Here is a 72,089-nt window from a genome sequence, read left to right on the forward strand (position 1 = left end):
CATCAGGTTTCTGAAAATTTGAAAGTTCTGCCAACATAGGGCCTGCATTCCTCCTTTGCGATATTTGACTGGAGCTGAGCAATGGTCGGCCCTTTAGTGGGGCCCCCCACCCCCACCCCACATTTCCTGTTCCAACCATTCCCACTGTCTCAGATCTGCTTATTATGACACCGGCACTATGGTCTCACTTCCATCCACCTGTTTCTTTCACTGGTGTGCATTTGAGTACAGGACCCCACACCATACAGAGCATGGACCATGCGGCGGCACTGGTCCCAAGCAAAACTGCGAAGACTCCAGAGCATCCTACTACTTTTTTCTAAACTATTTCCCCTATTTAACACCTCTTCCCCTCTCTCCAAATCCAGGAGGTTAATGTTTTCTTTTTTTTTTTTTTAAGATTTTATTTATTTATTTGAGACAGAGAGAATGAGAGACAGAGAGCACGAGAGGGGGGAGGGTCAGAGGGAGAAGCAGACTCCCCGCCGAGCAGGGAGCCTGATGCGGGACTCGATCCCGGGACTCCAGGATCATGACCTGAGCCGAAGGCAGTCGCTTAACCGACTGAGCCACCCAGGTGCCCCGAGGTTAATGTTTTCTTATCGCCTCTTTCCTGGAAGAAAGAAATGTGACCATCTCATTCACATGAAATTGTTAGTGATTTAATATGTCCTTTGGGGAACAAAGCAGCCAGAAATTGTTTACTATTTCCAAATTCTAATCATTCTGGCACTTGGACGAATGAGACATTCTGGGGGGCAGGGGACTTCTCTGACACCCTTCAAACCACATCTTGTGGACAATTACTCCTTCCCCGCTTTATGTCAGCCAGCTAAAATCTTTGCCAAAATGATCAGAAGGGCTGTTCCTGTCTGCTTCTCAGGCTAGTGGCTTGCCAGGGAATCCCTGCCCTAGTTGGTTCTTCCTGGAAGAAATATTTATATAATTTGTTCCTATTCTGGGGTGGGGTTCCCTGTGTGTTTTAGCCTACCAGAAGTCTCATCTGTGCCAAGGGTGCTGTGTGTAAAACAAAACACAATAAAACACTTGCACATAAACTCAGCCACGTCCGTGGATAGAGAGCATGGGGAGCCATCTCCCCAAAATCTTACCCCACATCTAAGGCTTTGTACAGACCGTCCCGGGAGTCCACGTTTTGAGAATGCCGACAAGGCAAGAGCATTCGGAGGAAAGAAACCAAGAAAGGGGAAAGGTTGGAACCACACCAATGACAAGGGAAGACTAAAGAAAAACTCTGACTGCCTTCGAAGGTTTGTAGGCCTGTCACTGAGAGGGAAGCAGATGGATTAGGTCTTTGTTGTGCCAAAGAACAAACTAAGACCAAAGGATAGACGTTAAGGGATGGGAGTAGGAGGAGATTTTGGCTCAGAAATAAATTTAACAGCTACTAGATAGAGATTAGAGGAAAATGACTTTCCCTTTCACTAAAAATATCCCGGGAGAGGCTGTTTGGCCATCTGTTTGGAGTGCTATAGAAAGAATCCTTACAATAGTTGGTGGCCTGATTTGATTTTGTTGGGACTCTTTATACTAAATCCCATTCTCGTATGAATTCCACTTGCATATCGCAGAGAACATATAACCCACAAGCGCAGGCTAACGTCTCTACCTACTCTATTTGAACTTCAGTGCGATCATTTAGATCCCCTTACCTCAGGGTTTTCTTTTAGAGCGAGCATCTGTGCTGTCCCCACTTTTGTCTTTGTGCCCCTCGGATACGCACACTTTGTATTCTTGTTGTCGGCAAGCATGTGAAATAGGTTTCCACCCAGCGGGTTTTTTCCTGAGTGCTCTTGCACAGAAAATGATGTGGCCGATTGTTTATTCCCTGGATAGCCTTTTTCTGTCCCCAGAATATGGGCAACATATCTATGACTCACATTCACGGGACAGAAGGATTGTTCTGGCTTATGCTTTAACTTCTTTTGGCCAACTGGAGAGTTATTTATAAACATTTATTGATTTGGATTCATAAACCGAAGGAGGGGGGAAAAAATCTTGCTATGCTGGTTGCTATGGTAACTACCATTGCACGCGTGCACTCACCAGCCAGCAATGACAGCTCAGAACAGAAACCCAAAGCCTACCTGTGGTTTCGAACTGCATACTTACTCGTTCTCCATTTTTAATGGAAAATCAGTGATTTCCTCCCCAGCACCACGTGCTCGTATATGGTACTGAGGCAGAAAACAAATCTTCTTTCATTTATTCCCGATGTGGTTCTTGTCCTTGTCTTGAGGCATTTTCCAGATACATGTGACTTTTAATCAAGTTTGATTGTCAAGAATTAAAGAGGTCACACTCCAAGCGCACGTCTCTGCCATGTGTGGAGGGTGATACGGAAGAAATTTGGGTTCTTTTCTTTGTCTTCAGGAACTTACAGCTGGAGTGAAGGGGCAAAAATTTAAAGTAGCAGCCAGGCAACACCAGAAAAAAATGTGGTTAAGTGCCAAACTATGCAACACAGAGGGTTATGGAAGCAAAGCATGCCGGGCAGAGCGCAGGCGGCAGAAGGAGACATGACTAGTCTGAACTGTGTGACCTTGAGTAAATGACTTTATTTTCTTGAACTCACCAAAATGAGAACCGTGTCAGCCCACAGTGTTGTCTCAAGGATCAAGTAAGAGAATTATATAAAGTGCCTAGAATGATGTCAGACCCACAGCAAGCACTCCATTAATGGGAATTTTTGTGTTGAGATATTTTATTGAGATGATAAATTATGTTTTGGTTTTTGCCAGGATAAGATTCAGATTTTATGGGGAGGGGGAGTTCAAGCTTATACAATTTTTAGGCCCTGTTGTAAGAATATAATAAAAACTTGTGATGTAAAATCAAGTATAAAGGAGCACTATAAATTCAAAACTTAAGCAGGTGAAAAATCTAAAAATGTAACATTATTTTATATTTAATTACCTAATTCGTGTCTCTAGTGTTTCTCCCTACACTTTCTTTGTTTTTTTTTAGATTTTATTTATTTATTTCTTATCAATTAAACTTTATCATAAGGATGTATGTATAGGAAGAAAACATATTATATATGGGGTTCGAAACTATCCACCGTTTCAGGCATCCACTGGGGGTCTTGGAATGTACACCCCATGGAAATGGAGAACTACTGCATTCCAGAGAAAGTTTCTGTTTTGTCTGCCAAATACTTGGCTTACATTTTTTTTTTAAGAATTTATTTATTTATTTGAGAGAGAGAGAGAGCACAAGCAGGGGGAGGGGCAGAGGGAGAGGGAGAAGAAGACTCCCTGATGAGCAGGGAGACTGATGTGGGACTTGATCCCAGGACCCCAGGACCCTCAGGACTACCTGAGCCAAAGGTAGCCACTTAACTGACAGAGCCACCCAGGCGCCCCTTGGCTTTCATTTTTCTACATTTGGCGAATGAAAGAATTTTCCACAGACCACCTTTCTGGCTCCATGCATTTCAAACCTTGTTTCTCTATTACTGTCCATGTATTTCTGGTGCCGGGTACCCAAGGAGATACGCATACCCTAACTGACCCCCTGGCCCTGCCCAGGGGCATAACTGAGTGGCCAACGGGAGAGTCTCCTAGGAGATTCCTAAGAGCCATTCCTACACCAGAGTGGCCAGGAATAACCTAGCAATACATGGAAGTGATTGCCTCCACAAAAACATTTTCTAATAAATTGAAACTGAATGTTTTTCCAACTTCACTTCCTCCAAGCTGGATCCCCAAAATGTCACCCAGCACCACCCAACGCAGGGGAAAAGAGAATTGTCTTGTCAGTTGTAATGAAAATATCTTATTTTCACTAATTTTGCAATGACCTTGTGGGAGTCCCTCCCAGAGTCTTAGAAAGAGTCTGACCTTCAACTTCATTACCTTCATGGAAATTCTTTCAGTTCTTCTGGCTTTGGAGCCAAGGGACTTCATTCCACATGTGAGAAAGAACACGAGCAAGAGGTCTGCAGAAGTGTAGAGGACCGATGGGCTCCTGGGGTAGCTCGTCAGATAGGAGCAGAGTCCTGATCAATAAAGCTTCCAAGATCCATTTCTGAGGATCTTGAAAGGCCAGACAGAGAAAGAGCAAGGAGTAAAAGGCTTTCAGCAAGAAAGAGACAAAATGAAAGCATTTTAAAATATTAGTTTGAATGAATACCTCTGAACCTCAGTTACTTGCAGAAGCTCAGAAAAACATATAGATCTCATCAGGAGGCAGAACTCAATATGGCAAAAAGAGTGTAGATAATAGAGAGCAGGGAAGTTCTGCCTGCTGAAAATATGCTGTTTAAGGCAATCTATGGATCTAAGTGATCATTCAGTTGAAATGCTCCTATGATGTCCCATGGAAGAATAACCTGCGAGGCCTCAAATGCAGAGCGAATATAGAAAAATTGTTGCTATCAGACCTCTCAGGACGCTTACTCCAGATGGAATTTCCAACCAACAACCTGTCTTGTTCTCAGAAGTCAGGATGCAAGTGACAGATGCCAGAGAGAAATTCAGCTCTTATAGCCAATGCATTCCACACTCACTGATGTCTCCCAGTCATCATAAAGAGTGTCCCAACTTCTCTGGGGTACCACCGCATTGTCACCCGAGGGTTATCAGACAATGACCAGAGGATAAACGGGACTAGCTATGGGGCGCCCAGTTACATGGGGAAGAGGGGTGAAAAATAAGAAATGGACCCACAAAAAGAGGAGAGAATGAACCAGAATATCTGGCTGAAAAGAAAGGGAAGGGCTTGGAATCTTTTTACTTTTGAGTATTAAAAAAGATATGAGCATTTTTTATAGCTTAAGTCAGTGAAATGGAATATATGTATTTTATGTTAGGCCAATATGCCTGGATTTTAAATTACTTACTTATTTATTCATTGTCTATTGACTGCCTACGTGTGTCTATAAATATTATTGTCAGTGAGGGAGAAAGCAATGTTCAAGACAGACAAGGTTCCTACTCCCAGGAAGCTCACATTCTAATCGGAAGGAGAGCAGAAATAAAAAGTTTAAAAAGCAGGGGCACCTGGCTGGCTCAGTCAGTGGAATGAGCAACTCTTGATCTCAGGGTTGTGAGTTCAAGCCCCACACTGGGTGTAGAGATTACTTAAAAATAAAATCCCCCAAAAAAATTTCTTAAAACATAATAATTTCAGATGTTATGTTGCTATTAAGAAAAAAAAACCATGAAAAATAAAAGCTAGAGTTAGTGGCATGAGGAGGAAGGACACAGCTATTCTACCTTGGATGACCCGGAAAGACCTTTGAGGACAGGACGCACGAGCTGAAAGATCTGAAGTCAGATATCCAAACACCTGGAGCAAATATGCCTGCCAGAGAGCATCAAGGACGAGACCCCTGAAGCCAGAGGAACAGAGAGAAGAACAGAGTGTCTGAGTAGAGGGGGCACCAGTGAGAGCATGAGGTTACAGAGATGGGCAGAGGCCATCAGATCATTTACAACCTGGTAGCCATGGTACGGCATTTGGATTTCAATCTAAGAGCAATGGGAAGCCATTGAAGAGTGCTGAGCAAGGGAATGACATGATCCGGTTGGCGTTTTTCCAAGATGATTCAAGCTATTAGGCAGGGAATGGGCTGTAGAGGTCAAGAGTAGAAGGCCAACCCTTATAATGGAGGCTACAGAAGCCATCAAGTCAGGACATGACACTGACTTGACCAAGGGTGGTGTAGTGGAATGCATGCATGAATGGTCCTAATGAATGGCCGTCCAGTATCCGAGCCCTTTGGTCTATCATTTATGATCCCCTTTCATTATGACTGGGTTTTGAACAATGTTATCCAAGCAGAGGCTTGCAAAGAGCATGTGCCTTAGGGCTTGCTCTCCTGCACAATTAGTCCTCTTTGCTCCTGGCGCCCTGCTGTGTGTGCCCTGAGAGCAGGTCCATGCTAGCTGCCCACTGGAGGAGGAGACACCACATGGAACCGAGCTGCAGAGTCCCAGCTGAGGCCGTCCTAGATCAACCAGCCCCTAACCAACTCTCAGGTTGAATGGTGATGCATAAGCCCATCCAGCCAACATCCACAGAGCCCAGTTCACATCAGCAGAAATGTCTAGACAAACCAAGGACAGGTAAGCAATAATAATTGGGTGTGATTTAAAGCCACTACATTTTTAGAGTGCTTGTTACTTAGTGTGGACTGGTCTAAATGCTAGAAAAGGTCTGGGAAGCAAAGTTTAGATTCAGAATATATTTCAGAATTAGAAAGGGCAGCATTGTTGATGGTTAGAATAGTTATCCACCCTCAAACACATGTAATTAGACACATCACAATGATTTAAATCCAGCCAAAAACGCGTATTTTCTACAATCCTAACAAACAGCACGTTTTTAGTCCCTGGTGTTTCCATTAGTTCTGGAAGTCCAGACCAAAGTAGAAGCAGGAATTCCATTTATTTCTGTGATGCTCACAGAGTGGTAGTGTGAAGACTTGGGGAAGCTAAAACTTTCATCACAGAGCAAATCTCTGAGGACTTGAGGGGGCAGGAACCAAAAAAAGGAGAGGAGGACAGAGGAGGGCACAGCTTCCCTGGAGGGGAGCCCATCCTGGAGAGAGAAGTGCCATTAAAAATTTAATTCCTAAAAATTTGACTATGGCTCCAAGGGGGAGTCTTTGATCCAGTATTGTCCCAGATAAAAGTTATTTGAGAAAATGAAGAGACTGAACAAAGACCTGGAGGTCATTTGTTGCCTGGACAAAATTAAATTTTTGGATTCAGCCTGATCAAAGTTTTCTGAATCAGGATGCACCAGCAAAGGAGCCTAAGAGGCAAAGACTGGGATTAAGAGTGAGGAATTTCTGACTCCATTGCCAGTTTTTCCAGGGAAATAATTAGTTTCCCCTGTGTCTTCGATGAAGTTCTCCAGGAAACAGACTCTGAAAGAGACATTTGTTTGCAGGACGGTTATTAGAGTATGCTCGTGGAAGCAACAGCTGTTAGGGAAGAAAAGAGAGCTGAACTAGACAGAATTTCTCTTGCGGGAGAAATCAAACTTGCAGTAAGTTGCAACAAAGGTTTCAGTCAATCTCATGGAAAGGTCTGGAGCTTGGAAGGTTCTTCAGAGATGTCCCTCACTGAGGCAAAGGGGTCTGGTACTGACCCCAGATCAACGAGTTAGTGCATGCAGGCTGCCTCTGGAGTGGAGAGTGACCTTGAGTGAGGGGCTCCCTTCTGCTGAGAGCAATCACTGGGGAAGGACTCAGGGGTAAGCTCTCGGTGGGGAACTCTCCCAGCAGCTGGGAAACAAGTGCCTCCATCCTGAAGAGGGGATCTGCATGGTAACAACAGGGTCCACTACAATCTGTCGAGCAAGGTCGTCCGCACTTTCCTTCCACTTCACTGGGAGGGAAGCTATGGACGTTCATCCAGGTGTGACCACGGACCATCCCTTCCATTACCATGATGGGGTTAATGCGAGGCCCCAGTGAGTTGAGAAAAGGGGAGATGAGGAAGACAGAAAATATAAACTTTGTTATATGAGGTAGTGAAGAAGAGAAAAGCTCTTTGTGACCACAGAAGAAAGATGTAGAGATTTTTGTTGTTTTAAGTAATGGCAGTGATTTGACTATGTCAAGAGAATGAGGGAAAAATTGAATAAGGACACTGAAAATATGTAAGAGACAAATAACTGATAAAACAAGCACCAAACAGTTGAGAATTGGGAGTGCATGGGAAGGGGAGTCTGGAAGGGGGACAGGGAAACAACTCTCTAAGTGGAGAAAGGAAAGACAGCTGTAGGTGGTGCTGGAGGGAGGATGTTTGAAGGGGACTGTGGCCACGTAGTGACCTCTTATTATTCTCAGTGAAACAGGAATCAGAGCCCTCTGTTGAGAGTGACAGGAACAGGGTAGATTCAGGATTTGAGATCAGAAATGATCTTCTGAAATTGTTGCCTTGGGAAATGGGTGAATTTGCCAGGCAGCGATGAGAAGACAAGAATGGGCTAGGAGCTCTACAAAGGTGGTGGAGCCAGTGCTGGTCTAGCGTTGGGTGTAGGTTTTGCTTTTGGTTTGAGGGTTTCTTCTTGAAACCCTCACCTCAGGGTCAGGAACAGAAGAAATGAATGGTTGGGCTCATCCTACTTAGGGATGGACTGGATCAGAGGAGGTGGGTGGCATCAGTGGGGAGAGAAAACTGGGTGGTGCTGAAAACTTGCTTGAAATAATTGATCTTGAAGGCTAGGAGAGCTAAGGAGGAAAGTGTGGCAAGGAAAAGAGCTGGTCAACTTGCATAACTAGAAGGGACCAGGACTAGGAGAGGTTTAGTGGACATAGCAGCTGTATCATGGGGCTGCTCTCCGGAGGTGAAGAGACACCCCACCCCTCACCCCCGGTTTTCTATCAGGAATTCCATCTTGGGCCTTGTCAACAAGCAGTGGTCTTAGGGTTCAGATCTTTCTGGTTTTGCTGGCCTTCCTACCTAAGAACCCAGTAGACACCTGCCCCATCAGCCGCGCAACTGACAACCACATCTCTAATACCCTCTGACTCTCAGGTCTTGGTGATCCTTTGATGTCTCCCCAATGCTGGGCCCCCATATCCTCTGTTGTCAGCACCATGAGAAGGTTGCTCATCCTACCTTTGTAGATCAGAGTGGGAGAGCATGACTTCTTGGTAATGTGCTGCTGGGAAGACTGGCCTTTCTTCTGAGGGATTCTCTTCTATCCCTTTTATAATTTGACCCTTTCTTCCTAGTTATAAGACAAGGCGAAAATGCTCTATGGCAGAAGTGATTTTATACCAAGACAAAAGTTGTGTGTGCTGTTATAAATGTTGTCCATATGGGATGTGCCCATATGCAACAACAACAACAATGAGTTTGTGTTTAAGTAAACTTGGAGACATGGATATATAATAGCAAGACTTATGTTTCATAGCGCACATATGCATATACATAAAAACCCTATTAAGAATCCATTTGAAATTGTGAAATTCTTCTATTCTAAGAGAGCACATCAGACTCAAGGTGATCTTTATTTAAATGACATCAAACAAGGTTATGTGAGAACCCCTGTAGGTAGAAACCAGAGATGAATGAGACCATTTAGGTCATTCTGTATTTTGAGCTCCTTGGCAGAGAAGTTCTGCCCGATGCCCTGTACTCACTCACACTATTCCCAGGTCACTTATAACAGATGCAAGAAATCGGGCTGTCACTACCTCCTCAGGACTTTCTCAGACTTAAGACTGTTGGCCTTGTTTCATTTTGATTTAATTTTGTCCCTGACCCCTGGATATACCATCTCATGAAATTCCTGAGCATATCTGCTGCTTATCATGAGCTGGATTCCAGAACGCCTTCAAGAAAAGAGGGAGAGGGAGCACATTTCCTTGTACCGACATTTTAGACAAAATGGCTCCCACAGCCAACTCACCAATGACCTAAACCATAAGCCAACACACACACACACACACACACACAGACTTGCCTTAAGGACCAACAAAGAGATCATCCCAGGCCTCACACAAGGGTTATGTAGCTTGACAGGAGATGCCATAAATAAGTAATTCACTCCCAGGTCCGATTTCTTTTCTTTAGTTTAAGTGTCCAAACGCACTTTGTTGTTTTATTAATGCAGGTGTCTCATTTCCATGCTCAGTTTCAAAGCTGCTGGAATCAGACAAAAACAAACAAACCAAAAAGCCCTGCATCTGTTAGTAGGCCAAAGTCCACCCATCTCCCCCATGAAAAGTATGTTAATTTGATTACAGAAAAAAATTCAGCATTGTCTCTAATTTGATTGTTTGGGGCACATACATTCCTCTCCTGTCATTGTCTGCAGCGTCTGTATTGTCTTCTAATGAGAAACTGTGCCTGGTTGCATGTAAAGAGGACTCTACCAATCTGTATGGTCAGCTTGTCGGGGAAAATCGGCTCTTTCCTCTACAATGGGTCGGTAAAATGAGCCCCAGACATGCTTCGGTGATGGTAGCAGCACTCACAAGAATGTCTGCCCATAGGCAAACACCGAGGGTGAATTTAGTTGAGGACCTGGAAGAGATTCATGGAGGCTCAGAACTGGAAGGAACCCTTAGCAATGGTCTAGACCAATCTCTGCCTACAGGCAAGGAAACTGAGATCTCTTCTTAGAATCCAAATAACATCTCCAAAACTAGCATGAACTGAGCAAAAACAAGAGTAAAATCCAGTCCTGCTGACCCCCAAGTCAACACTATCACCTGAGATTCTTAAACAGAACTCCCTAGCCCTAACGGATATAACTTCATGTGCCAGAAAATACTCAAAGTCAAAGCATAGATATGCCACTTCTTCTTAAGTCTTGAATATTACCTTAAGATTAGTAAGCTAAAACATTTTTATTAAAAAACAAACGTATTTATTATGCAGGAGGAAACATTCACATGATTTTTTAAAATTTACATGAATTTTTAAAGAGCACACAAATCTTAAAGGAAGTTTATGCTTGGGCAGCTAGCTACTGTTCAGGGGCTGGTCATGGACAAGCACTGCTTTACCTCATACTGCCTGTGATGCCCAGGAAGTCCTTCCAAGGACCCCTTTGGCTAATTTCTCTTTCTCCTGGCCATTTCCCTCTGCTCTACCCCTATATTACCAAGTACAAGTGACCTACCCCAAATGTACTGGAACCCACCTTGTTTTCTTCTTCCTGAATTGAAGGGGGGGGATAGCTTCAGTGTCTTAATACACTGAAATCTGAATCATTGTTATGCCTCCTCTGCCATATTCTTTTGGGATTATAGGTCCAATGTAGCAATGGGAAGCCTGGGAAGGAGTAGCTTCCATATATATTTTTTTAGATCTTCTCCCTTAATTCTACATAGTGCTTTTTACTAGTTTGGGTCACAAAAATGTTACCCAAATCCATGTCTAATTGTTCTACTTCATCCCAATTTACCATCACTCTCTTGTTTTAAAGAGTAAACACAATTTTTTCCCCTTCTCTTAATTTACCTCCTGTCCTGCAAAAGGAGTTTCTCCTAGAGTTTCGTTAACGCACCTGCAGTATGAAACATCTGCTTTCTGAAAATATAAACTGAAAGCGTGTTTGAACACTTCTTATACAACAGCTAGAATTATTTAGGTAGGTATTCCTGATCCATTTCGGTCCAGAGAACACAGCCTATAAAAATGAATCGGTATAGCTCTTTTTCACTAGTTACTTTGTGGGGCATTACATCGATAGCTCCAATTCCTCCCCCCTTCTTCTAGCCTTGCACTTTCCCACGTGAGTTCATAGCCCTTCCTATCGAGTGGCAGAACATACTTCCATGTTCTTGGAATAGGAGTATAGTCACGTGACTCGCTTTGGCCAATGGGCTCTTGTGAATGTGGCATGAGCCGAAGCTTAAAGGATGCTCAGGCGTATCTGCTTGCTCTCTTGTGTCTCTGCCCTTACCTTGCAAAGAACATTCTCAAGTTAGCCTGCTAGACCCAAGAAGAGGATGAGAGACAGAAGTAGTAGAACCACCCCCAGGCAGCTCCAGATGTGTGAGTGAGTCCAGCCAAAACCAGCAGTTGCTTATTTTACTTGAGAACTTTGAAGATCTCATCCTCCTGGCTCCTGGCTGGAATTCCACTGTTTTGTTGAAAAATCAACTGTTACTCGCATTGTTTCCTCTCTTGCTACTTGCAAGATTTTTCTCTCTTCCTGTTTTTTAGCAGTTTTACTGTGATATGCTTAGATACAGTTTGATTTATATTTATGGTACCTAAAATTTTTAGTGTTTCTTACATCTGTGGCTTGATGTCTTTCACGGTTTGGGGGTTTTTTCCTTTATTTTTAATTCTCAGACATTCCTTTTTGCCCCTCATCACTTCCTTTTTCCAAACTCCAACATAATATATATGTTGACTTTTTCACTATATGCCTTAGGCCTCATACTCTTTGTTTCTGTTTTCTCATTTTTGTTACTCTTGTTGTTCTGGGATTCAGTGTGGATATTTTCTTTTGGTTTTTCATTTAATAATTCTCTTTTCATCTGAGTCTAATCTGCTCTTAAAATCACCCACTGAGCTCTTAATTTCAGCTATTATATTTTCTTCTTCTGAAATTATCATTTGGTTCTTTTCATGTTTTCCATTCATCTGTCAAAATTCTCATCTGTTTTTAAAATTTTTCCTGAACATTTTAAATTTTATCTGACACTCTGTTATCTGTAGATGTTTTCTATTTGTATTGCTTCTCTTGTGTTTTTTGCCATGTTATATTGTCTCCCCTTGTGACTGGTTAATTTTTATTGTGTGGAACATTACATTTGAAGGATGGGAAAGTTGATGTTAGGTTTTGGATGATGCTATCTTCCTCCAGAGAGACTTATATTTGCCTCTAACAGGCTAGGGCTAAGGCATTAGCAATCCCCAGATCACCTTAACCCAATCAAATACTGAGATGATTCAAAACCAGCCTATTTCTGATTTAACCATTCTTCTAAGATATAGTTCTTCAGGGTCTCAACCCCAAGCTTAGGTGAGGGTTACCAGGGAACTCCCCATCCTTGGCAGGTCGTGACCTCCATTTTTTGTCCTTCTAGATTTCTGAGTCAGAGGAGAGTTCTTCTTAGATTCTTAGCTGCTCCTTCCAAAATCTGCAGGAGAAAAATGCCTCCAGGAGAAAGCGGTCACAAATACTGAGCTCAATTCTCTGGACTTTCCTTCCTGTTCCAGATTTTTGCCCTATAATTCTTCAGTGTCTTGGTATCTGTCTTATGTCTTCAAACAGATTTTTGCTCGTATTCTCTATTTGTTCTCAGTGGGAGAAAAGAAGAAAATTATCTCAGAAAGAATATTAAGATGCATCAAAAATGTTGGAAACCAGAAAACAATGGAATGACATGTTTTAAGTAATAAAAGAAAATAAATTTTATATCTAACAACCTAAATTTTAGATCTCACAAAAAAATTTTTTTTCAAAAGCAAACATGAAATGAACAAATTTCCAAATAAAGACAAATGGAAAGAAAGCATTTGTCACCAGTAAGTCCATAATAAAAGAAATACTGAGGGGCACCTGGGTGGCTCAGTCAGTTAAGCATTTGACTCTGGCTCAGGTCATGATCTCAGAGTCTTGGGATGGAGCCCCACATCGGGCTTCCCACTGAGCAGGTAGTCTGCTTATCCCTCTTCCTCTGCCCTTCCCCCTGTTTGTGCTCTCTCTGGATAAATAAAATCTTTAAAAAAAAGAAAAGAAAAGAAATACTGAGATCCAGCAATTCCATTCCTAGGTATTTATACAAAGAAAAGGAAAACACTAACACAAAGAGGTATGTGCATTCCCATGTTCATTATAGCATTATTTACAATAGCTAAGATATGAAAACAACCTAAGAGTCACCAATGGATGAATGGATAAAGAAAATGCAGTATATATACACACAATGAAATATTATTCAGCCATACAAAGGAATGAAATCTTGCCAATTGCAACAACATGGATGGACCTTGAGGGCATTATGTTAAGTGAAATAAGTCAGACAGAGAAAGAGAAGTACTGTGTGATCTCATAGATACAGAGAACAGATTGGTGGTGGTGGGGGGTGCCCAAAATAGGCGAAGGGAGTCCAAAGGTACAAACTTTTAGTTATAAAATAAACAAGCCATGGGGGTGTAACATACAGCATGGTGACCACAGTTAATAATAGTGTATTTCATATATAAAGTTCTTAAGAGAGTAGCTTTCAAAAGTTCTCACTAGGGGCGCCTAGGTGGCTCAGTCGGTTGGGCATGAGCCTTCTGCTTGAGTATGATCCCAGATTCCTGGGATCCAGTCCCACATCGGGCTCCTTGTTCAGCAGGGAGCCTGCTTCTCCCTCTGCTTTCCATTCCCCCTGCTTGTGCGCTCTCTCTCTCTGACAAGTAAATAAAAATATATCCTTAAAAAAATAAAACAAATAAAAATAAAAGTTCTCACTACAAGAAAAACAAAAAGTTGACTATGTATGGTGATGGATGTTAACTATTCTTACTATGGTGATCTTCTCAAAATATATACAAGTATTGAATCATTAGGTTGTATTCCTGAAACTGTTACAATGTTATATGTCAATTATACCTCAATAACAAAAAAGAAAAGAAATACTGATGGAAATTCTTCAGCTGGAAGGAAAATGATGCCATGTGGACGCACACAAACACAAGTAGAAATGAGGAGCAACAGAAGTGGGAAAATGTGGGTAAGTCTAGGTAAATACTGACTACACAAGACAACAATAATAACATTTTATAGGACTCAAATATATGCAGAAATAAAATACATGACAATGATAACACAAAAAGCAGCAGGAATAAATGGAGTTGCAGCTCTTAAGTCTTATCATTGCCTATAGAATGGCAAGAATACTGCTTTGTGTCCAACAATATGTAAACGGCTGGTAGTGCCAGTGGGAGATAGAAAGATGAAAAATGTACTGGATGAGTCCAAAAGATGGAAAGAAAGGAGAGAGGGACCATAGAACAGATATAGGACAAACAGGATACAAATAATAAAATGGTAAATATAAACTGCAATATATTCACATCTCTAGCCACATTAGAGGTCAATAATAGGAGCATCTGTGTGGCTCAGTCAGTTAAGCATCTGCCTTCGGCTCAGGTCATGGTCTCAGGGTCCTGGGATCCAGCCCCGTGTTGGGCTCCCCGCTTAGCTTCTCCCTCTCCTTCTGCCCCTCCCCCTGCTGGTGCTCTGCCTGTCTCTCCCTCTCTCTCAAATAAATAAAAATATCTTTTAAAAAAAAAGGTCAATAATATTTTCAAACTGGATTAAAATAAGTGAAATCCAACTATATGCTACTTATAAGAGGCACACTCTAAGAGCAAAGAGAAGTTGCATGCCAGAGACATAAATAACAAAACCATAAAAACACTAAGCAAAAGAAAGCTGGTGTGGTTATATCAACATCTGGCAAAGTAGACTTTAAGGTAAGAAATAGGGATAAAATATATCCTAGATCAAGTGGGAAAAATATCAGGAGGGACATAACGAATCTGAACAATGTGATTAATGTATTTGAATCTTTTGGGATCTATAGAACACTGTACCTCACAATAGTTGACTACATATATACATCTGTATTCAAGTGTATAAGAAACATCTATCAAAATTCACTATATGTTGGTCCATAAAGCAGGTCTCATTAAAATTCAGAGATTTTCATCATTCAGGATATGTTTTCTTGCCACAGTGGAATTAAGCTAGGAATTAAGAAAGATATAACTGGGGCACCTGGGTGTCTCAGTAGGTTGAGCATCTGACTCTTGGTTTCGGCTCAGGTCATGATCTCAGGGTTGTGAGATTAAGCCCCAGTCAGGCTCCACCCTCAGCATGGAGTCTGCTTGAGATTCTCTCTCTCCCTCTCCCTCTGCCTCTCCCGTTTGTGTCTTCTCTCTCTAAAATAAATAGAATAAGGGTGCCCGGGTGGCCCAGTCTGTTGAGCAGCTGCCTTCGGCTCAGATCATGATCCCAGAGTCCTGGGATCTAGCCCTGCTCGGTGGGGAGTCTGCTTCTCCCTCTCCCTCTGCCTGCCGCTCTGCCTACTTGTGCACTCTCTCTCTGTGAAATAAAAATCTTAAAAAAAATAAAATAAATAGAATAAATCTTTAAAAAAGATATAACTAAAAATGTTTCAATATTTGAAAATGAACCAATAAATTTCTATTCCAAGAATGCAATGTTGGTTTAAAATTTGAAAATCTTATCAATATAACTCACAGTATTAACATAAAAAAGGAGAAAAATTATATAATTATCTTGATAGATGCAGAAAAAAAAATTTAGTAAAATCCAACACCCATTCATGATTCTTTAAAAAAACAAACAAAAAAACCCTCTCTAGATGATAAAGAATGACTAAAACAAGCAAACAAAACTACAACTATTTAATGGTGAAGTAATGATCATTTTCCCTCTGAGATCAGGATAGAGACACAGACTCCTACTATCCACACTCACTGAACATCATATTATATTTCCTAGCCAGTGTAATAGGCAATAAAATAAAAGGGGCATAAATTACCACAGCAATAATTCAAGCAAGAAGATTAATAGATTTAAGAATCATTAAGTAAAAGATCATTGGCAGACAGAACATTCACACAATGTCAAAGTATTGACCCACAGATTTATTTATTAATTACAAAAGATAAAGAATAATTTACAATCTGGCAAACACCGTCTTAACCAAGTGATTGGAATTAACATCACCACTAAGCCAAAATGACATCATTCATCTCCCACTGTGATGCCTGAGGCATATTTTATCACACAAAAATTATTCTACCAGGAATGTTGATTCTAAATATAAACATCAGGAATCCATCAGATGAATCTACATTGAGTGAGATTCCGCTTAACAAATGGTCTTAGAAATTGTGAACATTATGAAAGACAAAAATAAAAGGCTGGGAAACTGTTCTAAAGAATTTAGATAAGAAGTGTCATGATGGGGTGCCTGGGTGGCTCAGATGGTTAAGCGTCTGCCTTCGGCTCAGGTCATGATCCCAGGGTCCTGGGATCGAGTCCCGCATTGGGCTCCCTGCTCGGCAGGGAGCCTGCTTCTCTCTCTGCCTCTCTCTCTCTCTCTGTGTCTCTTATGAATAAATAAAAAAAATAAAATCTTTAAAAAAAAAGTGTCATGATGTATGAGCTTATACAACTTATCAGCAAAATATATGCATATCTATCTATCTATCCATCTATCTGTCATCTAGCTGAAAGAGAGAAAGAATGTGTACACACAAAAAAATCAGCAAAATGTTAGCAGTTGGAACATGTAGGCCAGAGGTAACTAAAACCCACAGGTCAAATCAAGCTGAAACCTGCTTTGCAAATAAAGTTTTATTGGAACAGAACCGTGCCCATTCATTCACACAATGTATATATGGCGGCTCTCACTCTATCATGGTGGTGTTGAGTAGTTGTTGCAACAGTGACTGGCCCACAAAACCTAAAATATTTATTATCTGGCCTTTAACAGGAAAAATTTGCCAACCTGTTTTGAAAGATTGCATAGAGGAACATCTTCATGACTTTGGGGGTAGTCAGAGATTCCTTAAAGAGGACACAAAATGTACTAACGATAAATTGGGTTACATTAAAATTTAAAACCTTCTGCTCAGCAAAAGATATCATTAAGAGAGAGAGACTAGGCAAGATGCAAAGCTGGAGATTATTTGTGATACATAGATACAGCAAAGGAGTGGTACCTGGGTGGCTCTGTGGGTTAAGCATCCAACTCTTGATTTCATTCAACTCAGGTCATGATCCCAGAGTCGTGAGATTGAGCCTGGCGTGGGGCTTTGCGCTGGGCTGGGCGTGGAGCCTGCTTAGGATTCTACCTTTTCCTCCTCCCCTGCCCTTCCCCCCTGGTCTCACACACGCACTCTCTCAAAAAAAAAAAAAAAGATACAGCAAAGGACATGTACCTAAGATATATAAAGATCTCTGTGAAAGGCAGTCTCAAATGGCTTCTAGTAATCCCTGCCTCCTGGCAGGCATAGCCTGTGTAATCCCCTGTTCTTGACTATGAGCTGCATAGGTACTCTTGTTACCTCTCTTTGTAATGAGGGAGGACTTGCTCCTTATTATTTTGCAATTGGCCTTAGATGGCCTCTGCAGAAGTAGAGACAGAAAGAGTCCTATTTATGACATTTTATTGCATATCTTTTCTATGCCTGTTTCTAAGATTTTCTGGTTTTCTCTGGTATGCTGCAGTTTAAGTGTGGATTTATTTGTATTTATTCTGTTCCTAACTTGGTATGCATCTACAAATCATTCTTTGCTTTAAGAAAATTCATTTTGGGGATGCCTAGGTGGCGCAGTCAGTTAAGCATCTGCTTTTGGCTAGGTCATGATCTCAGGGTCCTGGGATTGAGCCCTGCTTCTGCTTCTCTCTCTCCATCTGCCCCTCTCCCTGGCTCGTGCTCTCTCTCTCTCAAATAAATAAAATCTTTAAAAAAAAAAAAAAAAGAAATATTCATTTTGGGGTGCCTAGGTGGCTCAGTTGGTCAGGCATCCGACTTGATCTCAGTTCAGGTCCTGATGGGCTCCAGGCTGGGTGTGGATTCTACTTCACAAGAAAAAAAAGAAGGGAAGAAGAAAATACTCATTTAGGGGTGGCTCAGTCGATAGAGCTTGTGACTCTTGATCTCAGGGTTGTGAGTTCGAGCCTTATGCTGGGTGTAGAGATAACTTAAAAATAAAATCATAAAAAAATAATAAAATCATAAAAAAATTAAAAATCAAAATTAAAAAATACTCATTTGTTATCTCTCCAGATATTGCCTCTCTTCAAGTAATGTCTCTTCTACCTGGAACTTTTATCAGGTATCTGCTGAGCCTTCTGGTTCATTCCTCCATGTTTCTTAACCTCTCTGATTTTCCATCAGTTTATCTTTGGGGGTAATTCCACCCCACCCCTCCCCATTTCTTGCCCTCTGTGGATGAATTTATGAGCTCTGTCCACTGGCACATTCTCCATTCATCTGAATCAAATCTCCTGCTTATCTCTCTCTATTGGGTTTTTATTTTAATTTTGTCATCTCCTGGAGTTCTATTTGGCCCTTTACAAATCCACTTTTTATCTCGCAGGATCCTATCTTGCAATACATTCTTTCTTCTGTCTCCTGAGTAATTTTTCTCTTGTACTTTTTTTTTTTAGTTTTCTCCTGAATAATTTTTAACATATATTACAGCATTTTCCCCAATGATCTCTTATGTCCAGGACCCGAGGTACCACTTGTTTTACCTGTTGAGTCATCCTCACATGGTTCCTTCCTTTGTGTGCTCTGCGATTTTTTTCTCGCAGGTCACACTGGGTTTCCCTCCCACCCCCAGTGCATTTCCTTCAGTCAAGGTCCCAGAGTTTTCACTGACGGTGGACTAATATTTATGTTTACTTCTAAGCTTCACGTTCCTGTACATTGTGGGCAATCGAAGTGTGGACTTCATATCTGCCATGTGACGCGGGTTTGGAATAATTTTGTTTTCTCCTTTATTTAGATTTGCTCACGCATTTACAAATACCTTTGCTGACCACTGCCCCCAAGAAGATGACAACCTTCCTTATAGCTTTCCGGGATCGGGACAAAGTTGTTCTGATCCCTTTCATACCCGAGGCAAGCCTCCAATTCCCAGCTTTGATAAGGACCTTTGTCCCAAGCTCCCCTCCCTGCACAGGCACAGGTTTATGTATCCTGTTCCCTTATGTGAACATTAAAGTCCCTGCTCAGTTCTTAGGGTCTGTATTTGGGTCTGATAGTCCCTGGGGCCTTACTTCTGTTTCTTTTTTATGACTCCTACTTTGAGTTTCTTCTCTGTTCTGGCACCAAGGTATTCCCCTTTCTATGAAGCCAAGCAATGTATCATTTTGTGGTTGATATTTTTATAGGATTTAATCTCATATAGAAGTTAAAAGTGTGGAATCAGGCCACCTGGACTCAAATCCCAGCTCTGTCACTGACTGTGTGACCATGAGCAAGTTACTTCTGCTCTTTAGACATCAGTGTCCTCATCTGTAAAATGTGCATTAATAATAATACATACCTCACATGAGGATTAAGAGGCTTCGCAGAGCTGGAGTGCCAAGGGCAGGATGTGTGCATATTATAAGTTTATTCAGTTATTAGTTATTGTTGTATTTCTCTTATGATCATCATCACCGTTATTATCCCATGTGTTTATACCAAAAGCAGGGCCCTTTCTTACTGGAAATGCTACAAGATATTTTCCACCCTAATCCCCAAACAGTATCACCCTGCCATATGTCACCCTAAATAAGACTCTCTTTTCTTGGGGTGCCTGGGTGGCTCAGTCGTTAAGCATCTGCCTTCGGCTCAAGTCATGATCCCGGGGTCCTGGGATCGAGCCCCGCATCGGGCTCTCTACTCGGCGGGAAGCCTGCTTCTCCCTCTCCCACTCCCCCTGCTTGTGTTCCCTCTCTTGCTGTGTCTCTCTCTGTCAAATAAATAAATAAAATCTTTAAAAAAAAAAAAAGACTCTCTTTTCTCTAGCTCACATAGGCTTAGAGGATGCAAATCAACTTTAAATTTGGTCTCTGTAAACTATCCTTAGGAAGAGTGAAGTGTTTCAAGGACCACTTATATATTTCTGAACTAATGATAATAATTTTTATTATCTTTTCTCTCTCTTTAAAAACTATCTAAATCATGACTCCCCCACATCAGGGCAAACCATTGGGAAAAAAAGGGATTCACATCTTAATGATACCACCAACCTCTCAACTATCAAAGATGAGCTATCGGAGTTGAATGCCCCGTTGTGAAGCCCCGAGAGACAGGGGTCCTCAGACGCGAAGGTGTAGCTAGAATGAACGAAGTGGAGTATAATGAGGGAGGCTTTGTAGCAGAGTCTAATGAATGACTCCTTGACATTCTCTGATCTCTGACATGACAGGCATCTGGTGTTTATCAATAAATAAAAAGGATATAATTACTTGAGGCTGAAGCATTCAGGGCTTGGTAACATTTGGTAAGCTGGAGAGCTGTCCGCCCCACTCTTTATCCTGATAGGTGGAATAAAATAAAATGTCTCTATAAAAATCGATTCATAGTACATGATAGTCTTCCGTCGTCTTTAGGTTCCCCAAAGAAGCAGTAGTTCATGCTCTAATTTGTGTCCATAGGTGTATGTTAGTGTATTATTTAAATGGCACTTCAAGGTAATCACAATCAGTCCTTAGAGCTTTTGACACCCAGCTCCTCATAAATGTCCCCAGCCTGAAGACCAGGGCTAATCATTAGCGGGTGGTTGACACATGGCACCTCAGTTTTGTTCTGTGGTCTCTACTAAAATCCCAATGCCAGGCACAGCTTGGTGTCCTTCAACAGCCAGCCCTGGGGAAGGTGAGGGATGCATCTAGGAAGCTCCAGAGGAAGGGCAGATGGGGCAGGCTTTCTGTCTGCCTACCTCATACATCTAGACTGTATCTGCACAAAAGCATCTTGTCAGGAAACAGCCGGTACAGCCCAATCAGTAAGACAAATGAACTCCAATTTTTCGGTAGTCCACTATTTTGCCAATTTCGTAGAGAGGTACGACGACACTGATTCTATTCATAAAGTCCTTGCTTAGAGGAAAATTCTTGCTATCATCCTTAAGTTCTTTCTTTCTGTCACATCCCGTAGGTCAAACTGTAGGAAATCCTGTTATTTCAACCTGCAGTATCATCTCCAGAATCTCACCACTTCCCATCACTACAACCACCATAGTCTGAGCTCCCTCGCTTCTCATCTTGATAGCTGTGATCACCTCTTAATCATCTCCCTGATTTTGTACATATCACCCTACAGTCTAGATTGTCCTTTAAGAAGAGAAGTCGGGTCACATCACAGCTCTGGTCAGCAGACTTACGCTGACTTACCAGACTCTTAAGACCTGGCTTCCCATTTTCTATCCTACCGCTCACTTGACTCCAGCAAAAATCCTTTTGCTGTTCCTCAAATAGGTAGACATGATCCCTCAGCCTGGAATACTCTTGCCCCAAATTCTGGAGGGACGTTTCAAGTCCTCATTCAAATCTTGCCCTTCAGTGAGGCTTATCCCAGCAACACCCCTACTTAAAATGAGAACCTGCCCTCCATCCTTGACCCAGGGTCCTGCTCTCCTTTTATTCTAAAGTATTTCTCTTCTAACATACTCTATATAGTTTATTTTTTTTTTTTAAAGATTTTATTTATTTGAGACAGAGAGAATGAGAGAGACAGAGAGCACATGAGAGGGGGGAGGGTCAGAGGGAGAAGCAGACTCCCTGCTGAGCAGGCAGCCCGATGCGGGACTCGATCCAGGGACTCCAGGATCATGACCTGAGCCGAAGGCAGTTGCTTAACCAACTGAGCCACCCAGGCGCCCCATACTATATAGTTTATTAATTATGCTTATTATCTTGTCCAAGTCTCCCTTCTAAAATACAAGCTCTCTGGGAGCACCTGGCTGGCTCAGTCAGTAGAGCAGGTGACTCTTGATCTCAGGGTTGTGAATTCGAGCACCATGTTGGGTGTAGAGATTACTTAAAAAAAAAAAAAAAAAAATCTTTAAAAAAAATAATAAAATACAAGCTCTGTGAAAGCATGAATCTTCTATTCAGTGATCCACCCTAAGCACCTAAATCAGGATTGCCAGGTAAAATAAAGGATACCCAGCACAATTTGAATTTCAGATAAACAATGAAGAATTTGTTTTAGTCTAAGTATGTCCCATGCAACAGTTGGTTTATTTGTTGCTTAGCTGCAATTCAAATGTACCTAGGCATGCTGTATTTTGATTTCCTAAATCTTGCAACCCTTACTTAGAACAGGACCTGGCATCACCACTAGGGGAAACATTACACATACTTTTTTTTTTAATCAAAATTAATTTGGTTTTGACATTTTAATGATATTCTGGGCTAACTGGAGATACCCTGGACTGTCACAAGAAAGATACTATATCATTATTATTATAAATACTTTTAGGGAAAGCGTATTGTCAAAAACGCCCAAATGAAACAAGCTAAGGATACCATCTGAAATTCAAAGAGCAGAGATACAGTAAACAGTTTTAAGCATTAGGCTTTATAATAGCAGTCAAAGAGACAATGAAAAGTCCCCAGATGTGAAGCTGAGATATATGTTGGAGAAATCATATTAAGTGGACAGCTAGAGCTTGAGGTCAAGTGTCGTCTCTTGTTGAAGAAGTATATGGAGAACGAGAACAAGACCCACATTAACCCGCACACCTGACTTCTACTTGTCCTTTCCAGTTACCGCTGCTACTAATATTTGTGTGACCTTGGGAGAGTCAAGGGATGACTCAGTACCCGATGTCTCACTTTTATCATAAGCTCCATCCCATCTCTAAAAATCTGTGATCCTATATAAAAACATGACCAGAAAGTAAAGAGACTACTTTTACAAACATACTGGAATTTGTGTATGATAACAAGTGCTCTCAGAATAGTCACCATAAGCTATTCACTGATCCCAGTGAAGCTACCAACACTCAAAACATTCTTGGCATTTCTATTTGGGATTTTCCTTGAAGCAGGGCAAAATTTAAGAAATACTAAAAAATGTGGGGCACCTTGGTGGCTCAGTCGGTTGGGCGTCTGCCTTCCTTCCGCTCAGGTCATGCTCCCAGGATCCCGCGATCGAGTCCTGCATCGGGATCCCTGTTCGGCGGGGAGTCTGCTTCTCCCTCTGCCCTTCACCTTGCTTGTGCTCTCTCTCGCGCTCGCTCTCTGTCTCTCTCAAATAAATAAAAATCTTTAAAAAAAAAATGTGTTTATGCTAGCCAGCAAGAGGCAGAGCTAGGACTTGAACCAGGCAATCGGACAGCACCATCTGGGACCTTAGCATCTATGCTGTCCTGTAATGAACGTTACATGCCTTGTACACTGGAGTTGGTGGACTGGGATTGATCTACTGCAGTCTACACAGGTTATCAACCATATGGGAAAACAGCCTTCCAACTTCACTTTTCATTTCACGTAAGATAGTATTATTCAGCTTAGTTGGTTTAATCTCCCACCTTATCCATTAACTAGGCTACGAATAATTTTTAACTGGTTGTAAACAGTCTACCCTCAATGAAATGTTCAACAGCACTGATGAACATCTAACTGGTCAACCGGTCCAACCTGCTCCTAGGCAACTGCAGAAAAAGAGGTCAAGAAATGATGTCAGGAATGGCAGAACCACTCTTATAAGCATGTCGTTTACTATCAACAGGTTGCTGGGGTGGTTGATTTTGTCTGTTAACTTGACTGGGCCGTGGGATGCCAAGATTAACATTCTTTCTGGGTGTGTTTGTGAGGTTGTTTCCAGAGGAGAGCATCGGTGGCCTCAGGAAAGTAGACCACCCTCCCCTATGTGGGTGGGCATCATCCAATTCATTGAGCACCTGAATGGAACTAGGAATGGAGGAAAGGAGGGCTCATTCCCTTCCTGCCGACCTGCTTGGGCTGAGACTTGGGTTCTTCTGCCCTTCTACTGGAATTTATGCATTGGATCCTCTGGTTCTCAGGACTTTGGACTCAGAATGAATTACACCACCAGTCTTCCTGGGTCTCCAGCTTGCAGGTGGCAGATTGTGGATCTTCTCAGCCTCTATAATTGCATGAGCCAATTACTCAAAATAGATTTCCTTTTATATATGTATAGATATATATATATATATTTCCTATTGGTTCTGTTTCTCTGGCAAATCCTGATGAATACAGATGCCCATGGGGATAATATACTCTTCTATGTAAAATATTCTTACGTATTTGTTTTATTTATTTATTTACATAAACTCTATGCCCACTGTGGACTCAAACTCACGACCCTGAAATGAGGAGTCTCATACTTTACCCACTGAGCCAGCTGGGCACTCCACGTATTTGTTTTAAAGAGTCACCTTATTCTATAGTCAATTCTGACTGCCATTCTATGTTCAATAACCCAAGTGGATCCCTTCCCACAAGGCTCATGCTCACAAGTGTATCACTTTTTCAATGTATTATTTTTTAGTAACACGTTAATTAAGATATAATTTACATACCATACAATTCAACCATTTAAAAGGTACAGTTAGTTATCTTTAGTGTTCACAGAGTTGTGCTACCATCACAATTATCATATTTTGAAATATTCTTTTAAGTAGGCTCCACACCCAGTGTGGGGCTAGAACTCAAGACCCTGAGACCAGAAGTCACATGCTCTACCAACTGGACCAGCCAGGTGCCCCAATTTTGAAATATTTTCTTTACCCAAAAGGAAACCTCAAAACCATTAGCAATCACGTCCCCGTATTCCTCCTTCTAGCAACTCCTAATCTACTTTCTGTTTCTATAGATTGTCCATTCTATTTTGTATAAATGGGATCATATAATTTGTGACCTTTTACATACAGTTTCTTGCAGTTAACATAATATTTTCAAGATTCATCCGTTTTGTAGCATGGGTGAGCACTTGGTCCCACTTTATTGCCCAATAATATCCCATTATATGATACACAACATTTCTTTATCCATTACTTAGTTGATAGACATGTGGATCATTTCCTCTTTTTTTTTTTTTTTTTTTTGCTAACATGAATTATGCTACTAAAAGCATTCATGTACAGGTTTTTTCTTAGGACTTATATTTTCAGTACTCTTAGGTATATACCTAGGAATAGAATTGCAGGGTCGTGTGCTAAGTCTATGTTAACTTTTTGAAGAACTGCCAAACTTTTCTAAAGTAGCTGTTTTGGGGTGCCTGGGTGGCTCAGTCGTTAAGGATCTGCCTTCCGCTCAGGTCATGATTCCAGGGTCCTGGGATCGAGCCCCGCATCGGGCTCCCTGCTCAGTGGGAAGCCTGCTTCTTCCTCTCCCACTCCCCGTTTGTGTTCCCTCTCTCGCTTTGTCGCTCTCTGTCAAATAAATAAATAAAATCTTTTAAATAAATAAATAAATAAATAAATAAATATAAATAAAGTAGCTGTTTCATTTTACATTACCACCAGCAATGTATGAGGGTTCCAGTCTCTCCACTTCCTTGTCTACCCTTGCTATTTTCTTTATTTTAGCCACCCTAGTGAGTGTGAAATGAAATCTCACTGTGGTTTTAACTTGCATTTCCTAATGACTTATGGGTTTGTTGGACATTTGTATATCTTTCTTTTTTCTTTTTCCTTTTTTTTTTTTTTGAGAAATGTCGAAGTCTTTTGCCCATTTTTGGAGTTGGTTGTCTTTTTATTGTGGCATTTTAAGAGTTCTTTATATATTCAGGATACAAGTTTCTTATAACTATGTGATTTATAAATATTTTTTCCATTCTATGAGTTGTCTTTTTGCTCTCTTGATTGTGTTCTTTGAGGCACGAAAGTTTTTAATTTTGATGAGGTCCAGTTTATCTGTATTTTCTTTTGGTGCTTGTATATTTGGTGTCAAATCTAAGAAACCATTGCCTAATCCAAGATCACAAAGAGTTACTCCTATGTTTCCTTCTAAGAGTTTTATACTTTTACCTCTTATACTTAGGGCTCTGATACTCTGTTGCCTCAGCACATTTGTTGAAAAAAAACATTCTTTTCCCATTTAATTTTCTTGGCACACTTGTCAAAAGTTAATTGACCATAAATGTATGGACTTATTTCTGGACTCTGAATCCTATTCTACTGATCTATATATCTAGCTTTATGCCAGTACCACACAATCTTGATTACTGTTGTTTTGGAGTAACTTTTGAAATCAGGAAGTATGAGCCCCCTCCTACTTTGTTTTCTTTTTCAAGATTGTTTTGGCTATTCTGAGTCTTTTGTAATTCCATAATTTTAGGATCAGTTTGCCAATTTTTCCAATGCAAAGCAGCTAGAATTTTGAAAGAGATTTCACTGAATCTGTGGGTCTGTTTGAAAAGTATTGTCACCTTAATAGTATGTCTTCCAATTCATGAACATACGATGTCTTTCCACTTATGTAGGTCTTCCCTACTTTCTTTCAGTGATGTTTAGCAGTTTTCAATGTACAATTCTTGCATTTGTTTTGCTAAATTTATTCATAAGCATTTTATTTTTGACACTATTATAAATATAATTGTGTTCTTAATTTTATCTTTGGATTGTTGATTACAAGTGCATAGAAACACAACTGATTTTGTGTTATATTGTACTGTATTACAACTGGCTTTAGCTTTTGACAGTTTGACTACAGTATGTTTATAGCTGAGGGTGTCGTTGAGCTTTCCTGTTTGGAGTTTATTGAGCTTCTTGGATGTGCAGATTGATACTTGTCATCCAAAGTAGGAACTTCTCAACCATAATTTCTTTAGATATTCTTCCTATTCTTTTCTTTCTCTCTTCCTTCTGGGACTCCCATTAGGCATATATTTGTAAACCTGTGGTATCCGTGGGTCTCTGAGTGCTCATTTTTTAAATTTCAGTATTCCTTCTGTATCTCGGGCTGGGCAATCTCCAACCTATCCTCAAATTCAGCGATTCTTTCTTCTGCCATCTCAAATCTGCTGTTGAGCCCCTTCACAAATTTTTCATTCACTTATTGTATTTTTCAACTCCAGAATTTCTATCTGATGCTTTTAAAATAATTTCTGCCTCTTTATTGATAATCTCTATTTGATGAGACATCAGTCTTATAATTTTCCTTTTTTTTTTTTTTTTAGATGTGGCTTCTTTTAGGTTTTTAAAAATATTTATAAAGCTGATTTGAAGTCTTTGTCTAGTAAGTCCAATTTGTGGGCTTGCTCAGTTTCTTTTGACTGCTTTTCTTATCCCTTCTCCCCCCAATCCATGGTCTTTCCTATTTCTTTGCATGACCCACATTTTTTTGTTAGAATTTGTTAAAACTGGACTTTTACAATAATACAATGTAGCAATTCTGGAATTCATATTCCCCCCACCCCTCTGTTTGTAGCTGATTGTTATTATTTCTGTTGCTGCTGTTTGTTGAGTGACTTGCTGAACTAATTCCATAAAATGTGTATTCTTTGTTGTGTGTAACCACTAAAGTCTCAGCCTGCCTAGCTTTGTTGTCATCTACCAATTGGATGTAAATTTCCCAAACTGCCTTGAACAAATAAGTCTCCCAGCCTTTCCTAAGAAGCTTTGTGTCCTATTGAGATAGGCATTCGATGCTCCAGGAGTTAAAAACTCTGTTTAGCCTTAACTTCCTGCTTGCACAAGGTCAACCAAAAGTGAGAGATTAGGGTCTTCGCAGGTTTTTCCTGGGCACGTGCACAATCTTGCCTATGCATGTGGTCTCCTAGATTCTCAAGAACATGGCAGAGTTTTTCAAACCTCCCTATGGACTTCTCATTCCCAGGGTTTTTCTTTTAAGTTTTTTAGTCATTGCTGTTTACCACGACCTCAGACAGCTACCATGTTAAACAACTGCCCCTGAAATTTTTTGACAAGTGCCCCCAGGAAAAAGGCTGTTTGCACTGGGTGAGTTCTGTGTGAGGTCAAATCAAGACAAGCTCTGTGAGTGGAGATTTCCAAGGAGCCGTCAGAAGGGTCAAATAATGACAATTTTCTGGGAATCGTGCTTTGGGGGGATGCTCTAACACCATTTTGCCCCTTTCAGGAGCTGCTAGTCTGCTGTTTCTCACACCTACAACACTATCGGTTTTCAAGATCACTATGAAACTGGGAAGAAGATGAAAATTTCCAGAATTCTGAAAACACTAATTTTGACTGTTTTCTTTTTGCCAATATTCTCGTTGCTTTTATGTGAGAACACATTTTCAAAGGTCTTTACTCTGCCATTGCTGAAGTACTTTTCCTCCACCAATACATTCTGAAACTAGGTGTTTAGACCCTTTGATTTCTCTTGAACAGGAAAAATACATTATATTTTGGAAGTTCTGAACACTTCTAGCACATTGCACATTTTATGGAGTTTTACACTATTGCAAGCAACTTCTCCAGATAGAATCCTTTCATGTGGGAAACATCCTTTGGTTCTGACATGTATAAATGGATAATGTGGAGCAGCTCATAGATTTCAAAGTGAGGAAAAAGCAGTCCTGCTTTTTAGCTGCTACTTATAGTTAATTAAAATTTCATTTATTTTAAAATCTTCATGTTCTCCCCCTTTCCTCCTAGTTAGGATAGTTTAACAAGGTTTTGCTGGGCTAATATAAAATAACACAAGTGTATACACCTAATTAATATTAATAAAAGAGTGGCAGAGAAATCATACACACGAATCACTTTCAGGAAAGTTCTTCTCTTCCTTAAAGCAATAAGAAATGAAATAGGGTAACCTATCTTTTTAACCCATCTTGTCTATGGCTCAATATGATCTGAGGATGGTTCTGGAAATCCTTAACCCATGCATTTTGGCGTATAGAGAGTTTTGTGGAAAGTATCCAGGATGGTTCCAGGAAAACAAAGGGTAGATTCAGGTTTTCTAACATTAAAAAAAAAAATCTCCAAACCTGAACTATTTTACTAGTCATAAATATTTTATCCTTCTCAAACTTACTGATATGGCTGAGATAATGATGCCTCAACATCAACAGGAAAAATGTATATATTTTTATAATAATAATATAAAATTTATAATATATAAGTATATACACTGTATGGATCTCAAATGACCCCAAAAATATATATATATACACTGTATATAGAAAGTATATATATAAATAACAAACATATTTCCAGAAAAGTTAAATATTTAATGCCCATACATATATATATTTGGACTAGGATAATTTATTTTGGTACATGGTACTATGATATTGCTTGTGAAGTACAATGCATCCTGAGAAAATGTTTATTTGCATTTTGCACGTGAAATCACTTGTTGGTCTTTTTTTTTTCTAATAAAAAAATAGTGATAGTTTTCATCCATAAATATGCAAAACAAAGAAGGAAATTTGAAACTGGAAGAGAAATACAATTAGAAAAAAAGATCTGTTTTTAAAGCCATGAGGAAAAATGTTTTATAAACATCTTCCAGAGATTAGAAAAATAACCAACTGTGCAATTAGTTACTTAAGATAAATAAGTTTTATGCCACCGATTCATCTCTTAAATTGTCCTCTGAAGTGAAAAGGAAACTGTTTTAATTATGACATCCTACATTGGTATGGAGTCTTGGTTCAAGTAGAAAATGTTCCATATACAAATGGGGGCCAAGTACGTTATACGGTAATATAAATAGAAAGAGAACAGATAAACCAAAATAGATGATTTTCATAAAATGTATATTTCACTGTTTTTGTAGATATAATTAAATAAATTGCTTTGCTTTGTACACAGAAAAAAGAGATCTCTTAATCATAACTATAAATACATATACATGTATATTATTTTATAACACTACTTTTACTGTTTATGTGATTTAAAACACGGTGCAGAAAGGCTTCTTGATTTGCACAAGGTCCTCTCAGAATCACTGTGAGAATCCGACAGAAAGCCTGATTGTGTTTGACTCTTCAGTGTGCTTTTTTGCTGATTTATTGGCACTTGTCTCTTTGTCAGAGCCTGATGAATTACTTTCTAATTGAAGTAGTTTGAGTATATAGGGAAACTCCCCCGCTTTCCTTAACTGACACCCTTAGTCCATCAACTGGTCGCTATGCTATCTCTTCTATTTCTCCCATCCAGTTCCGAATTTCTCAAGTTGCCTCTCGTAACAAGGACATATACCTGTAGTTATGCAGGAATTTTGCTGGTTGAGGAAAGATCAACATTAAGATGTCAGAGAAGGGCGCCTGGGTGGCTCAGTTGGTTAAACGACTGCCTTCGGCTCAGGTCATGATCCTGGAGTCCCGGGATCGAGTCCCACATCGGGCTCCTTGCTCAGCGGGGAGTCTGCTTCTCCCTCTGACCCTCCCCCCTCTCATGTGCTCTCTCTCTCTCATTCTCTCTCTCAAATAAATAAATAAAATCTTAAAAAAAAAAATGATGTCAGAGAAGACATCTGGAATGATGCTTTCAAGCGCACGAAGCTTCACCCAAAAAGAGAAAGCCAAACCAGTGTAAGAACACTATAATTCTCTGGCAAAACCACATGTCTAGAAACAGATATATCCTTATTTTTGTGTCCCTCCTCAATTCAGTGTTGACAACCAGGGGGGTACACATGACCTTGCTAGACACTTCTGGTTCCTCTCTCCCATGCTGTCTCATAAATTCACATAGGTACACCTAAGCAGTGTTTGCAAATCCTGGTGTCACCGAGCATAAAATCCCCATGCTTGGAGGCCACAAACTACATTTGCAGAGACCAAACCTACCTATCTATGCAGAAAGGAGAAAGATGTCTGAGGCAGTGAAGATGTACACTTTGAGCCTTGAAAGACATATTTGCATTGTAATTTTGTCTCTTTGTGTTGCTGATCTTAGTTCACTCACACTGTTCCTGAGCATTGTGAGTAATAACGATATGCTCTATTAAAATCAATTTTATACAACTGGCCCAGAAGGTGAGAGATAAAGGAAGTCAATCTGGAAGCTGACTTTGACAAACCCATGATTTTTTTTTTATTGCTTTGGTATTTCAAAATCTGATCATGAAAACGAATAGTTTCTTGTCTTTCAGCTAAGACGAAAGTTTAGTGTGAAGAAGATATTTATGCACTTGGTACATTTTCCTGTGTGAATATAGACCTTCCAAACAGACGAAGGAAAATCTCCTGCATTTTTGGTAAGAGTTTGCTGGAAACGCCACATAAATACACTAATTGCTATAAAACAAGCCTCAAGACAGGTTTGTTTGATGAATTTAAAAAAAAAAGAAATACATAAATATTTTTAGTGTAAGGGAGTTTTCACCAAAAGTATATTTATCATTGATTTAAAAGAATTTTGGTTCAAACCATGACAAAGTAACTGGTATCACTAAATTCACACCACTAAGTAAGAGCTAGGAAGACTGAACACAATATATAAAACAACTGTTGGAAGGCACTGGACAGCGAGCAATGGAGGCATACAAATCTCGAGAGAATGGGAATTCCTGAAATGAGTCCTACATTCACTCCAGATTTCTCCCTGAAGTTATTTTCCAATCCTTGGCACAGGGAAATGGGGCCCAAGCACAAAAGGTCAGTTTCGTTGGGCAGGAGAAACAGAGATCAGAGTTTGGTCTGATAAGAATGCTGAGATTTGGGAGGTAGGTAGCAGATAAGGAAGAAGTAAAGATAAAGAGCCTAAAAAAATCTCCATAAAAATTCTCCTTGGATTTTAAGCTAATGGACATACTTAAAAGGGAAGACAGACTATATATTATTTTAAGTTTTATTTTATTATGTTACGTTAATCACCATACATCACATCATTAGTTTTTGATGTAGTGTTCCATGATTCATTGTTTGCGTATAACCCCCAGTGCTCCATGCAGAACGTGCCCTCCTTAATATCCATCACCAGGCTAACCCATCCTCCCACACCCCTCCCCTCTAGAACCCTCAGTTTGTTTCTCAGAGTCCATAGTCTCTCATGGTTCATCTCCCCCTCCAATTTCCCCCACTTCATTCTTCCCTTCCTACTATCTTTTTTTTTTTTTTAACATATAATGTATTATTTCTTTCAGAGCAGACCATATTTTTTAAAAAAAACCTGCTTTGGGCTGGGGGGTTGGTGGGAGGGAGCAGTAATTGATAAGCAAAGCAGAGGTTGCAAAATGCTACAAAGATCTAAACATTCTAACTCATTCGAACTGAAAAGACCTTAATGAACACTCCATTCATTCAGGTGGGACTCTAGAAAGTTCTTGCTTAAGAGTGATGACTACTTTGTTGGAGTAAGAAAATAATTAAAAACCACTAACTTAAAAAAAAGTTCTAAATTTAATTATTGGCAGAATTGATCTGTCAGCAATGTAAGTGCCTACCAAGTTAGCACAGACCAAGTAGCACAGTTCAAGGTCTCAGTCCCACAAACATCGCCCCCACCTCATTTACCAGCAGCAAATGAGGTCCCCCGGTGACCCACACTTCTGCCTTACTGGCTACAATTCAGGGGTTCTCACGATCACCCCCTCAGGCTCACAGAACTCAGGAAAGTGCTTTACTTATGACTACTAGTTTATTATAAAGGATACAACTCAGGCACAGCCAAATGGAAGAGATGCACAGAGCAAAGTATGGGGGAGGGCGGTGGTGCCGAGTCTCATGGCCTCTCTAGATATGCCAGTCTCCTAGCTCTCTGAACCTTGTTGTTTAGCAGATTTTATGGAGGTTTCGTTATACAAACATGATCAATTAAATCACTGGCCATTGGTGATTGAACTCAATTTCCAGCCCTCTCTCCTCCCTAGAGGTTGAGGGTGGGGTGGGGCTGAAAGTTCTACCCCTTTAATCAAGGTAGGTTTTTCTAATGACTAAACTCCATCTGGAAACTATAGAGTCTCCTTCCCCTGGTCATCTCATTAGCATACAAAAGACAGTAAATTCCAAGGGTTTTAGGATCTCCCTGCCAGGAGCTGAAGACAAAGACCAAATACTTTTTTTTTTTTTTTTTTTTTTTACTATAACACAGTTCCCAGTAGGTGCAAAGTGAGTCTGGGAACCAATGGGTAAATCAAGAGTGGCCTTGAGAAAAAAAAAAAAAAAAAAAGAGTGGCCTTGATTTCTATCACCCCCCAGTGACTCTCTGGGAGGTTTATCCTTCTTGCCCCTGAAACTCTGAGCTCTGTGTGTGTAGAGGTCCTGGTTCCAAAGAGAAATTCTATGCCATGAGACACAGCGAGAGTCACATAGAACTCTAAGTTACTGTTGCCATCTAAGCTCCTTATGTCAAGGGACCAGCAGACAAGAAGGGAAGTCACCACCCTGATAGGGGTAATTGATGTAATCCTCAGGAGGAAACAGGCTGCTTTATCCTACAGGGGCACATGATCAACTTGGAGGCCTCTTGGTACCACCTTGACTTATTTTGACAATGAATAGACAAGGGTAGCGGCTACATTATGAGAAGGGCATGGTGACCAGGGGTTTAACCCCTTAGGGATTGAGGCTCTTGATCACGTCCTGTGATGGTTAATTTTATGTGTTAACTTGGCTAAGCAATAGTGCCCAGTTGTTTGACCAAACACCTAGTCTAGATGTTGCTGTGAAGGTATTTTATAAATCTGATTAAAGGAGGGGCACCTGGGTGGCTCAGTTGGTTAAACATCTGCCTTCAGCTCAGGTCATGATCCCAGGGTCCTGGAATTGAGCCCCACATCGGGCTCCCTGCTCAGTGGGGAGTCTGCTTCTCCCTCTCCCTCTGCCCCTCCCCCTGCTCATGCTCTCTCTCTCAAATAAATAAATAAAATCTTAAATAAATAAACGTGATTAAAGGAGATGATTCTCGATAATATATGTGGACCTCGTCCAATCACATGAAAGCCTAGACAGCAAAATCTGAGGTTTCCTGGAGAAGGAATTCTGCATCAGGACTGTAACACGGAAGTCCTGCCTGAGTTCACAGCCTGCTAGCCTGCCCTACAGATTTCAGACTTGCCGGCACCTAATTATATAAGCCAATTCCCCCACCTTCTCTGCATACACACACACACACACACACATATCCATACCTATACATCCATATACCCAATATCCATTTCCTATTGGTTCTGTTTATCTGGAAAACTCTAAGCAAACCATCATGACTAAGTGGCATGCTAGTTGAAGATAAGTGGAATATAGAATAGTGAAAAAGGTGAAAATGAGTATCAGTTGCATCTCCAAGGTCCCCTGGAGCTCCGGAGGCTGTGGTTCATCCCACTAACCTTCCACTGCTAAGTCCTTTCAGGAAAAGGAGCACCTGACTCCTGGAGTCGCCGTTCCCATAACCTATATGAAGAAAATCCAAGAGGCACAGGCTCAACTACAAAGGACCCTGCGATGCACTGCCCATGTTGCCCGCATTTTTCCAGGGACTAGAAGAGCCTCCGGGTGAAGCCTCCAACTGGCAGCCTCATATGAGGAATACATTGGCTAAAGATGACCGATTTGCCCAAAGTCTCGTGTCCTTTCGGGGGGTGGGGAGTATAACCAATGACTGGATCACTGAGAAGGTGTAAAGTCACAACTCCCTCAACCCGAAGGGTCATCCCAGCTTCAGAACTCCCCTTAGGGTTGGCTGAAACTCTGTCAAGACTGCACTGCAGCCCAACTTCCCCCTGTGCTGAATCCTGCTTCCTTAAACTCCTGAGAAAGAGGTGTTAACACCTCCAACCGTGCCTGTGACTTGAGCAAAAGAAGCCAGACACAAAAGTGTGAATAAATGCTCTATCATTTCACTTACATGACAGACAAGAACAGGCATAACTAATCCATGATGATAGAAGCAAGAATAGTGTGTGTGTGTGTGAGTGTGTGTAGGGTGGGGGTGGTTACCCACTGGGAACAAGCACAGGAATCTTTTGAATTGAAAATGTTCTACATCTTGATCTGGGTAGTGGTTACCTGACTGTTTACATGCATACATTTCAATTCATGCAAAAACATTTTATCTATTTATCTGTCAGAGAGCACGAGCAGGGGGAAGAGCAGAGGGAGAAGCAGGTTCCGCGCTGAGCGAGAACTCACTGTGGGACTCGATCCCAGAACCCTGGGATGATGACCTGAGCCGAAGGCAGACACCCAACCGACTGAGCCACCCAGGCACCCCTCAAAACAGCTCTTTAAAATGTTCTTAGAAATTGAAAGAAAAAAGACAAAAACCTTTTTTTTAAAAAAAAGGCAGTTCTCAGAAGAAAAACAAATGGTCCCTAAACATGGGGACAAAAATTAAGCAATAAGAGCCTTTTTACTCTAGAAAATACATACATTTAAAAAATTAAATGCCAATATTTGTGATCGTTTTTTATTGTTTCCAAATCATTCTCTCTACCATTTCTTCTTCCCCCCCAAAAAAACTCCCCAGAATCTCACAACCATGGGGTTTGGCAGGGTTCCCCAGTTCCAGGGATGGGCCATCATGGATCTGAGCAAATTGGGGTTGTCTCACCCCGGGGCCCTACGGATTTGTTCCATTATGGAAACACAGAATGGAGCCGGGCCTAAGCCAATTAGCAAATCACATTCCTTGGCTTCTCAGATTGGTTCAAGGTGAGCTCACAACCTAAGATGATACAATGTAAAGAAGATCGGACTTTTTATTTGATACGTGTGCAAAAAAGATGTTTTCCCCTGCACGTGAATAAGGAGGCTCCTGGCTCTGGGAGCTGTTGGCAGCCATCTTGCTATCTCGAGGGTGTCAGCTAAAAATTAAAGCCAACCACCAGAGGACGACCAAGACAGCAAGATCTCAACAAATGCAGTCAGAGTCTTGGGGACATGGGTCAAACCACACCTGAAGCCTACCCTGCCTCGGGACTTTTCAACTATATAAGCCAGGAAATTCCTTCTTATAACTTAAGTCAGTGTGACTTAGGATTTTTCTTACTTGCCAAAAAAAAATTATTCTATCCGCTAGAGCTGCATCAGCGAGGATTCTGGGAACACTGACATCAAAATGCTGGTAGTAGAAATAAAATCTGATACTACCTTTTGTAAAGCAATTTGGCAATATGTATCAAAAGATCTAACTGTGGGCATATCCTTCACTCTAATACATCAACTTGTAAGAATTTATTCATTTGTTCAACAAAGATTTGAGCTCTTCTTATGAGCCAAACACTGTTCTAGGAGTCAGGGGTTTAGCAGTGGACAAAACAAAGTTCTTTATAGAAACTGCTTTAGGAAATAATCAACAAGAATATGTAAAAAGGGGTGCCTGAGTGGCTCAGTCAGTTAACCATCCGACTCTTGATTTTGGCTCGGGTCATGATCTCAGGCTCATGAGATCAAGCCCTGTCCGGCTCTCCGCTGGGTGTGGAGGTTGCTTGAGATTCTCTCTCTCTCCCTCTCCCTCTGTTCCTCCCCACCCCATGCTCTCTCACTCTCTCTGTCATAAATAAATAAATCTTTTTTTAAAAAAGGATTTATCTAAGGGCACCCTGGGTGGCTCAGTAGTTAGATGTCTGCCTTCTGATCTCAGGGTCTTGGGATCAAGCCCCACGTCGGGCTCCCTGCTCAGGGGGGAATCTGCTTCTGCTTCTCCCTCTCCCTCTGCCCCTCCCCACCCTGCTCGTTCTCTCTCTCTTTCAAATAAATAAATAAAATCTTTTAAAAAAAAGATTTATCTACAGGATGTTAATTTCGGAGCCCTTTATAAGAGGGAGAATTTGGAAACAACATAAATACCCAACAAAAGGGGATTGCTTAAACAAAGCATGGGTCATTGACATGTTAAAATGCTCTTCAGGCATTTAAAATGAATTGAAGAAACTAATAATAGACAGAAATATTCACCATAGGGACACCTGGGTGGCTCAGTCGGTTAAGCGTCTGCCTTCGGCTCAGGTCATGATCCCAGGGTCCTGGGATCGAGTCCCGCATCGGGCTCCCTGCTCCACGGGGAGCCTGCTTCTCCCTCTGCCTCTGTCTCTCTCTCTCTGTCTCTCATGAATAAATAAATAAAATCTTAAAAAAAAAAAAAAGAAATATTCACCATAGACTATTAGGTGAAAAAAGCTTATAGTAAAACAGAATGTAGGGGTGCCTGGGTGGCTCAGTCATTAAGCGTCTGCCTTCGGCTCAAGTCATGATCCTGGGGTCCTGGGATCGAGCCCCGCATCGGGCTCTCTACTCAGCGGGAAGCCTGCTTCTCCCTCTCCCACTCCCCCTGCTTGTGTTCCCTCTCTCGCTGTCTCTCTGTCAAATAAATAAAATCTTTAAAAAAAAAAAAACAATATAAAGGGTAGCTCATATTTATACACTTATACGTGGATATTTATGTATAAGAAATGACCTGATATTAGACACTCTAAAATGTCACATTATTCTGAATAGAATTGTGGATCGTGAGGGGTTTTACTTACTTCTTTGTATGTCTTTATGCATCTTTATAATTTTCTGTCATGAACGTGCCTTTCCTTTGTTAGCAGAGAAAATATCAGTCTTACAAAATGATCTCAAGTATTTTAAACTAGAACGCAAATAGCACTTGAGTGTTAGCATTGCGCTGTCTCATAAATCGAAGGTGACTCCTAAACATATCCGTAAATAAAGGGTCAGACTAACGTCCTCCATTCTAGGAAGTGTCCACTCAGGGAAGACTGTTGCAGGTCTTTCTAACCGCATTCAGACTTTTCAATGGAGTGAGCCAAACAAGGTCTCGGAGATGGCTCCGGACTGCCTGGGCTAGGCCCTAGGTCTCCTTGGTTTGGGGACCCAGGGCTATTTCCCCCACACCGTGTCCTCTGCTCAGCACACAAGCAACATCATTAGAACGAGTCTGTCATCAAGGAAGAGTCATTCAATACATTTGGAGAGTATCATCCGCTCCGTAAAAATAACTTGGCAGCCCCAAGGCTCACTGTTTAAAGACTTAAAACCAAAGTACTCCCTGAATTTAAAATGTGAAGAAGCACCGAGCGGGTTTAACATGTTTGCATTCTCTGCCTTGTCTTTCAGACTTCTATAATAGGATTTTTTTTTTTTTTTTTTAGATTTTATTTATTTATTCATGAGAGACAGAGAGAGAGGCAGAGGGAGAAGCAGGCTCCCAAGGAGCAGGGAGCCCGATGTGGGACTCGATCCCAGGACCCTGAGATCATGACCTGAGCCGAAGGCAGACGCTTAACCATCTGAGCCACCCAGGCGCCCTATAATAGGATTTTAAAGGGTGCCTACACTTAATGCCACTTTGGGGAACAGAGGGCCACTGTTGGTCCGGTGAGGTTGGCAGTGAGCTCTTTCTGTCCCCCTTACTTTGATTTTTGCCCCTCCCTTGTTCTCCAAGGAACCCTATCCTGCTTTCCATTTTCTGGATGTTGATGTAAAGGGAGCATTATAACTTTAATGAGTGCATAACAGTTACAAATTTCCATTTCACTTTACTTACCAGCTTAGATGTGGCTTAATGCAGCATGAATAGAATTTGCCCAGAGGTGGATGTGAGCTGAACTGACTAGGTTTCTGACTGCCAATTCTTCTGCACATTAAAATAGCAGCATAACCTATTACCACATTTGTTATCTGTTACTAAGAGAAAATTACCAACCCACCCAGAGAAACAGAAATACAGCTGATCGTGGGACTTCTCAAAAGGGCAGGAAACTTGTTGGTTTTACATCAGAATGCTCACACAGACTCTCAGAAGAAGATAAACATTTCCAACCAACCAAAACAAAAAATCTCATTGAAGCCATATTTTTGTTTTTCCAAAACAACAAAACAAAACGAAACGAAACAAAGAGTAATCTGGCCTAACTACACAGCACGTGGTCAGTTCTAATCAAGAATGTGTTTTGGGCATTCGAGTCCTAGAGGCAGAGAGGACCCCTCCTAAGATCAAGGAAAACAGGCCAACACCCCGGCATGTAATACTAAAACTTGCAAATCTTAGAACCAAGGAGACCATCTTAAGGGCAGTTAGGGGGAAGAGATTCCTTATGTACAGAGGGAGGAACATCAGAATAACGTCAGACCTATCCACAGAGACCTGGCAAGCCAGAAAGGCCTGGCAAGACATATTCAGGGTACTAAATGAGAAGAACATGCAGCCAAGAACACTTTATCCGGCAAGGCTTTCATTTAGAATGGATGGAGAGATGCAGAGCTTCCACGACCGGCAGAAGTTGAAAGAATATGTGACCACTAAGCCGGCCCTGCAAGAAATATTAAGGAGGGTTCTATAAAAGGAGAAATACCCCAAGAGTGATCTACAACAGAAATTTACAGGGACAATCTATAAAAACAACATCTTCACAGGCAACATGATGACAATTAATTCATATCTTTCAATAATCACTCTCAATGTGAATAGCCTAAACGCTCCCATAAAACGGCACAGGGTTGCAGATTGGATAAAAAGACAGGACCCATCCATATGCTGTCTACAAGAGACTCATTTTGAACCTAAAGATACATCCAGACTGAAAGTGAAGGGATGGAGATCTATCTTCCATGCCAGCGGACCTCAAAAGAAAGCTGAGGTAGCAATTCTTATATCAGACAAATTAGATTTTAAACTAAAGTCTGTAATAAGAGACACAGAAGGCCACTATATCATTCTTAAAGGGTCTATCCAACAAGAAGATCTAACAATTGTAAATATCTATGCCCCCAACATGGGAGCAGCCATCTACATAAGCCAACTGTTAACCAAAATAAAGAGTCATATTGATAATAATATGTTAATTGTAGGAGACCTCAATACTCCACTCTCAGCAATGGACAGATCATCTAAGCAGAAAATCAACAAGGAAACAAGAGCTTTGAATGATACATTGGACCAGATGGACCTCATAGATATTTACAGAACATTCCACCCTAAAACAACAGAATACTCATTCTTCTCAAGCACACATGGAACTTTCTCCAGAATAGACCATATACTGGGTCACAAATCAGGTCTCAACCGATACCAAAAGATTGAGATTATTCCCTGCATATTCTCAGACCACAATGCTCTAAAACTGGAACTCAATCACAAGAAAAAATTTGGCAGAAATTCAAACACTTGGAAGCTAGAGACCACTCTGCTCAAGAATGTTTGGGTCAACCAAGAAATCAAAGAAGAACTTAAACAATTCATGGAAATCAATGAGAACGAAAACACATCGGTCCAAAACCTATGGGATACTGCAAAGGCGGTCCTAAGGGGGAAATACATAGCCATCCAAGCCTCACTCAAAAAAGTAGAAAAATCCCGAATTCACCAACTAACTCTACACCTTAAAGAACTAGAGAAAAAGCAACAAACGACGCCTAAGCCACGCATTAGAAGAGAAATAATTAAAATTAGAGCAGAAATCAATGAATTAGAAACCAGAAACATGTTACCTTTCTAGCCCTGTCCGCCATGGTGCTTAGCAGCCAGGGATGCATGGTCTCAGACATGTTTACCAAGTAAAACACTGACTTGAGGGGCGCCTGGGTGGCTCAGTCGGTTGAGCGGCTGCCTTCGGCTCAGGTCATGATCCCAGGGTCCTGGGATCGAGCCCCACATCGGGCTCCCTGCTCTGCGGGAAGCCTGCTTCTCCCTCTCCCACTCCCCCTGCTTGTATTCCCTCTCTCGCTGTGTCTCTCTCTGTCAAATAAATAAATAAAATCTTTAAAAAAAAAAAAGAAAGAAAGAAACCAGAAACACAGCAGATCAGATCAACGAAACTAGAAGTTGGTTCTTTGAAAGAATTAATAAGATTGATAAACCACTGGCCAGACTTATCCAAAAGAAGAGAGAAAGGACCCAAATTAATAAAATTATGAAAGGGGAGAGATCACGACTAACACCAAGGAAATAGAAACAATTATTAGAAATTCTTATCAACAACTATATGCCAATAAACTGAGCAATCTGGATGAAATGGAGGCCTTCCTGGAAACCTATAAGCTGCCAAGACTGAAACAGGAAGAAATGGACAACCTGAATAGGCCAATAACCAGTAACGAGATTGAAGCAGTGATCAAAAACCTCCCAAAAAACAAGAGTCCAGGGCCTGATGGATTCCCTGGGGAATTCTACCAAACATTCAAAGAAGAAATAGTACCTATTCTACTGAAGCTGTTTCAAAAACTAGAAACAGAAGGAAAACTTCCAAACTCATTCTATGAGGCCAGCATTACCTTAATCCCCAAACCAGGCAAAGACCCCATCAAAAAGGAGAAGTTCAGACTGATATCCCTGATGAATATGGATTCCAAAATCCCCAACAAAATCCTAGCTAATAGGATCCAACAATACATTAAAAGGATCATCCACCACGACCAAGTGGGATTTGTCCCCGGGATGCAAGAGTGGTTCAACATTCGCAAATCAATCAGTGTGATAGGACACATTAATAAGAGGAGGGAGAAGAACCATATGGTCCTCTCAATTGATGCAGAAAAAGCATTTGACAAAATACAACATCCTTTCCTGATTAAAACTCTCCAGAGTATAGGGATAGAGGGAACATTCCTCAAGTTCATAAAATCCATCTATGAAAAACCCACAGCGAATATCATCCTCAATGGGGAAAAGATGAGAGCCTTTCCCTTAAGATCAGGAACACGTCAAGGGTGCCCACTCTCACCACTGTTGTTCAATATAGTACTAGAGGTCCTAGCAACAGCAATCAGACAACAAAAAGAAATAAAAGGTATTCAAATTGGCAAAGAAGAAGTCAAACTCTCTCTTTTCACAGACGACATGATACTTTATGTGGAAAACCCAAAAGACTCCACCCCCAAATTACTAGAACTCATCCAGCAATTCAGTAATGTGGCGGGATACAAAATCAATGCACAGAAATCAGTTGCTTTATTATACACTAACAACGCAACTGTAGAAAGAGAAATTAAAGAAACTATTCCATTTACAATAGCACCAAAACCCATAAGATACCTCGGAATAAACCTAACCAAAGAGGTAAAGGATCTATACTCTAGGAACTACAAAACACTCATGAAAGAAATTGAAGAAGACACAAAAAGATGGAAAAATATTCCATGCTCATGGATCGGAAGAATAAACATTGCCAAAATGTCTATGCTACCCAGAGCAATCTGTACCTTCAATGCCATCCCAATCAAAATTCCAATGACATTTTTCAAAGTGCTGGAACAAACAATCCTAAAATTTGTATGGAATCAGAAAAGACCCCGAATTGCCAAGGAGATGTTGAAAAAGAAAAACAAAGCTGGGGGCATCACATTGCCCGATTTCAAGCTATATTACAAAGCAGTGATCACCAAGACAGCACAGTACTGGCACAAAAACAGACATATAGACCAGTGGAACAGAATGGAGAGCCCAGATATGGACCCTCAGCTCTATGGTCAAATAATCTTTGACAAAGCAGGAAAAAACATGCAATGGAAAAAAGACAGTCTCTTCAATAAATGGTGCTGGGAAAATTGGACAGCCACGTGCAGAAGAATGAAACTCGACCATTCTCTAACACCATTCACAAAGATAAACTCAAAGTGGATGAAAGACCTCAATGTGAGACAGGAATCCATCCGGATCCTAGAGGAAAACATAGGCAGTAACCTCTTTGACATCGGCCACAGCAACTTCTTTCAAGATACATCTCCAAAAGCTAGTGAAACAAAAGCAAAAATGAACTTTTGGGACTTCATCAAGATAAAAAGCTTCTGCACGGCAAAGGAAACAGTCAACAAAACAAAGAGGCAACCCACAGAATGGGAGAAGATATTTGCAAATGACACTACAGATAAAGGGCTGGTATCCAAGATCTAAAAACAACTTCTCAAACTCAACACCCAAAAAACAAATAATCAAGTCAAAAAGTGGGCAGAAGAGATGAACAGACACTTCTATGAAGAAGACATACAAATGGCTAACAGACACATGAAAAAATGTTCATCATCATTAGCCATCAGGGAAATCCAAATCAAAACCACATTGAGATACCACCTTACACCAGTTAGAATGGCAAAAATGGACAGGGAAAGAAACAACAAATGTTGGAGAGGTTGTGGAGAAAGGGGAACCCTCTTACACTGTTGGTGGGTGTGCAAGTTGCTATAGCCACTTTGGAAAACAGTGTGGAGGTTCCTCAAAAATTTAAAAATAGAGCTACCCTATGACCCAGCAATTGCACTACTGGGTATTTACCCCAAAGACACAGATGTAGTGAAAAGAAGGGCCATATGCATCCCAATGTTCATAGCGGCAATGTCCACGATAGCCAAACTGTGGAAAGAGCCGAGATGCCCTTCAACAGATGAATGGATAAAGAAGATGTGGTCCATAAATACAATGGAATATTACTCAGCCATCAGAAAAGATGAATACCCAACTTTTACATCAACATGGATGGGACTGGAGGAGATTATGCTAAGTGAAATAAGTCAAGCAGAGAAAGTCAATTATCATAGGGTTTCACTTATTTGTGGAACATAAGGAATAGCATGGAGGACATTAGGAGAAGGAAGGGGAAAATGGGCAGGGGGAATTGGAGGGAGAGATGAACCATGAGAGACTATGGACCTGAGAAACAAACAGGGTTTTAGAGGGGAGGGGGGAGGGGGGATTGGTTAGCCGGTGATGGGTATTAAGGAGGGCACGTACTGCACGGAGCACTGGGTGTTATACGAAAACAATGGATCGTGGATCACTACATCAAAAACTGATGATGTATTGTATGGTGACTAACATAACATAATAAAATTTTTAAAAAAGAATGTGTTCTGGGGATGCTTGGGTGGCTCAGTCGGTTAAGCGTCTGCCTTTGGCTCAAGTCATGATCTCAGGTCCTGGGATTGAGTCCCACATCGGCTCCCTGCTCAGCGAGGAGTCTGCTTCTCCTTCTGCCCCTTCGCCCCTGCTTGTACTCACGTGCACCTGCTCTCTCTCAAATAAATAAATAAGATCATAAAAAAGGAAAGAATGTATTTTTCCCCATCAAGCTTGCAGGTAGATAGCTTTAACATACCAATTGTCTTCAGTAAATATTTCTTGTGTGTGTATATGTGTAGAACTCTGTGGAGGATCTCACGGACCTGCAGGAAATACAGTGACATCCAAGGGGCCAACTCTGCCCGCAGGTGACTTACTATCCAAAGCAACGCTGTCCCTGGAGCAGACATCGCCATGAGCTGGAGGACTGCTTCTCTACCTTCGTGAAATATTCCCCTCTTTTCTCACAATTCTTCATAAGCCTTGGCCCTGGAGTTGATCTCCATGATCAATTTAATGGGATGGGGGGAGAAAATAGATAAAAGAATGGAAAACCTGTCCATTTGGTTCCCTCCATTAATAGCCAAATAAAGAGTTTGAACAGAGTGGACAATAATTTCCTGTAAGTAATAAAATATTACCAATCTTTCCATGGTGTAGGAACCGAGGATTCAGGGCCATCCATATGTACTAATTTGGATATGACAAGCTTGGAACCTATTTATAACTTTTAAAGTATTTTATGGTTCTTTCTTTCCTAAGAAGTACACATCATATTGCACAAGCTCTGTGAATATACAAGTGTTCTTCACTGCCAAAAGCAGCTGAGAAAGCAAAAGGATTACTCAAGTATTGTTTTTCAAACTTGACTTTGTAATGGGTAATTATGCAGAAATATCTGGTACTTAATAACCTTGAAAGTTTGAATTCAGGAAGATTTTACGGCCCCAAAGCTACATGGTCCAATGGCTCAGGTTCACAAAACCACCAGGAATGGTTCTGGCCCTTGTAACTGAACCCACCTTTGAGCAGATAGAAAACAAAACCCAGTGTCAATAATGTGTCGCTCTAGCCCAGTGCCCGCCTGTCAGGGGCGCTCCGCGGTTTCTCAGGCTGAACTGGGTAGGAATTAAGCTTCTATTTAAATCAGCATGGAAAATAAGGAATCTCTTTTTCTCTTAACCTTTGTTCTCCGTCAATCACATAACACCAGATGATTAATAATGTTTTAATTATCTGTGGAATTCAAAATCGGGAATATTCAGGCATCATTTCATACGGAATGAACAAAGTTTCAAACCCAGCTACCAAATATTTACCGCTCAATTGAAAGAATAAAAGCACACCAGTCAGGGGCTGCATGGGGCTCAGGGAGGGTGGCTGCATTATTTTCTCTGGGACTATGGCAGGGAAGCATCTTGTTTCCAGAAGCCGAGTTCTAGGACACAGCTATCCCAACCTGGGATCAGAATTTCCTTGTAGATCTCACCACTTTACTTAGTGAACATCCAAGCTGCTGGCCACATTCCCAGACACCCTCCGTCCCTGATAATATCACAGTCCCCTCCGGGGTGGGCTCCTCATCCAGGTAGGAAGAGAGGTGAGATAGCCAAAGTCACTCTTCTCCTTCAGGCTTCTCTGGAATAGCTTCTCCCTCACAAAAGAGTTTTTGCCTGAGCCTCATCTAAGTATAGTAATTCTTCAGTGACCCAGCAAGATGGATGTTGAATATTAAAAAACATGCCTCCTTTGTTTCATAGGCTGCTTTGTTTTTCTAAGTTTTAAAACCTACCTTTCATCATACCAGTACACAGAATCTCTTTTAAACTTGTACTTTTGCTTAAGCAATGAGGAGAGAGTGCTATTTACAATTTCCCTTTCTGGCTCTCATATAGCTGTGAAGTACCTTGTTTTTCTTCAGTTGGATTTTTTTTTTTTTAAGATTTTATTTATTTATTTGAGAGAGAGACACAGCGAGAGAGGGAACACAAGCAGGGGGAGTGGGAGAGGGAGAAGCAGGCTTCCCGTGGAGCAGGGAGCCTGACGCGGGGCTCGATCCCAGGACCCTGGGACCATGACCTGAGCCGAAGGCAGCCGCTCAACCGACTGAGCCACCCAGGTGCCCCTTCAATTGGATTTTTAAAACATTTTCCAAAAACCTTTGGATTTCTTATTTCTCCATATCACCCGCTGGGGGTTCAAACTTAAAGAAACTCATGACCTCAAAAGGCCAACTTCAGGCAGAAGGCAACAAGGTGAAAAGCTCGAGGATATCTGCATTCCCGTTCGTTCGCTTTGGCAAATGCAATGTATCTCATCCTTCTGGGCTAACTGCAAAGTGCCTTGGAAAGAGAAACACAAGTATGTGCTTCTCTAATAGGTTAACATACTGACCTGCTTTAAATGGTTCAGCCCAGGGGCAATTAATGTATGGACTTCAACAGACACTCCTGATGGAAATGACTTAAAAGCAAATCATGCCCCTCCTACAGGGGTGGGTGGAACATTCTGCTCACATTAAATACCTTCATCCAAACCTCAAATATGACAAGGATTTTATGCTTAATTGAATGTACTCTTGATAAAAAGAAGTTGCAAAAAGCTGATATTAAAAAATAAATATGTAGGGGTTGCACTAAAGTCTGTATTTTCTACAAATGCTTTAAAGGTCTGCTGGTAGAAACCAGTGGTTATGTAACAAGTCGATTTCAAAAAATTACACCTTTTACAATTACAGTACATCCTAGTAAAACAGTTGAGGTCAAGTCACTAAACACTCCTGCAGTTCAAATGGAAGGAAATAGATTAATTCTTTGCTTCGGGGGGGGAAAAAAAGAGGATTTATAATAATGAGAAATCTGTACCAATCTCCCCAAATAGTTAGGGTGCAATAAGTAGGGAGGAAACACAAATTTGGTAACTGTAGGGGCTGAAGTACTAATTTATGGTCCTCTGAAATAGAAGGTGGTGTCTACGGTTACTTAGCTTGGCTGGGACCGTGAGCAATTAAAGCTAATGGTTTTCTCCAGCACACCCAAGCACTAGACCTGTTTTTTGTTGGGGCTTTCCCCCCTCCCCCCGTTCTTCCCTTCTGGCTCTGCCTCGCTGGTTCTCCCCAGCACTGGCTCTTCGAGGGTCAGGGAAGGTTGGGGACCCGCCTTCTCACTCTCCAGACCCCAGACTATCAGACTCGGGTGCCGTTGGCCGAGCTTGCCGGCCCCTCCGCGCCCGGGAGGGAACTGGCCTTTCCACGAACCGCCCCAGGCCTCCCGGCCCCCAGCTCGTCAGTCCAGGTCGCCGGCCGTGTCGCCGTGGCCGAGCGCAAAGAGCTCGCGTCGTCGTTTTGGGAAAGCGACGCAGCTCCCTCCTCGGACGCAGTCTGTGCGTCCCAAGCCCCGGCTAGGACCGCGCCGAGTCCCTAGGACTTTGACGGGTTAGCGCAGGCGACCGCCGAGAGCAAGGCCGCCTCGGGCCATCCCCAGCCCTACCCCAGCGTCGGCTCCAGAGCCCGCGCCCCGCGGCCCAGCGCCGCGCCGGGAGAGAAGCAGCTGTTCCCAACAGCTGGGGGGCGGTGGCGCCGGGCACCCCAGGTGCGGCCGCGGCCAATCGCAGGCGTCCGGCCCGCCCCCTCCCCAGCCCGGCGCCGACCCCCGGCCCGCGGGGGAAGGGAGCAGAGAGGTGGAGAGCAGTACTCGTCACTTGTCTTCCAGCTTCCGCGGCGGGAGGGACAGAACCGGAGCCCGAGCGGCGCGGAGTCCCCCACCCCCGGCCCCGCCGCCGCGCCCCCCGCCCGCCCGCCCACCTCCGCGCCCGGACGCGCTGGCGGCCGACCCTACCCACGCCCCACCCAAGACACCTACCTAATTTCCAAGAAAGAAAAAAAAATCTACCTCTAAACGCGCCCGCTGCTTCGCTCGAGGACCACCCTCTCTTTTTCATTTTTGGCCTCCCAGCCTGGTGAGTGGAAACCGCCTGCACATTCTATAGAACAGGATCCTAACCCAGACGATCCGGAGAATTTGTACGGTGACCGGCAGGGGGGGCGGGAGGAGAGAGCGAAGTCAAGTCTCCGGGGCTGCTGGCGACTTCGGAAGCCGCGCGCCCCGCGCCCTCGGCCGCCCCCGGCCTCTCGCCCCCGCCGCGCCGCCGCCCTCGCCCCCGGGCTCGCCCTCGGCCCCCGGCGGCCGCGAGAGGGTGCGGGAGACGCGGAGCCGGAGGAGGCGGCGCAGCCGCTGCCCGAGCCGCAGCCGCAGCCGCAGCCGGAGCCCGAGCCGCGGGGCGGGCGCGAAGATGCACACGACCCAGAAGGACACGACGTACACCAAGATCTTCGTCGGGGGGCTGCCCTACCACACCACCGACGCCAGCCTGCGCAAGTACTTCGAGGTCTTCGGCGAGATCGAGGAGGCGGTGGTCATCACCGACCGGCAGACGGGCAAGTCCCGGGGCTACGGATTTGTAAGTTGCGCGGCTGCGGGCTGGCGTGGGCTTGGGGTTGGGGAGGGGGGGGGCGACAAAGGCCCGGCGGGGACATCGAGGACCGCGGGGGCGGGGAGGCTCGGGGCGGCGCAGGGCCTCGGGGGGGGTCGGGGTTTGCCGTGGGGGGCTCGGTGTGACAAAGTGAGAACCCCGCGGACGCGGGCGGCGCTGCCCCTTTGCTCCCGGCTGAACTGAAAGTTTGCGCGCGGCGGAGCTGGGGGAGGGAGGGCTCTGCTGCCTCGCGGGGTTTCGAGGGGACCCAGCGCCCTGCGGTGTCGGGGGGACAGGCGGAGCGGGGGTGGAAGGAGAGAACTAACCACTGCTGGATTTGCGGGCGCGCGGGGCTGGGAGGGAGGGGCCGCAGCCCCTCGGAATCGCACGCCGGGGTTGGAGGCCGGTGGTTGAGCGCGCTGTTGCTTTGTGAAAATGCGTGTCTTCAGGCGTTCTGGCTGGGGCGGGGAGGGGACACCCTAGGAGGTCTAGGGCTCTACTCCTTATGCCACCCCCCACTTTTTTTTAAATGGCAAAGATGGATTCTTTAAAAAGATGATCCTCTAGCTCTTTGCTGAACTGAAGGAGAGCATGTTAAGCCTCCTGGGGATTTAAGCGTGCAAATTCAGCTGCTGGAGAGCCGGGAGCTCCAGAGTAGGACAATAGCTATGGTCGTTAGGGAGTGCTTGCTGATGGTTGGGAGCACCGGCTGGATGTGAGGCTGGACTTTCTTTAAAGCAAACAGTGCCTCTTGGGCTGGGTAGGGACCTGGTGGGGGTGGCGGTCGGGGGAGGGAGGATCTAGAGTTGCAAGACGGAATTCAGGCTTCCGACTCCCTGCTAGGCCCTACTAGCGCCCTGAAGACTTTGGGGGTGTCAGGAGGGGGTTGTTTCTTTCTTCCTCTCTGTTTTTTCTTTTCTTTTCTTTTCTTTTCTTTTTTGACGGGCGATCAAGGAGTAAGTTCCAGGAAAAGAAAAAGGAAAAGGAGGGAAGGAAGGAAGAAAAGAAAGAGAGAGAGAAAGAAGGAAGGAAGGAAGAGAAAGAAAGAAAGAAAGAAAAAAAGAGAAAGAAAGAAAGAAAGAAAGAAAGAAAGAAAGAAAGAAAGAAAGAAAGAAAGAAAGAAAAAGAAAAAAGAGAAAGAAAGAGTTTAAGAACCCCCTCAGTTTTCTCATGAATGACTTCTCCAGTGTGATTCTTGGTTTCCTTCAGGGGTTGATTTAGAGCTTTGTATGTATGTGTGTGTGTGTATGTTGCTAAGGTCACCATGGCTGACCGAGCCGCTGCTGAGAGAGCCTGCAAGGATCCGAACCCCATCATTGATGGCAGGAAGGCCAATGTGAATCTGGCATACTTGGGAGCAAAACCAAGGATCATGCAACCAGGTAAGAAATGTTCCTCCTACCCACTCCACCCCTGCCTCTTGAGGACCCCCCCCCCCAACTTCTGAATAGAATGAATCCCTGTTTCAGAAGACATTGTAGATGTTTAGTAAAGTTGAACCATGGCTGGTTATTCTATCAAGATATTAAATGAGCGTTGTCACCGGCTCTTGCAGGACTTGAAATGTACCTATGTGCAAAAGTAGATCTTGAGGGTCTGGACAGTTTGTACCCACCCAGACTTAGACTTGACTCATCTGTTTCAGGTATGACATACAGTCAGTCTACTCTTTTATTTTCCAGTTTCTCACCACTTGTAGATCATTCACATGTGGATTTTGTGAGCCAAATGTGTCACCTCTGGCTGGTTATACTTCCCTACATACTGTTGTCTCTCCTTCTACCACCAGTGGCCCTGTGCTCAGAGCGGGCAATCCAACTTGAACACTGACCCAAGAGAAGCCTAGGGGTAGGGGGTGGTGTCTGGATGGTAAAGCTTTAACATAAAATCACAAGACTATTAGTAATCAAAGAAAATGGGGAGATTTCAGGTACGCCTGGGCCCTCGTGTAACAGATAAACTGACACTTAGAGATGGAAAATGTTTTACTTCAAAGTCATGCAGCTATTAGTCGTCAAAAGGGAAGCAGGCTTTTGTCTATGTGAAAATTTGACCTTTTGGATTATTTACAACACTGCCTTTACCATTAGCATGAATGATTAAGAGTTGACTGTTGAGCAAATGGTGATCTTTTTCTTGGGTAAGCAACTCTGTTTTGTTAAGTCATTATACTCTTCACTCAAGTGTTTCCATCCGAAATTTTGGAAAGAGGTTGACACTTCCATCCAAACGGATTTACTAGGGAACTAGATTGTCAAGAAAGTGAGTGCATGTGCCCATATCCGTGAACATTAAAAGACTTGTGTTTGTGTGTGTGCTATCCAGAAAAGGAGACTTTGTTTTTGTGCATTTTTTAATACCATAATCTGTAAAACCCATAATCTTCCAAAGCATTGTCCAGCATGTTCCAAATTACAAAGACTTTTTATAGATCATGATTCAGAATTGCAGGAATATTTGTGACATGTAACTTCATTATCAAGTCCTGTTGTTCCTGGTTTCATTCCACAAGAATTTTTCCCTGGCCTAATTTTCTACGGTCTTCTTGTATGACTGTCAAACTTTGCAGAAAATTTTTAGTTTCCACCTGTAGCCTATTAAAATTTTTACTTGGGTCCATGATAACATCAGTAAAAAGAACTTTTAAATATATGTATGTATATATTTATAATATATATCTATAATGATAACATCAGTAAAAAGAATTTTCAAATATATATATTTGTAATATATATAATATTTATAATATTTTCTGTAAAGCATCAAAAGAATGGTGATCTTCTCCAAGTGAAAGTTGTGATTGCATTTTAATATGTAGGAGTAATAAATGCCTAACCATGCACAAATAGAGAATGTGGTATGTTTTATTGTTAGGTTTTGCCTTCGGTGTTCAACAACTTCATCCAGCCCTCATACAAAGACCTTTTGGGTAAGTCAGTTCATCAGGCCCTCCTAAGTTTTGATAAGTATCATCTGTTAACCTGCCTCTGTTATATACAGACGAGACCATCATGTCACAGAATGTTCCTTGTGATACATATTTATATATGTTTGTACCTTTTTGATGCTGATAATATAAATATTTTTAGATGAGTCAAGTTACTGACCAAGTTTGCAGCCTCCAAACCAGACAAATTTTGAGCTTATGATTAACAAAACAAAACAAAACAAAACTACCAGGTATGACTTGTGTACAAGACGATTGTGTCCCAGCACCATGATTACTGTTCAACTTGACTCAATGTTATTTATCTCTTTCTAACCTGACAGGGCTCGTATACAGTTAAGCTAACTGATCAGAAGGATACGATGATAAGAGGTGGAATAGTTCTGTTTGGAATTAAACTCTGTAACCAGTAGACTCAGACACACAAGCTCAGATGGTGATTAACGATGCATGGATGTTGGTGTTGTTTTATTTTTCACAATAGTCAATAGACCTCCGTGTGCTTTATTTTATTTATTACAGTAATGAAGTGGTGTTGATAGCTAAACTGTGTGCTTTTTACTTAATTGAAAAGAGCTGTAGTGAAAGTGTTTTCTTTTCCTCGGGGAAGGGGCTCTTTGTGTTTTTGGTTTTGGTGGTGGTGTTGAGGAGTGTTGACTTTTGACTTTGCCATGGGAAGCAAAGGGCCTTTTTTTTTTTTTCTTGCTTTTAAGCTGTAGCCTGTGACTTCCACTTAACCGTATTTTTGTAGTGAGTGCTAAATTGTGTGATTTCCCTCTGTGAGAATACAGATTCATTGCTTGCATGTCCTAAGTTTCTGTTTTACTGGGGAGTTTTCTGGGAATGGGGTTCTTTCTTTTGCAATGTATATCCACTTTTAGGCCTTCTCATTTAAAGGTTCAACAAACACTCATCAGATTTCACTACTAGCCAGTTTTTTGAGTTGAGTGGCACTTTCACCTTTCAGACCTAACTCAGGTCAACAGGCTGCTCATCTTCGTGTTCCCTTTGGGCTCTGTGATTACCAGCTTTCCTCCTCTGAGTGCCCTTCTTTCCCTTCTGTTCAGACAACATAAGTGGGGGATCCCTACCACCTAAATTTACTCGGACTACTTAGAGTCTGTTTGGGCTGTATTCTACCTGATTGACATTGCTAGAACTCTAGTGACAGAGATTTCAGCTTTTTAAATAGTCTAATTGTTCAAGAGGTGTTTTATCCTCAGCTATCGTTTCTTCTCTAGTTTAGCACCTAAATATCTACCTTTGTAACCTGAAGGTCAGATTCTAGAGAGAGAGAGAGAGAGAGAGAGAGAGAGAGATAGATATCCACCTTATGTGTCTCCAAGGATAGACCAGAAAAAGTAATAATCATTGCACTTGGTAGGGCCAGGTTGTTTTCCATGAATACCTTCTTAAAACCCTCCCTTTAACATAGGGATTCTTCACCTTACCGCCAACTCTTACTTTTTAAAACCGTGGGAGAGTATTCTGTCCAATATGATTAGAAAGGGCCCTCATACCTCATAGCTATTTATCAGTGCCCCATCCCAACCATCCTGGGTACCGACAACAAATAGTGGGTTGATGGGTCCAGCTACTTCTGTGGGTCCTCTCCTCATTCGTCTAGACTACGTGTAAGGTGGGATTAGGGAGGAGAACATACATCCTAAGAAGTGGTGATAAACTTAGTCATGATCTCACAATAATAGTCTTGAAACAGTTATGCGGCTAAATCGATCAACAGGTATTAGCATGTGTTTATGTTTTTCTGTGCTAAGTAGGTGATACAAAATAAGGAGACTGCAAAACTAACGCAAACCAATCAAGAACTACTAGTTGCTAAGATACTTGGTATTTAGGACAAAAGGAATTCAGAATAGCAAGAAAACAGGAGAATTGGAGAGGTGCACAAGGCTTCATGGGACTTGAACTAGTCTTGGACCAGTGGGTATGTCCTGGACAGGTAACAGGAGCAAGGGACATGCCTGAGGGCTATAGGATGAGGTGAACATAAGCAAAGGCAGAGAAGAGAAAAAGATTTAGTGCATGGAGAAACCAGACTGTTTATGGAAGATATTGAGAGCTGGACATAGAAATTTGGACTGGCTGTGGTAGTCTGCATTGATCCTTGAGAAAGAAAGTAGCACAAGGAAAATAAGAATAACCAGAATAAAATGTCCTATGGAAATTTTAAATCAAGTATGCTTTGATAGTAACCTTTTGTTGTTCATCCCTGCTAATATTAAGCTGTCTTTATAAAGGATGGTGATTATTACTGTTTGCATAAGTTGTTTGAACTTGAGATTCTTATTAGAAATAGATAGCATTGCAGGCTTTCTCTTTTCTTTTTTTAAGGGGTTCTTTAACACTGCTCTAATTCCCAGAGTCTGTACCTAACAAATCACACCTGGTCATCCTCAATTCTGTTGGAATGCCACACGTTTTTATTTTAGGCCTGGAAAAAAGCTTGAGAATTTTTAATCTTACTTGACTTCTTTGAAGTTCTAGTAACTGAACTATTTTTTATGTGGTCCTTAAATGGCCCCCACTTAAGGGGGCCATTTACTGGGCTTTTCAAGAGAAAATCCTGGCTTGAAGGAATTTCTGATGCAACACAGTGGGCAGATGTATAGAGACTCGTGCATTTGCTAAACAATGTCTTAGAAATACTTTCTGGTTGCAAGAAGCATTTTCTTATTGAAACCTTAGAGAGGAAAGACTATGCATCTGTGAGTAGAAAATTCTAAGCTGGTTTAGAGCAGTTTGAAATACCCTTAAACATTTATTGAGTGTACCTTTAAGTGCTCAGGGTTTTGGGGGGGGGTTGAAGAGTTTATTTATTTATTTGAGACAGACAGAGAGAGAGAGAGCGAGAGGTGGGGAGGGGCAGAAGGGGAAGGAGAAGCAGACTCCCCACTGAGTGTGGAGCCCGATGCGGGGCTCGATCCCAGGACCCGGAGATCACGACCTGAGCTGAAGGCAGAAGCCTAAACGACCGAGCCACCCAGGTGCCCCTTAAGTGTTCAGCTTTATGCTAGTTGTATTAACACTGTACTAGATACTATACTATCCACTAAGGGGGGTTAGGAGGGACAGTAACATTAAGTGAACATCTCCTACATGCCTGGTACTAGTAAGAGATTTACATAAATCATGTAATTCTCACAATACTTATTTGACTCAAGCTGTTCATGTCAGCCAGTGAATGTTCTTTCCATGGGTGAAAAAACAGATACAGAGAGGTTAATTAACTTGCCACAGGGCTAATAAGTAATAGAGTCTGGTTCTAGATTCATAATCATGATTTTCCTGACCTCAAAAGCTGTGTTCTTTCCTCTGTCAAGTTATAGCCAGAAAGACACAATTCCATTCTCCCTTGTAATCTAGTAAGAAAACTGAGAAGCCCCCAGAAGGGTGTGGCTTAAGACAAGGAGGGAGACATCAGGTTCTTGGGACCCAAGAAGTCTTCATGAAAGAGTTAGAAGCTGACCTAGATTTTTAAAGGATGGTCGAGAATAAGGTACTCTTGTATTGAGTGCCTCCTTTATTCATCATTGTAGGCTCCGTGCGTAGATAATGTTATTTAATGCACAGCAATTCAGGGTTGGAAATAATTGGATTCATGTCACATATGAGAAGTGTGAGACCAGAACGTGAAGCAAATTCCTGAAGGCTCTCTACAGAGTGAGCGCTAGACCTAGGGTGGAAAAGATTTGGACTTCAACAGGTAGAGATGGAATGAGGTTTGGCTTCCCTGGCAAAGGGACAGCATGAGCAAAGTGAGGATCTAGAAATGCGTGGCTTGTCCAGGGAGCACTGAGGAGTCCAGCTGACCCGGGTTCGAGGAAAGGTGGAAAGAAATACTGGAAGGAATGTTTTGGAGCCAGAGCATAAAAGGCGTAGCGTGCCAAAGGGGCCACAGGTTACAAGAACAAGCAAATGGAATGAAGACTTTGCCAGCAGTCTGGTGATAGACTGGAAGAGGACACCAGTTAGGATGTCAGAAGTCACAAAGAGATGTCAGAGGACCTGAAAAAGAAAAGGAAAATGTAGTCAGTGTTTTTTGACAGTTGCCCAAGGTATCTGCCTTGTTCTTGTGCTTTTGTAACCGCTAGGTACGCCCACTGTGTGATTAATTGAGGGAAGGGACACTGGTAGGTAGGGGAGACAGATTCTCAGATTGCCTTCATGAGCTCCTTAAACTAGTAAAAGACCTCCTAATGCAAGAATGGCTTCCGAAGCACCACCTTAGCCGTTGGTCCTTTCCTGCCTTCCTTCCTGAACGGAGGTATTTTAGGCTCTCCTTGGTCTTCTGGGTTCTCCTTTCCCTGAGCCTCTGGATTTCATGTGCCTTCCAGACGTATTCCTGACCCTTGCCAGACTTCATGTAGGGTTCTGATATGCCAGGGAACTCTACACTCTCATTGGTTGGCATTATCAAATGAAAACTATTAATATAAAATCAGTGCAGAGACAAGAGTCCTGTAAGCAGCCCTGCCTATCTTCTAGTGCATTCTTCACACACACACACACACACACACACACACACACACTTCATCCTGCCTTTTTATAGGCTAAACTCATTTTCAGTTACCAGCATTCTTTCAAAGATACAAACCTGGTAACCATCCTGTTGTCCTTAGAGCTTTGGGAGTACAGGGGTTAATGTTTCCCTATCAGTGAGATTCATACTGGCTGGACTTCGCTGCTGATAGATGTTTTACTTTGGCCTTATAAAGACATTTTACCCGCTGGAAACCCTTGTCGCATGACAGGATCAAAAATAGCCCGGCTGCAGCCCCTGCTGTCCATCACCACATGTAAACGGGCTTGAGTGGAGGCTCTCTTTGCAGTGTCCGCACATTGGGGACGCGGCGGCCTCCAGGGACCGGGTTTCATAAAGCCACACCTGTCGCTGTGAGTGAGTCAGTCACCTGACCTAGAGAAAAGTTTGGAGTATGTGCATGACCATGCGTCTGGTTTCTGACAAGCAGTTAAGAACATCTCTAAGTGTCCTCAGAAACACTTGATGACGTGTTTTCTCCTGGCACTGGGAAAGATCTACAAGTCTAGTAAAATCGAGTGTATTTTTATCATTGGGGTCAGAGTTCACTACCCTCTATGATAAATTCATCTTTTCCATGGGTGTTCGTTAATAAGGACTTTCAGTGAAACTCTGAAAAGACAAAGCAAAAATCTGTGTTTTCGGAAACCTAAATGTGAAGTTTTCAGTCTTGATTTCTTTAAAATACTTTAAAATAAGGATTGCTACTTGTTGCTTCTACTTCCTGTTACGTTGGCTTTGCCAACAACCAGATGGCATTATAGTGTCATATTTTTAGAAATATAGGGGGTTCTGAGGGAGATTGCTTTAAAGAAAGGTGAAAATAAGTCAGATACTCATGGGAGCATTTTAAAGGGGCAGTAATGAATCGCAAGAGTGTGAGAATTGAAATGCATGGGTTTTCTTAAAAATACCTCTTGTGATTAATTTTTTTAACAAAATTAACTTCCTAAGTAAGGTCATTGGAGTGTGTCTTGTATGTGATCTCTGAATGTATAATTTGTTAAAGGTACTTGATTTTGTTTCTTGAACTTCTACAGGATAATACATAACACAATTGATATGTATCAAATATCTATGAGTAGGGCAGATTTAAAAGCAACATGCTAATCTATTTGTTGATTTGGAGGATAAAACAAGAGTTCCTATTTGCGCAAAAAGAAAAAATGTTTCCTTACTCATTTTGTTATGTAAACATTTTAAGTTTATATGAATTTTTAGAAATATTCCTATTCCTTCCTTTTCCCTCAACCTCATCATTTCCCCAAAACCCCTTCTGTCTGTCTTGCATAGAGATAAACAAGCTGGCTGACCTTCAGGTGCCTGATAGTCAAAACAGGTTTGGTTGACCCTTGTGTCCTTATGAATTTTACGGAGAGAAAGAAAGAAAGAAAGGCAAAAAGCGTGCTGCACATCTCTTTGGGAATCACTGCCATGAATGTTGATAGCATTTCTGTAGCTTCCCACAACAGCCTCTTGTGATAGAGTGAGCTGCACTACAGTTCGTTTGAGAAGTGTGATTCTGCTGTGTTTACCACACTTTTAAACTCTTTTTTTATTTTGTCGCCTGCTTCTTGTATCATCATTATTTTTAATAAGGGTGACTGAGGTTGCAGAGAGATTAATGTGTGCTGAGTCTGCATAGCAATTTCAAGTAGGGTTGCCATGATAATAAACATACGGATTTTGTGGAAAAATTCATTTTACTTTTGGGAAATCGGCCAACCCCCTCCCTCCTCCCCGCCCCACCCCCCCGGAATTGAACGATCACGGATTACCTTTGGAGTCCTATTAGAGTCACCGCTGAGAATTTTTTTTCTCTTTGCTGCAGTTTTACGAACGCACTGCAAAATTTTCCAAAGTCTTAAAATCAGTTCAGCGTGTATTCACGACCTCTCCGGTGCGTAGCCCTCACGAACCTTGATTTATTTGCCAAACTGCTGCTGAACGATAAGCGCTGGTTCTCTTAACCGATCCTAAATGCAAGTCCCAGCAGGGAGGGGCAGCCCCCGCCCCCCCCCCCCCCCCCCCCCCCCCCCCCCCCAGTGCTTTTGTCGCTGAATTCCCTTCGGGGCGCTCCGTGATCCGGCTACCGCCGAGAGCCCTCCGACGGACCCCTGGCGGGGAGATATTGTGGCAACCCTATGCTCGTAATAACCACTAAATTTGAGTCTGTCTGATCTCCGAACGAGCCGCGCTGCAGACCGGGGGGGCCAGCGGCGCCTGACTCGGTGTCCCGTTTGTCCGCAGGATCCCCGCCCACTACGTGTACCCGCAGGCGTTCGTGCAGCCCGGCGTGGTCATCCCGCACGTGCAGCCCACGGCCGCCGCCGCCTCCACCACCCCTTACATCGACTACACGGGCGCCGCCTACGCCCAGTACTCGGCGGCCGCCGCCGCCGCCGCCGCCGCCGCCGCCTACGACCAGTACCCGTACGCGGCCTCGCCGGCCGCCGCCGGCTACGTCACGGCGGGGGGCTACGGCTACGCCGTGCAGCAGCCAATCGCCGCCGCCGCCCCCGGCACGGCCGCCGCCGCCGCCGCCGCCGCCGCGGCCGCCGCCTTCGGCCAGTACCAGCCGCAGCAGCTGCAGACCCCCCGCAGGGGGGGGGGCGGCCGGGCGACCAGGGGCGCCCCCCCCCCCCCCCCCCCATTGCCCGACGTGTCGTAGGTAAGGCGAGTTAACATCGACGTAACAGCTTTCCGGAGGGGAAAAAACAAAACCCCCAAAACACAAAAAACAGCAACCAAAAAAAAAAAAAGAAAAAAAAAAGCAAAGCTATGCTCTCGTGAAGCAGAATTCTTTTTTTTTTTTTTATACTCCAGTAGTGTCGTAGATGAGAGAGAGAGAGAGGGGAGTGGGCGCAGTTTTGGAAATCGATCCCAAAGAGAGCCTGAGTCAAGGAAAGTGGGAGTAAACAGTGGAACTTCACTTTTATAACGGGATTTTTATTTTTGCTCTTTTTATAGTATCAGGGAAGCAAACTGCCTTTTACAAGTTAGGAGATGCTATTTGAATCTAGTCGAACCAGGGAATACAGAGTGAGCAATATGTAGCTTGAATAACCTTTAAAAGCAGATTTAAAAACACACACACACACACACACAATGGTGAAAGCACTGATTGTCATTTTTAGCAGTCACTATGGCCTCTAGAACTTTTTCAGGTAAGAAGATCACGTTCTTACTCTCTCAAAACATGGGCATCGAACAATCAAGCTGGGAGCGTGGCAGTGGGTAAAATGGTGGACAGGCACCAAAGCGATTTTCTCATCTCTCCTGTGGATGAGCGGGACTGTGGGGCAAGTGATGTGGAATTAATGGGTGCAAGCAGCTGTACAGACAATCAATAACACACACAGTTCTGGAAAGAACACATCACTTGTGCTTGTTTGATGAGCTTGTCACATTCTAATCCCTCTCCCCATCCTGTTTCAATTTTGGGAAACTTGTATCTGCTGGTCTCAGCAGTTCTGATTCTGAAATAGGATCAGGCTTTTACTACAACAGCCTTCTCTTTCTATTTATTGTGTTGACTCGTGGCTTACGATTAAAGGCAGGCAAAGTTTGTAGACTCTAAACCCTTAAGAACTGTCTTAAGGACGTTTCTTTCTCCTCCCCCCCCCCCTTTTAAAATAATTTTACACTTTTTAGTATCTATTTCAGAGTCATATTTAAAACTATTTATTAGTGAACACAGTACACGAGACAACAAGGTGACTGAGATTACAATTCTTCAAAGGTTAACGATAATGTGGTTTATACTGTGCCTTAATAGTAATGCTATTTAAGATATTTATTTTTAAGTTTTACTATGCTGCACTCTAAAGAAAGGAACTTTAGATGTGACACTGTAAAATTATGTATTCATCTCATGGCATAAATTATTTAGTAGGTCTAGATGTAGCATATTAAATATTAACCTATCCAACGAAAGATGTTGACTTGGATTTATTTAAATTCATATGTGCACTGTATAAGAGAATCCTCTTACATTAACACATTTTAATTTATTTTAGTTTTTAGATTTTTTTTTTTAAACGAGAGATAATTGCTAGTTTCATGCTTCCTTCTCTAAGTTTTGCTCGTGTAGATCTCATTTATTGGTACTTCATTAGTTTAACACTATTCTTATGTAGTTTATGTAGTTTTAAAATGCTGCTTTACTTTTTTCTTCCAAAACTGCAATATTTGCAATTTTTATTCTTAAACTAAATTGAATACTATTTTACACTGTATTGGATTTTTATACTTGAACAATTTCGTACAAGGGAAGACAGGTTAGCATTTTTATGGACTTTTCTCCATTATCACTGGATTTACTTTAAGTATTCCCATACTAGACAGTGTTATGTAATGTAGACATGACTCTCCTGTGCAGATTATTTATTCATTGTGTATATTGCTTTATAACATTTCAGATCTTCTAATCTATTCACTTGTATTAAATATAATTTTTAAAAACTTCTGTTGCATCGATTGTTTCTAATTTTGTCATAAAGGTAAGACAACTTCTAACTCACACTAATTACATGTAACATTTTCGGTGAGCAGAGAGCTTCCCAGATGCCCTGTTTTTATACCTTTTAAGTAGATTTTATTAACCCACCATCTTTCTTATATTCAGCAAATGATCTAGGTCCTCCCCCCACAGTGAACCCTAAAGGGCTATTCATGTCACTGAAAATTGCTTAACTAAAGGTCACTCAACAGAGTGGGTGCAGAGGGGGCCAGTCCATCCAAAGCTGGAGTTGGGTAAACTGAGGTTTGGTATTAAGAGTCTACCGCTTTCCAGCAATACGAATGGAGTAGGTTGCTTTTTGTAATCCACTTTTGGGGTGAGGTTTTCTTTGATTTCTATAATATTGGGACAATAATACTGGTCTCACACGGTTACTTAAAGTATATCAATGACTTGGCCCAAAGCCAAATATATAGTAAGCTCTTGATAAATGATCACTGGTAGTAGTTGATGTAATACCCTACAGTAAAAGCTAACCAAAAAGGAAGTCACCTTTTGGAATGTTTTCATTTTTCAATTTTTGTGCACATCGACATGGCAGTCTCTGATAACGTGTGTATTAGAACATCAAATTCATTTTGATGGCAAGATTCATTTGACTGGCATATTGACTGTCTTAAAGTGTGTATATTATGTTAATTATGGAATGGATTGTTGGTTGGTCCCTTGGTCTTGGGATTTACCAAACCTGTGATATAATGTCTTTTATCGAACTCCATTCCTTTGCGAAAATTATGAGCAGCAGAAAGTTGTGATAACAGATTCTATCACGCTTTCTACTTTACGAACACCAATTTCCTATTTAGAGCCATCACAATCTCAAATGTTAATTGCCTCTAATTTTCCAAAGAAAAATAGAGACCAACTTATTCCCAGGCAGGAACATTACGCACCTTCAAGGTATTATCTTGGATCAGCAAGATAATTTCTAAGCTACTTAATTCAGTCGGTGCATCAAATTATTCTACTCCAAAAGACATGTTCCACATTTAATTTTTCAGATTTACGAAAGGTCACTTATGTCCTCAATAGGCCACATATTGATTGCTGAATTCAAGAATGAAACATTATTTGATTTATCAGCAAAGAATGGGTCAGACAGTTCTGGGAAAACCTTGTCAAAAATAGCCATACTCAGGAAAGCCGAAAGCCCTCCTACCCTTGGCTGTACCTTTCTTGGCGGTATTTCTGATCTAAACTAATACCAATATTAGCAGTTGGAAAGAGGGCGAGATTTTTACTTTCTAATACTATGCTATATATTTCTATAAATAAAAGTTCTTACCTCATTAAGAAGGGAGGGTAGCCATGGCCTAATGTGCACAGTGGTCAGGCAGGCCAGTTGCATATGTAGAGGCAGAGATACCAATGGGTCCGAGAAGCAAAGAGCCAGCCGAGTCCTGGTTCCTGTACCTACCAGCAGGATGATCTTGAAGCTCTTCATCCTGGTAAGATGGGAGTTGATCGTGTCCAACACAGTGGTTCTGTCTACCTCTGACATTGTTGATTAAATGAATGAATTATATGAGAGCATTCTAAAAATGCCGAAGTATTAGGCAAATGGAAATTATACTGAGGGAATATATGCAATATTAATTTGGAAATTGATCCTCCGTTGTCTCATATTGAATGACCCTTCCAAAGGAGGACATAATCGTATCTCATGATGTGATCTTTATTGGGTCCTCACCAAGTAACAGCTAAAATTGTTGTGCAAGAGGAATGGTCCAAAAATAGCACAGAAAGATGGCAAGATTGCCCAGATAGGGGAAGGAAGGGGAGACGAGAAGGTTCTGGAATACATTTCTCTCACAGGGGAGTTATATTTAGCTCCTTCCTCACTCCTGTCAAATATTGTTCTTCTTAATTCCCTCTGAGGCTTGAAAGCATTCATTAAGATGACAGCCTGAGGTTTGGAGGGGCAGAGGTGAAGACGAACCAAAAAATAAATAAATGCATTTTCATGCTGACTTTTGTCCTCTCTTCTCCTTCAAGAGTTCCAGGCTGTTTCCATGGAAATTCTAACTTGTTTTGCTTAAGCACTTCGTACAGGAGAGGTTTCATTTGGGGGTGTTTGTTCCGAGTTGAATGTCAGAAGTTCAATAATGGTTTTAGCCAAGTCCTTTAAATTCCAGGCTTTGAAACCCCAGTCGTAAATCAAAATGAGAAAGAAGTCAGACAAAATGTGTATAAGCACTTCAGAAATTTTAGATAAGAAAAGTGATACACATTTATAGCTTTGATAACATAAATTAGTTATGTCTTATTGCACAGTATTTGGTCATTCTTGACCCTTGACCAACTTCTTCAGAGAGAAAGTCTATAAAGTCCCCTTTTTTTCCCAGTCACTTGTCTTCTGGAAGATGGATGCCATTGCTTTAAATCCAAGATGATACCACTGAGCTATTAATATACTTTAAGTGAGTTGGAGGGTGTGCTTTGTTTTCCATTTTGCCACTGTTGGAGGTAATTCTGATTACAGTAGGGACTGAGTACCAGTCTTTTTTTTTTTTTTTTCATTTAATAGCTCAGATAATGTGTTCTTGAAAGGGCAAATATCTAAAACTGACTTCCAAATGAGTCTAAAATACAAAAATACCGTTTTGCCAAGTAGAAAGTGTTTTCACTCTCTTAAAACTATGTTCATCTGACAGTCCCAACCAGGTAAGAACTTGTTTGTAAGTCCTCTGACCCCTGCCTCAGATGGGGTGCAAGAGATACAGTGGGTGCCTTGGGAGAGCCTTGGGGTATGCATTTCCACCCTGCACCCACCTATGTACATTTTAACATTGGAGAAAAGAGGGATGTGAAGATGTAGATGAAAAAAAATGAAGAAAAAAGGCACGAAGGTCAAAAACATCTCCTAAAAGCATCCCTGAAGAATGAGATGATGGAGTGCGAGTCTCATGGGCTGGGTCATATGAGGCAAGGGCTTATCAGTAAAGGGGCCACGTTAAGGGAGAGAGGGAGAAGTGGCTTGCTGGGTGGCAGGACACTTCATCTGGGGATGGGGACTGGGGGAATCATTTAAAAGATAATAATTGGGGACACCTGGGTGGCTCAGTCAGTTAAGCATCTGACCCTTGATTGTGACTCATGTCCTGATCTCACGGTCCTGGGATCAAGCCCCAAGTTGGGCTCCGCACTGGGAGCGGGCTTAAGCTTTTTCTCACTCCCTCTTCCTTTGCCCCTCCCTCTCTTAAAAAAAAAAAAAGAAGAAGACAATAATTGGATATTTGGTTTTCTGTTTTCTAGTTAAAAGACATTTAGGACAACAGCTGAGTTTTTGAACTTGCAAAGGTTGAGACATTTAAAAAAATTGGAGTATATTCTTTGTAGCAGAAAACTTTTAGAAACAGATAAAGAGGTGTCCCTGGTAGGATTTGATCCCACGGAGCTTCGCCATGGACCTTGCACCTCCAGAGACCTGGAACATTGGCATCTGTCATCACTTCCATCTTAAGCCAAGAAGCGAGTCAGAAGAGAAAGGAGGAAGATTAGAGAAAGTGTATTTACCTTGCTATCCAGTATCCTTTCCTCCAATGTATTAAAACATCATTTGTGGGGCGCCCGGCTGGCTCAGTCGGTAGAGTGTGCGACCCTTGATCTCAAGGTTGTGAGTTCAAGCCGCACACTGGGTGTAGAGATTACTTAAAAATAAAATCAGAAAAAAATTAAAACGTCAGCTATGGCTGAGACGCAAGCTCGCAATGTCGGTATCTGCTTGTGCTGTGCTGCTTCTCTCCTGGGGTGGGTCTGTACTGTTGATGGTGGACCTTTGTGGAAATAATGGCAAGTTTGCAAGGGAACAGGCTTGCAGGACTAACCACATACCATGTACCAGGTACTTGTATTTAATCCTCGTAGCAATGTAAGGTACAGGATAGTAGCCCCATTTTTCAGACAAAGAGAAGAGTGCAAAGGCAGAAAGCAGCCTGCCCAAAGTCACGATGTCCACGTGGTGCACAACCAGGATTTCAAGGGGCGGGGGGCCGAAACCGCGTCTCGTATGCACACCACCTCACCATGCTGTTCCTGACTCTTCCCTTCCTGGCGAGCCCTTTGTGTTAACCCTGGGGTTCCAGATACAGCACTGCTCCCTCAATCTCCTGTTACACGTAAGCAAGCAACCACTGAATTAGTGGAGAGAAAATCCCTGCGCATGGGTATGAATTACTGGAAACAACAGGGATAGCAGATTCCAGAGGAGCTGAAAGAGACTTCAGGATTGCCCTGAACCCATTTTGATTCATTCCCAATCACAGCTGAATCCACTCTTTGGACCTTTAGCCTGACATCTAACTGTACTTAGTGTACCTGCTTATCATCGGGGCACCATATTAAAAAAATCTTCCGATGCCCATTTTCCACCCTATGCCTACTTCATAAATAATACTTTCAAAGCGTTCTGAATGCTCTGTCATTGACCATGTGTGGCAACGCGGATGGCATAAACCACTGCCAGATGGAAAGAGAATGTGTTGGGACAGTGTGACTGGCAAATGGGAAGCTAATGTAAGTGTCGGAAGTCTCATGGGGACACAGAGGGAAATAGTCAGGACAAAGCCTTGACCTTGTGGATCCTTTGTTTGGTTCTTTCCCTGTAGCCCTTACTTTCTCTTATAAAGAGGCATTCCATCTCGTGGATCCATATTCGAGAAGGAATACTGGTAATAGTCCAGAGCAGATGGAACACTCTTCTCTTTATTCCCATCATTCACTTCTTTGCTGTATATGGCTGGGCATCCACACTGTATACATTATATGAATTCCTCACAACCTCACGGTAGGCTTGGCATTACCATTTTCATTTGAGAAAAAGGCTAATTATAATTGGCCTGAAAACACAACTGGAGGTGATACACTGAGAGAGGAGCCCCGAGTCTGGACGATACCAAAGACTCACCACCGTTGGACTATTTTTGCAATCTCTTTCTGTGTCTGGAGGAGTTGTCTCAGAAATTCTCAGGGAAGCTTCATAAACATGCCTTGGGTTCAGTGGACTGTGGGGCTCAAACCAAATCTAAGGACCCCGAGGCAAATATAGGCATGATTAAAACCCTTCATATGAGTCCTAGAACATAAATGTCTCCATGCTTCTATTTTTTTTAATTTAATTTCTGTGGTCAACATTTGTTTAGTCATAGTGCTAAGGATTGTACTGGTTATTTATCATCTTGACCTCCATCCACTTGGGCTTTTATGGGAAAGATATTATATGGTCATTTATCATTATGAACTACTATAAAATTGAGTAAAGGTCTATGTCAAGGAGTGTCAATTAAATAAACTGTGAACGCTGCCAATTTTAACAACAACCACATTGGCTTTAAATGCAGAATGCCGTTATTAAACGGGTAGAGTTCAAGTCATGTGCCATTAAGAACCTGGCTGTCTCAATGAGAATTGAGAAGAGCTGAAGGAGAAAATGAGGACTTGAAGAAGAAATAGTTCCAGAAACAGGAGCCAGGGCATCTTGGAAATGACCGAGCTAGAAGAATGCATGGCATCCTCCCTTGGAGAGAGTTTGAGAGGGGAAGCTGGCTGGCCAAAGAAGTCACTGCGTTTGTCCCCTAAAGCACACGTGGGGACTCATCTTTGCCGTCCGGGGCGTACGGAGAATCTCGACAATTCATGCTTTCATAACAGCTGCGTTTCTTATCATCTTTGGCATATTTCTTCGGCTTGCACAAAGCCTCTTATCTCGCAAACAGTCTCTCTCTGGACTGCTGTCTCTTTCAGCTGCTTCGAGGCCACAGTCCCTTCAATCTCCCAGCTGTCTTTCTTACCTCTCAGCCCTTGCTCCCTTTATCTGTCTCTATTTTTTTTTTTTTTTAATCTTTCCCAGCTGCCACTTTGGGCACAGGGGTTGTCTCCTGGTTCTCTCAGAATGAGACATTTCGGCATGCTGGTGCAGGGAAGGGACGCGATGGTCCTAACAATGCATTTTCTCAAAATTAGCCCTGCCATCTATCAGGGAAAAAAAAATTTCATCGCAGCTTGCTCGTACAAACTGTGCTCCATGAATCAACCTGTGCATTTCTGAAAGGATGCGAGGCGCCCCAGCGGCCTGCACAAAGAAAAGCGAGCGAGAACCGCGGGGCTCTTAATTGTCCCAAACAGGAGATTTCTCCCCTTAGAAAAGCAGATTCTCTCTGGCTGCCAGCCTCACCGAGTTTATGTAACACCCTCTCAGTTGGATAAAATGTTAACTGGCATCCCCACTGTGTACAGAAATGTAAATGCTACAAGCTGGAGAGAAATTTCATTTTATATCAGAAACTATTTGGCTTCTCTCGCCAACTATCAACACCTCTAGTTGATTGCAAGCTTGTATAACCCATGTCATTGTCTCTCCTCGGGGTAACTCTTGTAAGAGAGTTCTAGTGGTTCTGTGGGGCTACCAGATTTTTCTTAACATGATGGATTCCGAGTGGTTAAGAAAAATATTATAGGGGTGCCTGGGTGGCTCAGTTGGTTAAGCATCTGCCTTCAGCTCAGGTCATGATCCCGGCGTCCTGGGATCGAGCCCCGCATTGGGCTCCCTGCTCAGCGGAGAGTCTGCTTCTTCTTCTCCCCTCTCCCCCAGCTCGTGTTCCCTCTCTCTCTCAAATAAATAAAATCTATAATAATCATCATCATCATCTTAGTTTGAGGGGATTTTTTTTAAAGATGTATTTATTTATTTTGAAAGAGAGAGAGAGAGAGCCAGGTGTTGGAGAGGGAGTGGGAGAGAGAAAGAAACTCAAGCAGACTCCGTGCTGAGCATCCCATGGAGGGGCTCGATCCCACAACCCTGAGATCATGACCTGAGCCAAAATCAAGAGTCGGACACTTAACTGACTGCACCACACAGGCGCCCCTTGGACAGATTTTTTTTTTTAATTTTATGATAAGGGCTTGAGGACCTCTGCAAAACAGAGGGACAACTTCCGGGTGCCACACTTCTAGGCACAGCTAGGAGACTCTGGCTTGGCACTTGACACTCCTTTATTCCTACTCAAAAAAAATGCTCAAAAGGTACAGATGTCTTGGGTAATCCCCTAATTCCCTTTGAGGTTAACCAGTATCGCTCTTTTCTCCATTAACCCAGGAAATTTGGACAAATTTGTTAAAATATCCTTGTGTTGCTAGTATGCTGTGAAGATTATGATTCCAAAGAATGTCATCAACCAATGTGGAAGGTAAATCTCTTGATCGTAGAGAAATACAGGCCCACCATGTTCTTGGGTGAGAGGAGAATCAACAGGCAAGGTCTATCCAAGCTAGGTTTACTCATTTTGACTGCTCTCTCATTCAGAATCAGTCGCTGTATCTGAATGGATTCTGCAGAAGTCTGTGTCGATGATAGTCTGCCAAAAAGAGCAGTTGAACTGATACCCACGTGCAGACACACATCGCCAGGTTACAAAGAGTAAGCTCTTTCTAGCGAGTGCTAATTAGATAACAGTTTGGGTCTTGATAGAAATAGTTTGTGTTAGAAGGATAGAGGCTCTATAACTCTGCAAGATGAATTGGGATCCTGCAGTTCCAAAAATGTATAATTTAACTGAATCAGCTCAGTGCTTCCTAGCCCTTGGGCAGATAAATCATGCAGCCCGTGGATGCTACAAATTACAATTTAAAAATGAAAAGTTGTAATTATTTTTCATTTCCAGAGTCATTCTTACTCTTTTTTTCTTTTCTTGTCATAATTGAATTCCATTTTCCCTTTCTATTCCAGTGATGTCAACACTAATATCCACTCTTTATTGGGCATTACTGGGCATTTCTTATGTATAAGACATGTTAAATACACTATGTTTCTGCAGTTTTGCTTCTAGGTAATAGCCAGTATGTAGCAGCTAACATCCCCTTGACGTTATTTTTACCAAATCTTTGAATACATTACGTTTTAAAATCCCTCACAGAATAAAGTAAGAGTAACTAAAATGGTGGGAACTGGTTTCTTAAAATTAAACTTCTCACTGTTTTATAGATCAATTATCTCTGTCATAAATATTCCAGAGGAATGATTTGCAGTGGTACTCATAACATTTTAATCATCTTCATGATTTCATTTGTGTCAAGTCACATATACCTCGGACTTGTTTATAGATCTTTCAGACTCAGAGGAGATGTCAGTTAATACAGACGGGAATCCAAGCATGAAAGCTATAAAAAGACTGTAGGAACATGCAAGTGCAGTGAAGAATGAGACAAAGTATTCTCTAAGGGTGGCAGAATAAAAATAATGTGCACCACCGTGTGAAGAATTACGAATTTGCACAAAGAGAAGCACTGAACTATTTAAATACTTCAGTATCCATGGCAGTATGATAGGACACCCCCCTGCAAAAAAACCTTAGCGGCATAAAATAAAAAACAGCAATCTGTTTATACTCGCCACCTGTGGGTCTGAAATTCAGAAAGGGCACATCGGTGACAGCCCTTCTCTGCCCTACAATCAGCGGCCATGATTAGAATGGCCAAGCCGACTGGAAGGCCTGATGGCCTCAACAGCTGGAGCCTGGTGGATTTCTTGCAAGATGGAGCCTCCAGCATGGCGGTCTCAGGGCTGTCTAGCTTCTTACACAACAGCCCAGCACTGCAGTGAACAACATGGAGGCCTCATGACCGCTCCCGGCCTAGCCTGAGAAGTTAAGGAGCATCACTTCTACCACATCCTGTGGATTCCCAGTGAGTCAGGAAGGCCCATCCAGCCTCGGTGGCAGGGGACTTAGACCCTCCCTCTTGGGGGAGGAATCAAAAGTATTTGGTACCATCTTTAAAACTGCCACATTAACAACATTTTTATTTTCAGTATGAAATCATTTATCTTTAATGCCTTTTTCATCCCAATATCTAATGTGTAAAATTAATAATCATCATAATAAGTCCTCTTCCTTTTCCTGTGGCTGTATTTGTTCATTTTTTTGAAATGTAGGCATTGGTGTGTTATAAGTGGTATCTTATAACCCCAGGGATATAAGAAAGGTGTAAGAGGTTACTTCTGACATATCACTAATTAGTTTCGATAATAAAATAAAAATGTGGATGTCAATAGGACATGTCAAATAGTTATCACATGTAACTTATCACTCAACTTTTGAGGAGACCGACACTTTTCCTGAACTTGGTAACCAATTTGCCAGGTGTTAGGATGTGAGTCCAAATTCCTAGAGTCGGGATATAGGGCAGAGGAAAAAGAGCAGGATTTAAAGAGCACAACAATAGAGGGCAGGAACTCACATCCAGAGGAAGCCAGCAGGCTGTCCAGTTCAAAGGACCTGGACCTGGGAGGCCAGAGGCTGCGAGTTCAGTCCATGCCTTCCGAGCCACCAGGATGGGCTTGGGCAAGCACCTTGACTTCGCTGTCTTGTTTCCTCATCTGTAAAGAGTTTGTCTAGGTCACGTCAGGATCCCTCCCTTCCAGTTATAATAACACTATGACTATAGTTCAAGTCCCTCCTACTGTGCTCTTCACAGAGCAGCTCTTAAAATATCTATGAAAAGAAGATAGGAAAATAATTGAATGAGCAATTCCTTTGGTAACTAACTTTATTTTACATGCACTTTGCATTTTTACATGTAATAAAAAAAAATGCCTAAACTAAGAGAAGAAAGATCTAAGAGCTTGAAGGGAAGGTATTTTGGTGCAAATGGGTTACAATTAAGATTCCGGGTCTAGAGAGAGCTCCCTGGTCAAGCTAAGGGACATTCAGTAATGATGTCCGTTGAGGGCAATGACAATTGCCAGTGTCCCTCTCCTCCCCTTTCTCTTATTCATTTAGCCAGAGAAAAGGTGCTTTTCCTTTGGCGTGTAGCTTGAACAACAGCCACCCTCACATCGCCTTGGATGAGCATGCACGTGGGCTGATATGAGGGGACACCTGTGCCGGCCAAACTGAGGCTGAAGAGCTGTGTCATGTTTGTCTAGGGTGATAGGGGTCTTGCTTAACCGTGAGCTCTATCAATAATCCATGGCCCTGTGGAGAAAGAATCCTATTAATAAGAAATGTTGGCTGTTGGTAGAAGACAGAGCCAATGATGCCCTTGTTCCAGGGAAACAGAATATGCTCAGACTGACATAGCACTCTCTGAACTTTCCAGTTACATCACCAGATAGCTTAGATCAGAAGCAATTTGAGAAGATGCATTCAACATACGACTCTCCTCTCAGCCAGCCCAATTTGTTAGGGTCAAAGTCTGGTCAGAAACACACTTGAGGGCGCCTGGGTGGCTCAGTTGGTTAGGCGACTGCCTTCGGCTCAGGTCATGATCCTGGAGTCCCTGGATTGAGTCCCGCATCGGGCTCCCTGCTCGGCGGGGAGTCTGCTTCTCCCTCTGACCCTCCCCCCTCCCATGTGCTCTCTGTCTCTCTCATTCTCTCTGTCTCAAATAAATAAATAAAATCTTTAAAAAAAAAAAAAAGAAAAAGAAACACACTTGACCAATTTGTCAATTATACCTCCTTAAGAAGGGAGGGAGGAAGGAAGGAAGATATCTGACCAGAGTTTTGCTTATTTGTCGTTAAGACTGGTAAAGGGCACTGAGTTATTTTGGAGCCTTAGGCTTTATGTCAGGTTACTAAGTATGAAAACGTTATCTGGGTGGTTTTACATCCAAAATGGAAGACTGAGAATCAACAGCATTCCCAAATCTATATTTAATTCCATTTAAAACTCCTAATCTTCTAGGTCTGTCTAGTTCTTTTTTATGGTGACATTTAATTATTAATCCTTCCTTACTTTTAGGTTCTAATTTAAGAGTGCATTAATAGATTGCTCACTAGGGGGTTTGCCAAAATCACAGCAGGACAAGGTCATTAGCCTACGATGGCTAGGAGCATGGACTTGGAGGCAGACTGACATGCCAGCTGAGTGATCTTAAGCAAGTTACATACCTGCTCTAAGTCTCTACCTTCTCCTCTGTGAGTGGAGTTGATGCCTCATATAAGGTACAATAATGTAAAGCACAAAGCAAGGCAAGGAGTAAGCCCTCAATAAAGGTTAGCTATTTTAGTTGTTTTTCTTAATTATTTCTCTATCAAATATTTATTGAGTACTTAATATGTGCTAGGCATTGTTTTAGGCACTGGGGACATAGGAGTACTCAGCTTTGGCACTCGTGAAGGTTACATTCTCAGAGCAAAGAGACCACAAATAAAGAGTCAAGTGAATATAGTTTTCCAGGAGATAAAAAAGTAATAGCAAAGTATAAAGGAAAGAGGGGAATTAAGAGTGAGAGAGGTGGGAAGGGGGTAGTAGCATATTATCAGTTTCTCTGATAAGATGACATTTAAACAGGGAACAAGAGGATGTAACGGAGAAGCCACGTGGACCATTTGAGGGAAGATCATTCTGTGCACAGAAAGTTGCATGTGCAAAGTCCCTGAGGCAAGCATGTGCTTGATGTGTTCAAGGAAGAGCAGCTAGAGTGGAGACGGCGGTAGATGAGGTCAGGGAGGTGTCGGGGAAACAGAACATTATCTACCTTCCTCCTTTCCTTTTTTAAAAATTTGGGTATAATTGACAAATTGGTGAAGTGTGTTTCTGACCAGACTTTGACCCTAACAAATTAGGCTGGCTGAAAGGAGAGTCAGATGTTGAATGCATCTTCTCTAAAGCAGCTGTAGGACCTTATAGACCATGATGACTTCGGATGTTACTGCGATGAGCTAGGGAGCCACTGATAGGTTCTGAGCGCAGGAAAGTCAAGATAAGACAATGTTTCAGAAGGATTCCTCTACCTTCTACAGGAAGGATACAGGATATACATAGGGAGGCAACCAGGGAAATAGGGAAACCAGTTAATACAAGAGATGATGGTAATTCGCACTAGAATGGCCATAATAAATGAGCAAGAAGAAGTCATATTCTGTATATATATATATTTTTAATTTTATTATGTTAATCACCATACATTACATCATTAGTTTTTGATGTAGTGTTCCATGA

At 42.1% G+C, this 72,089-nt stretch overlaps 1 protein-coding gene across 1 annotated transcript; it reads left to right on the plus strand.

Moving 5' to 3' along the window:
• Positions 1 to 47,440: 47,440 nt before the first annotated feature.
• RBM24 (RNA binding motif protein 24) lies at positions 47,441 to 58,645 on the plus strand. The gene is made up of 5 exons (XM_035030438.1): positions 47,441 to 48,105; positions 49,376 to 49,499; positions 50,992 to 51,046; positions 57,879 to 58,228; positions 58,599 to 58,645. Exons 1-5 carry the CDS (start codon positions 47,938 to 47,940, stop codon positions 58,643 to 58,645), a joined length of 744 nt encoding a protein of 247 aa, XP_034886329.1. The 5' UTR covers positions 47,441 to 47,937.
• Positions 58,646 to 72,089: the final 13,444 nt, after the last annotated feature.

Source organism: Mirounga leonina, unplaced genomic scaffold (assembly GCF_011800145.1).
Source record: "Mirounga leonina isolate KUSES-001 unplaced genomic scaffold, KU_Mleo_1.0 Mir_366, whole genome shotgun sequence".
NCBI classification, from domain to species: domain Eukaryota; kingdom Metazoa; phylum Chordata; class Mammalia; order Carnivora; family Phocidae; genus Mirounga; species Mirounga leonina.

Bases quoted from the DNA above. Each gene is read 5' to 3' on its own strand.
- RBM24 (XM_035030438.1), top strand. From the start codon at position 47,938: ATGCACACGACCCAGAAGGACACGACGTACACCAAGATCTTCGTCGGG. The intron at 48,106-49,375 runs GTAAGTTGCGCG...TATGTTGCTAAG, and splicing joins AGTCCCGGGGCTACGGATTT to GTCACCATGGCTGACCGAGC. The intron at 51,047-57,878 runs GTAAGTCAGTTC...GTTTGTCCGCAG, and splicing joins CTCATACAAAGACCTTTTGG to GATCCCCGCCCACTACGTGT.